We start from the raw sequence: 66,566 nt of genomic DNA on the forward strand, positions 1-66,566 counted from the left end.
CAGACGAAAACAGAACATTTAATTCAACTACATATGCTAGTTCTGTGGCCTCTCAGGAAATAGTCAGGCACGGGAAGGGTTTTGTGGCTCCTGGTGTTTTGTTTTCTGTGGGAAATGGGTCCAAATGAGTGGACCCATTAAAACCTTGAGTGTTTTACTGGTCTAGGTTTTCCAGCCTCAACCATAGTCGCCTCTATGAATCACCCGCTATGACTATGGACAAAGAACTGTTACTGCTAACCTATAATCACTCTAGGAATATGTAATTTCCTTTTGATGGCCCCCACAATCTACCATATCACACTTTTTTCTTCATTTGGCTGGCAAAGGTGGGGAGAGCTACTCGTCTGTTGTGGACGTCCTGAAAGAGTAAGGCAATGAGGGTATGGATTTCCCTAAGGAGCTGTCATTTATGCCCTTCTATCATATATGTGTGTGGCTATCTGCTTAATTCATGAAACATCACTCTGGGCCTGGGGGTGTAGTGGGAAGATCTGGGCCGATCAGGAAATGTCACTGTCAGCTTTGGAAGCTTCATAAGCCAAACGGAGAGACTTTTCAACGGTAGGGCAGGTAGGTAGGAAACAATTCAGTCTATTAAAATCCCAAGCAGCTTTGGCCATTTTAAAGCAATAACAACAGTTACAGAGATAGGCAAAGAGGATTTAAGAGGACACGACAAACAATAAATCCTAATTATATAAAAAAAAAGTCTTTAATTTGCTACAGACAGTGAATTCCACCCTAGCACCAAAAGCTCTTTGTATTTTGTGAGGGTAGCAATGCCTAAAGGCCCCAGTTCAGAGAGAAAGAAAATAAAGCTTATTTTGTCTGGACCAATCCAGAAAGCCATACACAAAATATCCAAACAAAAAGCTGCTGTAAGATTTCCCCCTTCCCCCAGATGCATATTTTAGCCTGTCTTTTGTACAAATCAACTTAATACATTCCAGAAAGAACAGCATCACGGCAAAGCATCCACTTTAATGCATGATTGAACTGTCACAACGAAGGAGGGGAAAAAACACACACCTAAATTGTTCCAGAAATATCATTCTCCTCTTAATTGGTTGGGGTGGGGGAAAAGATTGCTAAAAAAAACAACCCTACTTAAATCTCTATGAATGAATTCTTCCTAAATATATATATATATATATATGTATATATATTAGGTATAAAAATTAGGTTCTATTTAGTATGCTCTTTCTTAGGCAATGGGTTCTTACCAAAAAGAGCAAAGAAGATTAAAAAATAAATAACCTGAAGTACAGCGTCAATTTCTGCACATGCTTCCCAGTTCAAAGTTGTCTTCCTTTTTTTTAAGAGACAGGCATCAGAAAATCAACAGCAGCACAGGTTTTGGCCTCTGATTTATATATAAAAAGGTGATTAATTCATCTCAAATTGCTGTGGGAGGCATTTCTTTGCAATGATTTTCTTCACACACACACACACACCCAAAAAAATTCAATCAGCCTGGAGCAAACTGAAAACAAACTAGCAGCTTCTCATTGCTTTTGAACACTTATCATTTCCCAGAAAATTCAGCGAGGGACCAGAGCCGAAGAATTCATTGAATTCTTTTCATCTCTACCTTTACAGGCATTAAGAGTTCTCTCTCAGCACTTAAAGCCGTCTCATTTTCTTGCCAGCCCCATAAACCTGACTTGAGGGTGCTGCCAAGGAAGTCAACATGATTGTTTTGTTTTTCTTCAGAAAAACTGCATAGATGTACACTTGTTACTAATTCACCCCATGTACCTGAAAAGTAATTTTAGCCTACTTCTGATTCCTGATATCACTCCAAATGGACGGAGCTGTTGAACCAGCCTAAAAAAGCTGTGCTACCTAAAGATGCATAAAAAACGTGAGCAAAACACTAATTCATAACCGCTGGCCTCCATATGAGTATATTCAACTATTCTGCCAAGAAACTCTTGAATTTTTAGAAGCTGGAGAGAGAATTGTTGATTGAAACTCGGTTCTCAATTTACAAACCTGTGAGAAAAAGTCTCAAGCTGTCCTTAAGAATTGAGGGGTGGAACACATCCTCAAATAGGCAGAATTTTCATTTTAAAAAGGCTTTAAAAATTGTTTTAAAACTGGCTCTGGCCGCTTTAGGTCTCTTGTGTAGTACAAAAGCAGAATCCTGTAAAGGATCCAATCGGCAAGGAGGCCCTCTTGCTTCATCAATCCCAAGGCAGTGATGGTAAAAATAGTTGGAGAGAAATATCTGAGCTAAAAAGGGCTTGTTCTTGAGCTTGGAGGACAGGAGGACCAAACCTCCCAATCGTTCTCATCACTGTACTCTATGTCAGGAGGAAGAGATTTTATACACCAGCACTGGGGCACTCTATTGAATAGCCAATCTCAAAGGATTCTGTCATGCGCACAAGAGTAGCAATCCATGTGTGGTTCTGGAACCATGGAGTTTTAAACCCCAGACATCTTAGGGCAAGAGATCTGACGAATTTAAGGGGAAGTTATTGCTCCCGATTTCTCTGATTTTTTGCCCTTGGATAAAGCTGCAGCCTGCTTCAGGAGCTCTCGGTTCTTGGCCTACAGGGAGAAAGGAATAAAGGTGTGAATAAAATGTGCATTTCAGTATGCTAAACCATGATTAACTGCCCTGGAGTAAGCCAAAATGGCTGGATTTGCATACTGCTATGGTCTCTTGAATCAAACCTGATTTCGGGTGAATGAAGGCAAATATAGATACCCTAAGACTGTGATGGCGAACCCATGGCACACGAGCCATCGCTCCCGTTCAACTTTGCTGCATATACGCGCACGCCTCCTGCCAGCCAGCTGATCTTTGAGTCTCTGCCGTGTATGCATGGAGGGGGGGGGCGGAGTGTGTGTGGGGGAAGCACAAGCATGCAGGGGGGCACATGCGCATGTGTGGGGTGCATGCCCAGGGCCACACGCAAATGCATGCGGCGCATGCAGGGGGCTGTGCACGCATTGCATTTTGGGGGTTCGGGCACCCTTTTTGGGCACTCAGTCCGGAAAAGGCTAGCCATCCCTATCCTAGGATAATGTTGCAGGATCCAACCTGGATCAGTCACCAGGACCAGAGGTTTAATCTTCTGAGTTTTTGGAGTCCTACTGCAGCCCATCCTCAGGGAACTTCTCATTCTGGTGAGAGAGAAGTTCTCTGAGGATGGGCTCCAGCACGAGTCCAAAAGATTGGAAGATTAAACCTCTGGTCCTGATGACTGACCCAAATTGGATCCCGATTCCTAGCGACCGCAGGAACAAGCCCATGCTGGCTGGGGAATTCTGGGAGTTGAAGTCCACACACCTGAGTTGCTAAGACTGGAAACACTTTCATAACACGGGACATTATAAACTGCAATGGCTGAGTTCATGCAATGCATTGAATGTCAAGCCAAAACTGAGGAAAAAACCCAACACATTTTGGCCTAACATGGTGTAGCAATCAAGCCTGCTGAACTGTGTGAATACTCGTAAAAAGTCCCTTAATGAAATCAAGGTTACCTGCAAATGTTCTGTAACTTCTTTGTGAGTTTTTTCCATCTGGTTCATTTTCACCCTCATTTGGGATTCCTGGTATTGCAGGTCCGCCTTCAGTTCTGTTATCTGCAAGTCAAAACAAAGCAAATAGGGCTGCTGAGATGCATTTGCACTGAAGTGATCTAATATAACGCCATCCCTCCCCAGGGGAACCGAGTAAGTCAGTTCCAGGCTGAAAAATAAAAGGTGGTGTTTTATTAACCCCTTAATATTTTTTTTCTGGAAAAATGAAACAGGTAGCCTAGGTAAAGGTAAAAGTTCCCCTTGCACATATGTGCTAGTCGTGCCCGACTCTATGGGGCGGTGCTCATTTCTGTTTCAAAGCCGAAGAGCCAGCGCTGTCCAAAGACGTCTCCGTGGTCATGTGGCCGGCATGACTAAAGGCCAAAGGCGCACGGAACGCTGTTACCTTCCCATCAAAGGTGGTCCCTATTTTTCTACTTGCATTTTTAACATGTTTTCAAACTGCTAGGTTGGCAGAAGCTGGGACAAGTAATGGGAACTCACCCTGTTACGCAGCACTAGGGATTCGAACCGCTGAATTGCCGACCTTTTGATCGACAAGCTCAGCCTCTTAGTCACTGAGCCACCACATCCCTTGTATCTAGCCTAGCTGGGGCCAATTTCCTTCTAGTATCTTTCAGACCGGCAGAACACGAGCCATTTCCTTGTCTCTTTTAATACTACCATCCTATTGAGAACGATGGACTTAAAATTTTAAAACACCAGAAATAATAATTATGAACATAATATGTGATGGCAGAAAAGTAAAAAAAAAAAGGCGGAGTTTGGAGTGCTTTGCCTCTCCAAGGTACCTTATTTCCATTTCTCTAATCTGTATTTTGGAGCGATAGTGAAAAAATAATCCATTTTGTTATCACTTTCTGGGAGCTGAATATTGCCTCTGTCCTTGGGCAGTGCATCCGTGAAATACGTGCACCCACACAAAAAGTTAAGAAGTAACAAGAGATAAAGAAATGGCTACATTGGTGATGCGTGTTTTGTTACAGTAAATAATTTTTGAAACACGTGAAATATACTAACACTGGAGCCTCATCCTACTAAATGTCCAGTGAAATAATGACACTATATATTTAAAAAAAAAGAAGAGGAGGAGGAAGAGGGAGAAAAGAACCTCAGATGAATGATGTTATCTTCTACTGGACATTGATGACTATCAGCACTATTTGCTATTTTGGGTTGCTGTCCAAAGGACGGACATGTTTTTTCCACCCAAACCATGCAGATAAATATTTCAGCCAGAATATGTATCATTTCTGAGTGCTGCATCTCCCATGACTCTATTGAATCAATTAGTGCTGATTTCAATCCATAAACCCCTTTATGGATGGCTACCTGGTTACCTGCAGGACCACATAATCCTAATTCAAGTCAACTTCAATCATGCTGGGACAAGTAGCCAGCTGTCCCTATTTTTGCAAAGCCCAGAAGTGTTATTTCATGATGGGGCAGGACCTCTGAAATCATCTCCCACTGGAGATTCATCTATCTCCAAAATTGTCTTCCAGAAAAAGCTGAAGATACAACTTTTCTGAGGAGCTTTTAAGGCCTAATGCCATGTATAATGCTTAGGGCTTATTCTTAGTCCTGTGATTGCAGTGGGAGATAGATACCTAGATACCTGGATGGATGGATGGATGGATGGATATGGATAAAATCAGGATTTTTGGGTGTATTATATGTCCTAAATAGAGTGATGCGATGGCCTAGAGGTGAGGCTCTCACCTCACAATCAGGGGGCTGTGAGTTCAATCCTAGGTAGAGGCAGATATTTCTCTCTCTGGGCACACTGAGAATATATCTGCTGAACAAAGCTCCGCATTGGCGACAGGAAAGGCATCCGGCCATTAAAACGTTCTGCTAGCTCCATTCAGTTGCCCAGACTCCACCCCGCAAGGGATTATGGGGTCTTTAAATCATGATGATGATTATATGTCCTAAATATGTCCCAAGAGCCTCGGTAGTGCAGCGGACTGAAGTGCTGTTAAGTGCTAGCACTTAGCTGTCAGCTGCCTGCAATTAGTGCAAGTTCGAATCTCACCAGGCTCAAAGTTGACTCAGCCTTCCATCCTTTCGAGGTAGATAAATTGAGGACCCGGATTGTGGGGGCAATAAGCCAACTTTGTATAGAACAACACCGCTTGGGGGGGCCGAAAGCCCTAATAAGCAGGTATATACAAAAAAGTATGCAGGCTATTGCTATAATGCATTGTAAGCCGCCCTGAGTCTACAGAGAAGGGCGGCATATAAATTGGACTAATAAATAATAAATAAATAAATAAATAAATAAAATATTCCTATTTCTTTTTTGGATATTATTTACAACTTCTCCATCTTTCCCATACTATGGAGGACTAATCACATTTTGTTCACGTTCAAAATGAGATAGTTTTGGTCATCTTTTGTAATGCAACATTTCAAAGCTTCTATTTTCCTGACTGTCATTTTGGTCCTTGTTCATATTTCTACCCCACAGAACAAACACAAAACACAACCCAGTGTTTTATTTGTCTACCAATAAATTCCAGCTCTAAACATCAAACAAAGTTTACTTATTTTCTGGACAATTATCTTGCCTGTTCAATCCTATTCTTTTTTTTTTTTTTCCATGTCGTGATTTCATCAGTCATATCAATCATCTCATTCATGATTTAAGAGGAAACAGGGAAAAGATAAAAACCAACTTCAAATGAAGCTAGACTCTTGGTAAATTCATGGACAAGCCCCACATTGTTTTTTTGGCAACAATATAGAAGAACAGTTTAAAAGATAAAATAGTAATAAAAATGATAGAGAGAAGAAAGGAAACAAAGACATCAAAGGAAGATTCTCCTCCCTGAAACGTGCCCTCCTGGGTTTCGACTGTGGCACCAACCATGACTCTAGGGCAGGGACAAGGGTGTGACTGTGGTCATTTGTGAGTCACTGGTGGCCACTAGGCACAAGAGATTGCTGGATGTGAGACCTTCTTTGTGAGATTGGGCCAAAGGGATCCGTGGGGATTGCTGCTCACTTACCTGCACTGTAGCAGCATCCTTACTAGTGCTCCTAGACAAGTGGTTCTCAACCTTCCTAATGCCGCGACCCTTTAATACAGTTCTTCATGTTGAGGTGATCCCCAACCATAAAATTATTCCTAAAACCATTGAAAATATATGTTTTCCGGTGGTCTTAGGCAACCCTTGTGAAAGGGCCGTTCGACCCCCAAAGGGGTCACGACCCACAGGTTGAGAACCACTGTCCTAGACTTTGACTGGGCTTATCAGTGGAGTTCCCCAGGCTTATGGTTCTGGGGGCTTAAATCTGCCTTCTCTGGGCCAGGGATCTAAAGTGGTGCAGAAATTCATAGCCACTGTGCACCTCCAACACCTCTGTTACGCAAGCTGCACTGGTTCCAAATTTTATTCTGGGTGGAATTCAAGGTGTTGGCTATTATTTTTAAGCCCTACATGACACAGAGCCAGATGCTGCAGAACTGCCTCTTCCTAAGGATATTCATCAGTCCTATCAGGTCAAATAGGATGGGCATATTAGCCTATTCCATTCCCTTAAATGTTGCTATCTTATGGGGTTTAGGAAGTGTGATTATTCTGTGACAGCCTCTACCTATGGAACACCTTTCCTCTGAATTTCGGCAGTCCCCCACTCTCCTAGCCTTCCCAAATGCGGAATAGGGTGAGATTGATGAGAGGACGTAGTGATGGACTGCATGTGAAAGTTTAACTTTGGTGCTGGATTTTTAATGTTTATGGTTTTAATATTAGATAGATAGATAGATAGATAGATAGATAGATAGATAGATAGATAGATAGATAGATAGGATGGAGAGAAAGAGAGAGAGAGAGAGAGAAAGATATGGGTGGGTGGATGGATGGATGGATAAGTTGATGTTGTTTTAACTGCTGGTTGGGAAGGCAGCTGTATGTATTAATAAGCAGAAAAAGAAATGATGATTTTTCTTTGCTTTTGTCAGATAAGTGAGTATGAAGTTATACTCAACCGAGACATTACTTCATAGATCACTTTCAAATGAAAAGACAGCATGGGTTCACCCTCATAGTGTTTCCAGGCTTAGAGTAGTGTTTCTCAACCTTTGCAACTTTTAAAGATTTCTGGACTTCAGCTCCCAGAATTCCCCAGTCAGCAGCATAGCTGGGTTATAATTGCTAAGGTTGAGAAACACTGGCTTAGAGTCTCATTAAGATGCTAGAAGATCTTGACCCCTCCTCTTCCAAGTAACACTGGGCGAGCAGGACAATGAGCAATACAGGAGAGTCTGCTGTAATGCAAAGCATCCCCATTCAAGGGGTTACCTTCTTTTCTTTCTCCAGGATCATCTGATCCTTCTGGTGCAGCATTTTCTTCAAAGTAGCTACCTCTTCCTTCAGTTGGGCTATGATGACAAAATGATCGGTGCCAGGGGAATCCAAGGCGAGGTCTGGAGAAAAACTGAAGGAGACCATTGGAGTGACTTCACTGTGCTCATTTACTATAACCCAATATCCATCGCAATGGATCCATGAAGAAGAGAGGGTTGGACCCATAAAGCTAGAAGTTGGGAAAGTAACCCTTGAACACTGGGCCCTGTCTAACAAAATGAAATTCAATGTAGAGAAAAGTAAAGTCTTACACTTAGGCAAGAAAAACCAAAAGTACGCATGTAGACTGGGTGAAACCAGGCTTAGTAATAGTTGAGGGGTGGCACGGAGAGGAAGGGGGTCAAGTTATTTTCCAAAGCACCCGAAGGCCAGACAAGGAATAATGGATGGAAACTGAACAAGGAGAGATTCAACCTGGAAATGAGGAGAAATTTTCTGACAGTGAGAGCAATCAACCCATGGAAGTTGTGGGAGCTTTATTACTGGAGGCTTTCAAGAAGAGATTGGACTGCCATTTGTCAGAAAAGGTGTAGGGCCGTGATGGCGAACCTATGGCACGTGTGCCACAGCTGGCACGTGGAGCCCTCTCTGCTGGCATGCGCGCCATTGCCCAGATCATGTCCACTGCGCATGCACATGTGTGCCTCCCACTGGCCAGCTGTTTTTCAGGATGCGCAGGGGGCAGGGGGCATGCGGGAGATGTGCGTGCATGCGTGGGGGGAATGGCACATGTGTTCCGGATGTGCAGAAACGGGCCCATGCGGGGGGTGGTGTATGTGTGTGTGTGTGTGTGTGTGCACATGTGCGGGGGCGTGCGCATTGCATTATAGGTGCCGGCACGCGCTATGGCACATGCACATGCTTTTAGCACCCAAAAGCCATCACTGGTGTAGGGTGTCCTGCTTTGGGGGGGGGGGAGGTTGGACTAGATGACCTACAAGGTGCCTTCCAACTCTGTTAATCTGAAATCTGAAACCCTGGTTGCCATCCGTCACTGAGTTTTAACACATTTAGGGCATAATTTCCATACCTCTTATTCAATTGCTTCAGGGAGCCTCATTAAAAAAAAGTAATAACAACAACATAAATGAGTTGTGCTGTTCATGTCCATGTATGGTATCTGGTACAATCTTTTATTTCAACATCTGTTCTAAATAGAGACTTCTACTCTCTTCTAAACCATTTGCTTCTGCAAAGCAAAACTGTGTTTTGCATTTCTGTAACATGAGGTTATGTTTCAGTAACGCACAGCAAGCTGCTGCAACTCTAACAGTCTAATAACATAATCCTGAAACTTGATGATCTTCACAAGACTTCATAAACAGGCATACTGAGTTATAGGCATCTAAAAGATGCAGGAAGGTTTCTGGTGAGGATTAAGAGTGGTTTCATCATCTTCAGGGAGCGGAGACAGTATTTCAGCAGAGATCAGCACCTGGAGGCATCGAATTCTCTCCAGACAAAGAAGGGAACACGGAATAACCCATTTGACTTCGGACAGATGCTCCTATAAGTCAGCGTATTTTTCAGAGTATAAGACTCTCTGGAGTATAAGACACACATTAGTTTTTGGGGAGGAAAACAGGGAAAAAAACCCTGCCTCTTCCTACCAGCATCCATCTGTATTCATCTGGCTAGCGTCCTTGCAGCAAACAGCGAACAGCCTAGTCAGTTTCAGCACGTTATCGCAGCCTGATTTAGCATAAACAGCTGATTGGTTGGATTGGCCTCCCAGAATATCGCCAGTCAGCTGTTCCGGGCTGCGGGGATTGCCTCCACGCATCGCGTTTTTTGCCGAAAATGTGACGCGTGGAGGCCAAAAATGGCTGAAGGGTGGAGGCCAGCAGGTGGGCAGGGTAGGGCAGGGCTTCGGCAACATTTGGTGTATAAGACGCACCACAATTTTTACCCACTTTTAGGGTGGTGAAAGTGCATTTTATACTCCAAAAAGTATGGTAACTGCAAAACTGAAAACTTTTGCAATCTGGTCGTGAGTTGAGTGGTTGGGAGGCGTGGGATTCCATCTAAGTTCACAGCTGTGGAACAGTCAAAAATGAACAAAACAACCAGCCAATCTGCATTTCTTAATCACATTTTGCTATAATTACTGTACAGTCTGAGAGAGATTCCGTTTCACAACAGATAAGGACTTACCTTGGTGATTTTTGGCAGAAAGCTTAACAAAGGATGATATAAGGAACTTTAAATTGGATGAAGGGGAAAGTTATCTGGAAAAGATTAATTTTTCTATGAAACTGCATTGCCAAAATTCTACCTGAATTAAATAACTGACTCAGACTTTCTGTGGGAATGCTGCTTGCTTTGCACTAAAGGACTCCCAATAATTGGTTGAATTTACAAAACAAACTTATGAAGATAACTTGGGTAGACTGAGTACTTGATGGTAACTATGGAGATGCAAATATGACGTGTGTTTGCAATTACAGCTTTAAAAGACATAAGAGTGAGTGAAGTTTGTTTATCTTCTTTAGCATTTTCATTTTTAAATAAGGGTGTAGGAAAAGAGCAGGCAGAGCTGGGGGTGGAATTAAACAAGTCATTAGCCTAGAATCATTACCTTCCCACAAATAATCTAAGTCCAACTTCTCTAGAATTCTGTTGATCCTTATCTGGCACCCAATTTAGTACTAAACTTTAGTTGACTAGATTCTTATGTATAGGATTGAGCAATAAATCTTCTGAACTGCAATTTAACCTACGGTCCTGATTCTTTGTGCTTAACAGGTGGGCTACAAGATTAGAATAGAAGAGTTTCCTTGGAACAGCTGGTCAAGAAAGATGATAAAACAATTTGAGTTTACTTCAGACAATGTTTGATTAATTAGGAACTAAATTGGCCCAATCACTTGAATTCAAATGTACAGCGCTTGGAAAAAAAGATGGATGAAAGGCTTGATAAGATGGAAAATTCTATAAAACAAATGTCTGAAGATATAAATCAAGTTAATTTGGCTATGGTTTCAAACGCTGAGATGTTATCAAAGATACTTAGAAAACCAATGTTTAACAAGGCTTACAAAGAAGCAAAAACAAGTTATGAATGAACCTATAAAAATAAGGGAAGTTTCTGAAGTCATAAAAAAGATTAATCCAGGAAAAGTACTAGGACCAGATGGATTATTGGATTCCTATTGCAAATCCTTTGAGGATTAACCTTTAAAACCCCTCCAAAAAATGATGAATTCAGATGCCAGAAAAGAGGCTAATGTAGCATTAATCCCTAAAGAGGGGCAAGATCTAACTCTAATAAGAAATTATAGACCAATGCCATTACTGAATAAAGATTATAAATGGTTGACAATGATTTTAGCAGATCGACTTAAAATAATTTCTTACCTATTTTTTTGTCACTTTTTCTTTTTTCTGCACTTTTCACTTTTTTAAACTTAAATATTATTTTCTGATAGTTTTTATGTTTGTTGTTTAAAATTCTAATAAAAAATAAACAATGCAATGAGATTATCTGGAAAATAGTGAAACTCGTTTTTTTTTTCTTTCCTAAGAACAAATGCGGTATTTCTCAGAGTATAAGACACTCTGGTGTATAAAACGCACCTTAGTTTTTGGGGAGGAAAATAGGGGGGAAAAAATCTGCCTACCAGGTATTCATCTGGCTAGTGTCCTTAGCCTGGTCAGCTTCAGCACATTAGTTTGCTGGTTGTGAGTGCGCACCTCGTTGGGGCGGATAAGCAGCTTCAAAAGCACAGCTGATCGTCAGAGGGAGCTCCAGTGAGTCAAGCAGGTAAAGCGCGGAAGCGATAAGACAAAGCAGCAGCTGTTCTGGGTTGCCATTTTGGGCTGCGCGCCTCACGTTTTCAGCCTCCAAATGCTCTGTTTGAGAGCCTGTTCTAGACTGTGGGGATCGCCAAAACACATCGCTGCCCGAAAACGTGACACACAAGAGGCAAAAAATGGGTTGTGCGGAGGCCAAAAACGCGATGCGCGGAGGCAGCGATTGGCGGGGATGTTCTTTGGCAATCCCTGCAGCCTTGAACGGCTCTCAAACTGAGTGTTTGGAGGCTAGAAACGCGAGGCACGCATGTGCACACTGGTTTTTGGCACTGCCACACACGCGGACAGCTGATCGTTGCACGCACATGCACGCCAGAAATCCAGAAAATAAACAGGCAATGCCATGCGTGCCAGGCAACATGGGTTCGCGTGCCACTCTGGCCGCACGTGCCATAGGTTGCCATCATGGCCTTATTGTCTAGAGATATCAGAGAAGTACATGTAGTCCTCAATTTACATTCATTTAGTGATTGTTTTCCTGGCAAATAGATGGGGAATAAATGGAGGTAGTGACAGATTTTATTTTCCTGGGCTCCAAGATCACCACAGATGGGAACTGCAGCCAAGAAATTAAAAGACATTTGCTCCTGGGGAGGAAAGCTATGGCAAATCTAGACAGCATACTAAAAAGCAGAGACATCACCCTGCCAACAAAAGTGCGTATAGTCAAGGCTATGGTTTTTCCAGTTGCAATGTATGGCTGTGAAAGTTGGACCATAAGGAAGGCTGAGCGCCAAAGAATGGAGGCCTTTGAACTATGGTGCTGGAGAAGACTCCTGCGAGTCCCTTGGACTGCAAGGAGATCAAACCGGTCAGTCCTAGAGGAGATCAACCCTGACTGCTCTTTAGAAGGCCAGATCCTGAAGATGAAACTCAAATACTTTGGCCACCTAATGAGAAGGAAGGACTCACTGGAGAAGAGCCTAATGCTGGGAATGATTGAGAGCAAAAGAAGAAGGGGACGGCAGAGAACGAGGTGGCTGGATGGCATCACTGAAGCAGTCAGCGTGAGTTTAAATGGACTCCAGAGTATAGTAGAGGACAGGAAGGCCTGGAGGAACGTGGTCCGTGTGGTCGCGATGGGTCGGACACAACTTCACAACTAACAACAAAAGTGAATGTTCAATGTTACAATGGCACTGAAAAAAAACCCGACTGGATGGTCCTCGCACTTATGACAACTGCAGCATCCCCCCAGTCACATGATCAACATTCAGGCACTAGGCAACTGGCATGTATTTTCGAAGGTTGCAGCTTCCTGGGGTCCTATGAGGGTCACCAGCCGGCTTCCAACAAGCAAAGTCAATAGGGGATGTAGGATTCACTTAACAAGCGCTTGATTCATGTAACTGCAATGATTTGCTTAAAAACTTGTGGCAAAAAAAAAAGGGTTGTAAAATCGGGCACAACTCACTTAACAACCACCTTGCTTAGCAACAGAAATTCTGGTCTCAATTGTAGTGTAAGTTGAGGACTACCTGTACTTAAATACAAGGCTGGGCTGTTCTGCTTAAATGAAGGCCTGGTCACTTTCCAAGTTTGCTGATCTGATGCAAACCTGATGCAATTTTCTGCTGTATTAACCTCCATATCACAGACAGATCTGGGGCAGAAATCTTGCACACCTGAGTGCAAGAATAGTTGCAGTCAGATTTCTGCTGACTCATCTTTGCTTGACTGCAAGCCAGTACAGGCAGTCCTCGATTTACAGCAGTTCGTTTAGTGACCATTCAAAGTTATGACGGCACTGGAAAAAGCGATTTAGGACTGTTTTTCAGAGTTATGACCTTAGCAGCAGCCCCACGATCATGTGATCAAAATTCAGATGCTTGGCCACCGGTTCACATTTATGACCATCGTTGGGTCCCAAGGTCATGGGACCATCTGATGAGCAAAGTCAGTGGGGAAGCCAGATTTCACTTAACAATCGGGTTACTAACTGCAGTGGTTTACTTAACAACTGAGGCAAGAAAGGTTGTAAAATGGGACAAAACTCACTTAACAAATGTCTCAACAAGAAAAAAAAATTGGGCTCAATTGTGGTCGTAAGTCGAGGATCACTTGTAATTTTTTTTCTCACAGTTTATGTCTGCCCTCCAGTGGCTACGTATGAACACTGCAAGGACTTCCAATCAAATTTATTTGTGTATATATATTAATTATCTTGCCTTTATTATTTTATAAGTAAGTCAAGTCAGTGAACTTACATAATATTTCTCCTTCCTCTTATTTTCCCCATAACAACAACCCTGTGAGGTGAGTGACTGGCCAAAAGTCACCCAGCCTGCTTTCCTGCTTAGAACTAGAACTCACACTCTCCTGGTTTCTAACCTGATGCCTTAACCACTAGGCTAAACTGGTTCTCATTTCCAAATCTCCCCCAAAAGTACTCTAGAATGTATAGGGATATTAATAAGGTTGAAAATGTCAGATGCTGCAAAACATTAAGAGGTACCTCTATAATTTAATAGAGGTTTGAAATACTTTGGTTTTAGATAATTTAGATTATCAGTTGGTACCCAGAAACTATGTTTGCTTAAATAAACTGAAGAATATTTTTTGGGTCCCAAAGGTGCTTTTTTTCCAAGAGGCAACTGGACTTTCTTGAAAAAGCACCTTTGGGATAAGCACGATCTGGATGACTGAGAATCTCCATAAATATTTCTTGGGGTTAGCTGCAATCTGATTATGCCATCCAGTAGGTTCTGACTCCTGGTAACCACATAGATTTTCTCCAAGATGATCTATCCCTAATCTGTTTTTTATGTCCCCCAAACAGTCCACTCATTCTCTCTGTAACTGACTCCATCCACCTCGCTCTTCTTCTCTTTCCTTCCATTTTTCCTAATGTTACAGCCTTCTCGAGAGAGTCAGGCCTTCATATATGCAATTGGTCCAAAGTAGAATGATTTGAGACTGATCATTTGTGCCTAAATGCAAACCTGCAAACTTGCAATGGAATATGGTACAGCATTAGGCCAGAGTGTCCTGGGAAGCCCTTCATTCAATTCTTGCATCCTGAATGTCCACTCTTGGTGGCCACAGGCCAAGTTTCCCCAATCGGGTATTTGTCAGATATGTTGTGACTACAACACCAAGGGCTCTCCAGGCAGACTGGAGGTCATGATAAAGAAGGATTCCATAGAGCAGCTTTGCTTCCTCAGCCTTCATCCTTGCCCTGCAATTTGTGGATAACAATACTAGACTGCTTGGCAAGTTTTAATTTAACAATTACAGACAGTCCTTTCTTAACGCCTGCTTCGTTGAATGACTGAAGTTATGATGGTGTTAAAAAAATAGCTTTGTGGATAATCTTTGCATTTACAATCACTGCAGCAGCCTCCTGTTGAATGATCATCATTTATGTGCTCTGCAACCAGCTTGCAACAAGTGGAGTTTATAGAGAAGGGGAAAATAAAATCATAAATTGTGATCATGTGATGTTTCCCTTAACCCAAGGGAAAGTGAGTTTGTAAGTCTTTCATGTCCGTATAATGTTTTGCTTAGCAAGCGTAATGTTTAGCAATGGAATAACTGCTCCCAATTGTGGTCACTAAAGGAGGACTAGCTGTGCTGAGTTGCTATAAATGAAATAATCTGAGTATCTGAACTACAATATACAGAGTAAAATGAATGTTATATAATATGCACATTAAGAAAACTAAGATCATGGCATCCAGCCCTCTCAATTCCCGGCAAATAGATGGGGAAGAAATGGATTTTATTTTCCTGGCTCCAAGATCACTGCAGATGGGGACTGCAGCCAAGAAATTAAAAGACGCTTGCTCCTGGGGAGGAAAGCTATGGCAAATCTAGACAGCATACTAAAAAGCAGAGACATCACCTTGCCAACAAAAGTCTGTATAGTCAAGGCTATGGTTTTCCCAGTTGCAATGTATGGCTGTGAATGTTGGACCATAAGGAAGGCTGAGCGCCAAAGAATGGAGGCCTTTGAACTATGGTGCTGGAGAAGACTCCTGCGAGTCCCTTGGACTGCAAGGCGATCAAACCAGTCAGTCCTAGAGGAGATCAACCCTGACTGCTCTTTAGAAGGCCAGATCCTGAAGATGAAACTCAAATACTTTGGCCACCTAATGAGAAGGAAGGACTCATTGGAGAAGAGCCTAATGCTGGGAATGATTGAGGGCAAAAGAAGAAGGGGACAGCAGAGAATGAGGTGGCTGGATGGAGTCACTGAAGCAGTCGGCGTGAGCTTAAATGGACTCCAGAGTATGGTAGAGGACAGGAAGGCCTGGAGGAACATTGTCCATGGGTCGCGATGGGTCGGACATGACTTCGCAACTAACAACAACAATACACACAGTTCTGTTACATAAATAGGAGAGCACACTGCATTAATTTTTTCTGTATCACAGGCCTATTGAAAACTCTATCTTTAAATTGTCTGCAAGCCAATGAGAGCCTCCCTAGGTAGAGGCAACGAGTAGCTCTGCAGGAGACTATGAGTGAAATTGTGGCATGAAGTGGGTGGGTGGGGGAAGGTGAAACAGAGAGATGTCATCTTCCTTTTCAGAATGACTGATGACTAGTTTTGAGGGCATTTTGAGGAACTTCTACTTTTCATCTTTAAACACCAGAATGTGTACCAAATGTTTTCTTTCCTTTCTTTTTTTAAGCAAAGACAAATCCAATTAGCCCTTTAAGTAGCTTACCTGTCCCCATTGGTTAATATGGCATCAAACTTGGATTTTTTCTTTGGGAGTTCATTCTGAATAGAAGATGTAGATAAGGTTTTCTGGCTGCAAAAAAGAGCACAGAGGAGAAATTAACCACAGCCTGGAAAACTGGCCAATTCGAAATCCACCATTTTAAAATTTTCAGCCATTACCAATAAAGGAGGAGGTTTGAAGCTCAGGGTTGAAATGAGGGGTCTGCGCAGGTGTTTCATTACCCAAACTAGGTAACATCCATCAGTGCTAGGTGGAAGCTGGCAGGAGTTTACGAATGGCGATTGTATGATGTTGTGCCTACCCCATTACCCCACAGCAGTGGTGGAATTTAAATTTATTTTACTACTGGTTCTGTGGGTGTGGCTTGGTGGGCGTGGCAGGGGAAGGATACTGCAAAATCCCCATTCCCACCCCACTCTGGGGCCAGCCAGAGATGGTATTTGCCGGTTCTCCAAACTACTGAAAATTTCCGCTACTGGTTCTCCAGAACCTGTCAGAACCTGCTGAATAGCACCCCTGCCCCACAGGATTTGCTTAACAAAGGTTAAGTGGAACTGTCACAATTCTTGTAAATTGACGCGGTCACATTATGTTGTATTTTACAAGCACATCATTTAGCAATGGAGTTTGCAGTACCAATTACTATTATTAAATGAAGACTAGCTATACTTAAGCAAATCTTGGCTTAGCACACAGGTGTCAAACTTGATCGCGTCACATAACGTATCATGACGTTTTTTGCCTTTGCGGAGCCAGGGTGGGCGTGGCCTGTGCATGATGCATCCGGCCCGTGGGCCGCCAGTTTGACACCCATGGCTTAGCGTAAATCAGCAAGATCAATGGATTAAAAAAAGAATGAGCAGCTAGAAAACAGCGTGCAAAGCAAAGTTACCTGCTGTAGTGGCTGCCACAGTTAAGTCGGCCATATTGCTCTTTTTCCGGCAAGCTTGTCCGAGAGGAGGTGTTTAAATGTTTACGCTGTTCTTTGGTTTTCTGTAGCACTCGCTTATAGGAGAGTGTGCAAAGCCAGCAGAGTAACTTCCCATCTACCTGAAATCAAGGAAAACAACAGAGAAATGGGGTTTTGTTAATAGATTTGATCATCAGATTCATGTAGAGAGAGGAACCAAGCTGCATATCATAGTATTGTGTTGTATAAAATATACCGTATTTTTCGGAGTATAAGACACACCTTTTTTCCCCCTAAAAGAGGGTGAAAATGTTGGTGCGTCTTATACACTGAAAACAGCCATTTTTGGCTTCCTGAAGCCCTGCCCAGCTCGTTCCATTTTTGCGAAAAACAACGCCCCCGTTTTTGCAAAAAACGGGGCACGCAGAGGTTTTGGGAGGCCTGCAGAATGCTCCTGAGGACCGGGGAGGCCAATCCTTACTTACCTCTTCGAAATCTTGGTGCATCTTAATAGTCTGAAAAATACGGTACTTTTTTCAGTGCCGCTGTAATTTTGAACGGTCATTAACTGAACTGTTGTAAGTCGAGGACTACCTAAACTGGACATACATAGATACTCACTTTTTTCCTATCATCCTTCCTGTCGAAGGCACACTGTTGCTTACACTGTTCGCATGAATGGGGTGGCCCATATTTCTTCTCCGAGTTCGTACACCGTTGGCACTTGTTGCCAATAAATGCTGCGATTATGTTGCAGTACTGGCATGGCTTTGGCTTAAATAATAAAGAAGATGAAACAACAAAGGAATTAGCACCACTTTGGAATATATTCCCATCTGCCAAATGCTCCTAACAATGCATTCCAAGCTCTTTTCCAATGAAATAATTGAGTAAAGGGGGGGGGGGGGAGAACTGATAATGACACCAAGTATTTAACTTCTCTATGGTTGTTACTTTTCTTTGATCAACCATGGGAAATAATCCTCTTACATACTGAAACAGTATTATAGCCCACACACAGCTTAATTTCTTAAAAAAGTTTTTATTTTAAAGTGTTTTAAACTTAGAAAGCAAGAACGCACATTTTAAGATCTTTAGGCACTTGAAATGTAACAAATGTACTTAAGAATATAACCTCAATTAACGCTCAAATGCCTTAGCTGGCTTACATGAAGACATTCTTTGTGACAACCTCATTTTTTAATCAGGCACTAGGCCAGTGATGGAAAATGTATTATCAGCAGTCAGTAATTCTGAGCAACTCTCACTACAAGCTACTTGAGCTATAGTGGTTTACCAGAAATCACTAAGTGTTCTACTATCTACTATCATTGTATTTTACAGCTTCAGCAACTTTGAAATATGTGACTTCAATTCCCAGGATTCCCCAGTCAGCATTCCGCCTGGGGCAGGGGTGTCAAACTCAAGGCCTGGGGGCCAGATCCGGCCCGTGTGGTGCTTAGATCTGGCCCATGGGGCCGCCCTGGAAATAGTAAAGGACGGGCCTGCGGTGCCTCTGCCAGCGAAAACAGAGCTTGTGAGGGCCGCCTGCAGCCTTCACAAGCTCCGTTTTCGCTGGCAGAGGGTTTGCAGGAGGCTGTCCCAGCCAAAAACAGAGCTCAGGAGCCTGTTTTCTCTGGAAGAGCACTCGGGCCGCCACAGGAGCCCCCCCCCGACACAAGTGACATCATGCTGGCCATGCCCCCTGGCCACATCCCCCCCCCCAGGTCAAACACAACCCTGATGCGGCCCTCATTGAAATCGAGTTTAACACCCCTAGCCTAGGGGAATCCTGAGAGTTGAAATCCATGTATCTTAAAGTATTTTTCGGAGTATAAGATGCACCTTTTTCCCCAAAAAGAGGGTGAAAATCTGGATGTGTCTTATACTCCGAAGGTAGCCCCGTCCAGCTTCTCAAATGGAGGTTTCAGAGGCTGAAAAAAGCATCAGAAACAAAGCTTCAGAAAAGAAGCCCCCAAACAGACCTTCAGAGCCTTTTTTCTGAAGCTCTGTTTCAGAGGCAGGAAAAAAAGTTTTTTCTGAAAAGGAGTTTCAAAAGTTTCAGAGGCAGAAAAAAAAGCAAGGCACGGAGCTCACAACCAAGGAACCTATTGCTAAAATTCACCTCTGGGAACAGCTGATTGGGGGTATTCTGGGAGGTCGATCCACCTGCCAATCATCTATTTTCTTATTTTCCTTCCCAAAAACTAAGGTGTGTCTTATATTCCGAAAAATACGGTAGGTTGAGGTTGAGAAGCATTGCACTACCAGACTATCAACCCATTTCAGATAATCCTTAATGTGTTGGGAGTTGGGCAGTATACGAATTTAATAGCAATTTATAATAATAATAATACACATTTCCATGAATGACTTTTTCTCTGCTACTGCTTTATTGCTACTTCTATTAGTGATGATTTTATATTATTGGTAACCATTCCAAATTGATGAAGGAAAAAAAAAGAGTTTTGATACATACCGTCCCATAAAGTTTCACATTCTGAGCACACTTCTTGCATATTGTATTGGTTTTACTAGCAAAAGAAAAAACAGAGTATTAAAAAAAAAATAAAACCGGACAATGTGACTTAGGGCCATGCAGCTATTCAGATTCCATCTCCAAAGGATGGTTTAAGACAGGGGTGTCAAACTTGCATCGTTACAGCGTCGTCACATGACGTATTGTGACTTCCCTCCCTTCGCTAAAGCAGGTGTGGGCATGTGACGCATCCGGACCAGGGGCCACGAGTTTGATAGCCCTGTTTTAAGCCATACAGGACTGCAAATTTAGCATCTGTTTGCAATCCCTTAAAGCTGCTGCATTATTCTCTTGGGATTCAGTAGCAACTGCAGAAAAAGGTGAAGCTGCTTTAAGGGGTGCAAATGGGGTGAGCTATGTGAATGTTTGAGATGAGTTACAAGTAGCAGCATTTTGGCAGCTAATGGGCTCTGGGCTGCACTGGTTTTGATCCTGCTCTCCATTCTGCAGAAACAGCTACACTCTGCGAAGAGGGAGACCAGGAAGTGTGTGTTGTCATTCCTGGGAATGCGATATTGTGCTCCACCAGAGAAGGAGGTTGAGTTCATACCAAAGAGAATTGGGGGGGAAAAAACCTTTTGAAATTCTGCAAAAAGGCAAAAGGCACCCATTTCTGTCATTATACTAGACTAGAGCAACCAGGGATGCAGCCTCTCAGATTAATGAGGTATTAAAACTTTTAAGGCATCATGTCCCTGCTGAGAAGCTCAAAAAGGAAGTTAAACAGATCTGCAAACTGAATTGTGATAAAAGAGACTGACCTGCTTGCTACAGAGCCAAAGAATCAAAGATTTGGAAGAGGTGTTACTTCTAGCTGTGACTATGCAGAAAAATCAGACTATGTTCATAAAATCAATGAGCTGATTCATAAATATGCACCGAAAGCAGCCGGTTTGCAGCCAGGGCTCTATTCACCATAACGATCTCTAGCAAATGAGCACATTATTTTGCACACAGATTATTTTTTATTTTTTTCCTCTTTTCTTTCTTGGAAAGCTATTTCTTGTAACTTATATAACTGGGTTTCAAATGTCAAATGGGGGAATTCTTGAATTACCTGTTCAGTGTTCAAATATTTGGAATATTTCAAATTTTTATTTCTGTTGTCTCTTATTTGAAGACATGGACTGATGTATAGGTTTTAAATTAAAAGTTATGACCTCTAATGTCAATTGATTTAAAAGAATTTTGATTTAAACAAAGGTGATTTTAAAAAATAGATGCTAAGCACTGTAGGAAGTTAGCACCCACCCCTTTCCTAGAAGAATGAAATATTTTGGGAAATATTAAAAAGGCAGAATATTATGTTTCCCTGGATGAGAAATGGAGAAGCAGGTTTTAAAGACAAAGCAGCTCCCACTTTTCTGCCCCCACCCTTTTGTTAATGGGCCAGAGGCAGAAACTCAATCTTTGTCAATGGACCTCATCTGCAAGACAATGGGACCCATCTAGGACAGAAACTCACCACATGGTACCTGGGAAGATTATATCAGCCAGCAGGGCTAGCTAAGTCCCCCACCCCCTGGAAGTCTGATAACCAATCAGGATACTCTTTCGGGGCCCCAGGAAGTTCAAAGCCAGAGAAAGCATAAAACCCAGGGACTGGGTTGTATCTTTTTCTGTTCAGGAATTCAAGCCATGTGATCCTGTCCACCATTAAACTATCTTTCCAAGCAGTCTCCATGTTTCCAGTGTCTTTTTCCCCACTTGGAGCTGAACCCAGAAGGATATTTCTTCCAACAGCACTTTTGGAGTTTATAGCTGAACAGTTGCACAGCCCCAATGTCTACTGATCAAATATAGAAGGCAGAATTTTAAACACATTTGTGGCTTCCACATTATGTTTTATCTTATATCAGGGGTTTCCGGTTGGTTAGACTTCATTTTTCATTATCCCTTAATGAAAACAAACTAATGTGCTGAAGCTGACCAGACTAAGGATACTAGCCAGATGAATACCTGGTAGGCAGATCCCCCCCCCTATTTTCCTCCCCAAAAACTAAGCTGCATCTTATACTCCGGTGTATCTTATTCTCTGAAAAATATGGTAACTGAAGTAACAATCCATAATCCCTCTCCCAAGAATTCCCACTGAATTCAGGAAAGCATTATTCTAAGCAATCTTAAACAACAGAGCTGAATTACTGCAAAATCTCCATGTTCAGGCAAGTCATAAAATCAAGTGTGACTTACTTAACAAACATCTTGCTTAGCAATGGAAATTCTGGTCCCAATTGTGGTTCAAGTCAAGGACTAACTATATTTACAAATTACTGTAATCTTGCTGTCTGCCATTGTTCGTATAGTTCAAGCATACAGATATGGTGGATTTTAATTCCCTTCTGGCCAAAATCTGCGGTCCTAGTGACAATAGCAATTTGGCATATTGAATGTGCAGGGCTGCCATAAAAAAAAAAATCCCCATCTGACTTCATTGCGGATGCAGCAGTATACATGGGAATCCCACTCCTGTAGTTACTGCCAATGTTAGTGGCACTTCCATAAAGTAGGAGCTGGCACTAACAGCATCCCAGGGAGCTACTAAAGAAAGTGATGAGTTGTTCTAGTGTTACAGCTGCAATGGAGAAGAAAATATTTTGATTTCATTTTTTCATAACAGCTACCCTACATGGATAGAAGACAAGCGGTATTTTCCGTAATTCTTTTCTCTTGGAAGTGCTATCTCTTTCAACAGAATTTATTTCTAAACTGCTGCAAGCATAATTTAGAACACCAGTGTGAAGTGTCTGTTCTTCTGCCTGGCTGAACATTAACAAGTCATAAAGCATTTTGAACTATTTACTGGTATTCAAAACACATTGGAAATGAAAGAAGACATCACTGTAAAAAGTTTTCGTGTGGAAAACATCAGTCAGATACAGCTTTAAAAGTTGGAAGGGACCTTGTGGGTCATCTAATTCAATCCTCCCCCCATGTCATTTCATGCTGCTATTTCTTAATAATTTATCATATGCAATATTTACCTCTCCTGCTGGAATTCAGTTCTACAGTAGGTACATTTAACAATTGGGTGTGCAATTCGACATTCCTGAAGAAGAAAGGATGTGTTAAAAAGACTTGAAATGCATACAAACTCCCAGAGAAAAGCATCAGCAGGACCAAGGAAATTTTACTGTATATAGCATACATAATGTCCCATACATCTAAAATCAATGGATTGCTTGAATTCAGCCATTATTAAGAGTAATAACAAGGGCTTTCTCTAGGAAGCGGTTATGATCACAGCGCTTTATAGCGAAATTTATGGTTCTTACACAGCTGCTTTTGATCACAATCAAAACCTTAGAAGAAACCGTTGACATTTAATATAAACTTCACTAGGTATCACATAGCATAGAAAGCTGCATCAAACTCTAAGCAAGAGTACAAAGAACAAGAAAATCACTGTAGCAACATAACGTAATACTATCCAATGCAATTTAATGGTTCACTTAAAATCCTGCTTTGCCCACAAGGATTCTGAAATAGTAATCTTCCCTCTAATCAACATTATTTTTCCCCATCCTTAAATTGCCCTCCTGGAGCCTTTTCTCCTCCAGTTTAATTTAATCCAGAACAACAGACATTATTGTCCTTCTTACTCTTATCTAACTGGTTTCAACCTCTGCAGGATACTTATCTACAGTATTAATTTTATTGTCTAGATTTTATGACTGTATAGACTTTATTGTACACCAGTTTCAAACAGAAACAATTTAGTACAAGGATGGTATACAAAAAGGTAATAACTCGCAATGACTATACCCCAAATCTAACTTAACAAGCACCATTCAGAATTTATTTTGCTAGATACACAACTTAATTAAATCAGTGAGCTAATGAACAATAAATGCATGGAGGAATAGCTAAAACTATTAAATGGTCATAGGGTTAAACTCACAAAGCATCTGTTTATTCAATTCCAAAGTATCTTTCCAAAGTACATTTTTCATCATCCATGGCCCAAAGAATCATTTTTTCTTTAGAAATAAGTATTGTTAAAATCAGTGGAATTTATTCCCAAGTAAATACACATATTTTTGAATTCTGAGGGCCATTTTCTCACTAGCAAGTTATATTACTATTTAACGCCATTAAGGTGTTTTTTAAAAAAGATTCTATCTTTCTGATTATTATATGGGCACAATGATAGTTGGATGGCTCTAGAACAGGGGTGTCAAACTGGTGGCCCACGGGCCAGATGCGTCATGTGCAGGCCACTCCCACCCCAGCTCCGCGAAGGGAAAAAACATCACAATACGTCACATGACACCGCAAGGTTGACACTTTGTGCTTTAGAAAAGGTTATAAATCAGGATTGGGGCACTGGCCTTAGTTTCATGACACACATTTCCTCCTTAGAGATATGAAACCTGGAGAACCAGTGTAGCACAGTAGTCATATGAAGCTGATTTCACATATCATTAAATCATGCTTTCATTAACCAGGATTTGTTGAATCAACTATAATTAGCTAGGTGTGTACAGTACAAATCTACAAACCATTATGACTGGTTGACAAGAAAGGTTAAATTTAAGATAAGTCTCAGCCCAGTTCCATACAGCTTTCCTAAACCTGATGCCTCTAAATATGCTGGATTTCAGCTCTCCAAAATGTAGTTCGCACGTATAAGGGAAAGGCAGTAATGGAGAAGGCTGATGTGACCAGAGTCACATTATCCAACCGTAGAGGCTTAGACTACAGTCTCCACTCACTGGTGATGTTAACACAATACACTTAATCAGGTCACACTTAACCAGTTCAGATGGGGAGTTGTATTAGTCTATATCCTCAAAGAAAAATTAGAAGGAATCAATAGCACCTTTTCTGATTTACATATTTTATGTGTTGGGAGGAAAATCCCTCTGGTTAGTTCCAAGCTGGGAGACACTGGAAACATGGAGGCTGATTGGAAAGATGGTTTACTGATGAAGCAAAACCACATGATTCTGGGCAGCTGACATAATGGAGTTGAGAGCGGGTAGGTTTTTATACCTTCTTTGGGCTTTGTATTTGAGCTTCCTGTGCAAGATCATATCCTTTAATATTCTATTGGCTGTTGTCAGATTCCTATGGGGGTCATGTAGGGGTCATGGCTGTCTCTATAGGCAAAAGGGAAAATGCAAATCCTAAGCGTTTGTCTGAGCTAATTTTGTCAACCTTTTTGTTTGTTGCTTATCTGAGTTTCTGTCTTGACCCAGTCTTTCTGAATGGATTACCACATCTGCATTTCTAAAAACTGGCCTCATCAGTTTCTGCTGGAAACTGGGGCTGAAAGTTTCCCAAACTTTCTTAACTGGCAAAAAATATCTGCTGGGGGCTGTTAAGAAATACCGAGTCTGCTTTCTGTCTTTAAGCACATGTTTTCTCCATTTCTCTTTTAGGAAAATATAATATTCTGCCTTTTTAATATTTCCCAAAATATTTCATTCTTCTGGGAGGGTAAGTGCTGACTTGCTACATATGTAAAGGCAAAAGCTTTCAAGAGTCGCAGTTTTCTTCATCAAAAGCAGCTCCCAAAAACTTCTGCTTTTTAATAAAATCTGTTACTGTATCAGAAAAGATGTTACCAAACTCCTGATTTTCAGGTCAGATACAATACACTGATACAACGTACTAAACTTGATCAGTGTTATTGATTTTTCAGCATTTAGTGTCCTGTACAAACAAAACAGGATTAAATCAACAACCAGGTTAAATGCATTGCCATAAACACTACTCAGAAGTTCGGGCTGGAACTGAAATTAAATCAGATGACATTTACTAAATTTTAAAATTTTACTAAGTTATATTAAGTAAATGTTAACTTTCTCCTACAAAAGGGCCGTTGTGTGAATGAGATGGGGACAAACCTCATTTATACACCCTCCCCTGATTGATTTTATTATATTTTAATGCAATTGACTGAAGGCAAATCAAAATTTGATTTCTTGAACAGGCAAGATTGAACAGGTGCAATAAACATATACACACACCCTTACAGAACTATTTCATCCTTCCTTCAGCCATTCTAATTATTATAATTAGCTTTTTATATATAAATAACTGAGTGTACTACCTATTGTTAGATTTTTTTTAATCCAATCTTTTTATTTATTTATATAAATAAAGGCTGGATTAAAAAAATAACAAAAGTAGTACACTCAAAAAGTGGTGACCTACCGGATAGCCCTGCTCCTGTTTTACCCAGAACAACAACCCTGTGAGGTGGGCTGGGTTGAGAGAGAGGCGGGTGGAGACTGGCCCCAAGTCACCTCTTCGCATACCCATTTTTGCCTAAATACCGCAACAACCACCTTGCGAAGGAGGCCACAGCGCTGTTTTGTTTCAAAATTGAAGGCGGTAACGGGGAGCGCAACCCCAAGAGTAAGGTAAGGTAACAGTAACAGAGTTGGAAGGGACCTTTGGAGGTCATCTAGTCCAACCCGCTCACGCAGGAGACCTATACTAGGGATTCGAACCGCCGACCTTTCTAATCGACAAGCTCAGGGTCTTAGCCACTGAGCCACTTAGTCAGGCTAAGGATGGATTCGGCGGTGGGTGGGTGGGAATCGAACCTATATTCAGGTTCATAGCTTCTGCTTACAAACCCGACGCAGCTTCCCCTCCGTCCCCCTCCCCCCCACCCTCCCCGGCTCACTCTTCGGCTTCCCCGACCCCGCACCCGGCCCTGACCTTACAGAGCTGCTGCCCCTGGCTGAGCGCCTCGAAGGAGAACCGCTGGTGGCACTTGGTACAAGCGTAAAGCGCCGCCATGTCCGCCGCCTTCCCCGACAGGAGTAAACCTTCACCCAATCCGACGTGGTGCCCTTTCCCTCCTCTCGACCTCATTGGCTAACGTCGACGCCGTTCAGCCGTTGTGAGGCGGGCGCTTTGGCCTTATCTTGAGGCTCATTGAGTCTCTCCGGACGTCACTCAGGAGCGGGAGGCGGGGTCTTGGTTGTTTGGGGAAGCGGCGAAGGGGAAAAACAAGAGATGCGCTCTGACGTCACGGGAGGGCGCCATCCTGGGGGGAGGGGGAGGGGAGGGGCCTGGAGATAAGACGTCAGGTGACCCGCGTTGAGGTATCTTTTACCATAGAGAACAGGGAAGAAATGAGGCTAGAGTGCCTCACAGTCCGGTTTTAACGGATTAACAGAGTTGGAAGGGATCTTGTAGGTCATCTAGTCCAACCCCCCCGCCCAAGCAGGAGACCCTACACCGGTTCGAAGCGAGATGCCGGAGAATAACGGAGAAATTTCTGCCTCAAAAGGAACAAAATCTTGTGTTGCGTCGAAAGAGGCAACGCGGACCGAGCCGTATCCACGCTTCTGCTGGGCTGTTAGCCGAATACGAACAGTCATCTCTTGGGGGGGAGAGGGGGACACATCATGTCTTTTTACTGACCCTAAATCTCATCTCGGACTGGCCAGAATGAGGACACTGTTCGGCGGCAACAGCAGCGTCACCTTTCTCCCCTGCCTTGTTCTTGCTCCTTCCGTGTTTAAGGGCGTGCAGAAAGCGAGCCTTAGAATCACAGTCGTGGAAGGGACCTTATAGATCCTCTAGTCCACCCCCACGTGAACATATTACTTAATATATTCTTGAACATAGTCACTGTTTATTGCAAAACATAAATTCAAGCATCAACTCCAGATCTTAAGGTCAAATCTTATGTTATGAGCTACATATTTCTTAAGAAAAAGACGAGAGATCAGCCATATAATTCAAGTTTTTTTTTATTGATTTGCTTCAGATATTACACTACTATTTGTTTAGCCATGGTTCATAAATCTGCCATAATTGGCTAATTTTGCAATGTGTCAAATCCTCATAAGGCATAGTTTACAAACCGCAATGGCAAAGCTAACACAACATCAGTAACATAGGACTTGCATAGGACCTTCTGCTTGTTTTCATTAAAATGCAAAGGTACTAAGAAAAATAAAGCTGCTTCATTCGAATTGATGGAGAATCATTAGCCTTTTGTGTAGTCACCACCTTAACAAATCTTATTCAGGGATCATTATCCGTGCAAATAACTCAATTCCATCTACCCACATTTGTTTGCTACATGAAGTTCTCGGAAGTGGATTTTATGATGATTTAAAATGTTTTCCCTTCCCTTTTCTGTCCCAATAGTCTGAATGGTTGTGATCTTACACAAGTGTGTGAATGGCTGAATTACCCACTATACAGTGGTCTCACTGATTCAAAAAGCTAGGGAGGGATGGTAGGTTAGGTTAAGATAAGTGCATACAGACACATGTTCAAACTTCAGGTTCCACCTTACAATGCAATAGCATTTTGCAGCATGAATGGCGACTCAGCTGAATGATCTGTAAAATGAGGACCTTTTGCTATGGAATTTTCTAATGAAATACAACCAGATATCTTTTGCTGAACATGAGAGCCATTGTTGTTAAGCCAGGATTGGACAGGTGGCACTAGAAGCTACCCCACAGTTGTTTTCCTTCGTGGACATGAGGATGTAGCCATCATTACCCCAATATGTAGACCAAGAGTTCTTAACGAGCCAGTAGGGTTCCCCCTGGAGGTCTCCGTAACCTACAGCTAGGACAGCATGATCTAACTCCATGGTTCTATTTCCTAGAAGAATAAGTGTAATAATTAACATCATAACAAAATGAAATTCAACAGTGAAAAAAGTAAGGTTCTACATTTAGGCAAGAAAAACAAAATGCACAGGTACCATATATGTGGTACCTTGCTCAATAGTAGTAACTGTGAGAGGGATCTTGGAATCCTAGTGGACAACCATTTAGATTGAGCCAGCAGTATGCAGCAGCTGCCAAAAAAGCCAACCCAGTTCTGGGCTGCATAAAATCAAGATCACGTGAAGTAATGGCAGCACAGTTGGACAGTGAGCAGGTTGGGGAGGTACATGGGCCAGTCCTGGAGTCTGGGGAAGGCTCGGACGAGGGCGCTGCGTCAGAGGCAGAGAGGGCGCGAGGACCATCTCGGAGTTATGTGCTGCCTCCGGAGCCTCCAGAATTGGACATCAGTGAGGCAGAGAAAAAGGGGGAGCCTGTTCCCAGTACGCACATGTGCAGAACTGCCAGAGGGCAAGAACAGTTAAAACAAAAGGGACGACTCGAGAGTAGGGCTTGGAGATGATTGGCCCCTTAAGGCATAAAGGAGGAGCAAAGGCATATGAGCCTTTGTAGGAAGTAACATTCGTTCTGGTTGGTTCAAATTCTGAAGCTCCGTTTTGACTCTGTGCTCCGTGTGGCCTTGCAAAGCTAATTAAGTCTTTGGCAGTATCAAGGGAGATAAAGGTGGATGCTTATCAGCCTGATCCCGAAAGACTGTGGCAGACTTCTTTCGGAATCTTTACCAACTCTTTGTGACTCATTACGGGCTGGGAATGAACAATAATTCACAGCCATAGAAATAAAAAGAGGGTTTTGGGGACTGATTGTATGCTTTTTACTGTCTCAGGAAGCCTAGGTCAGAACAACCACGAACCAAGAAGTGAAAGAAAACTCACCACAGTTAGGCTCATAATAGATGCCATTGGAGTAGAAGGCAAAGGACTTGTGGGAGGCATCAATGTTCACTGCGATGGGGCCATGCTTGTACAGAGCAGCTTTAAGCTCAGTGATGTTTTGGGAGGTAATAGCTATGAAGCCAGTGATGGGTGCGATCAGCTCCGATTGATTGTAGTGGCAGTAGCCATTCTGTAGGGGCAGAAGAGACAAGGTAGCCCCATTCACTTAACAGAAATTACATTAATTTCGGCCACTAACGTGCAGCTTGGTTATCAACCTAGGGAGCTACCAGATCAGATCATTTATCCATCTAGCTCAGGGCTCCCCAAACTCTTCAGTTCATTGACTCCTTCATGAAGTTTCAGATTGTTCACTAACTCCCAAACACTTAATAGTATGAAAATAACTTGATAAACACTATTTTATACCTACTATAAATAACATCAATGACATCAACCCTTTTGTTCTGCCCCAGCTCAGATAATAATAACAGTAACAGAGTTGGAAGGTACCCTAAAGGTCTTCTAGTCCAACCCCCTGCTACTTATCTGTGAGGAAAAACATGCACTTGGAGTACACAAATGTCACAATCCATCCTTGATTTTGGACCACACTTTGTGCAGTAATTGAACTTGGTGCCCTTGAACAAAGTTGGGTGTTTTGTGCAAAATTAAGAAAAGAGATGATTTGGCAGGAGGGGGCTAGAATCCACATCTTAAGAATCATGGGTGGTTTTTTGTATTTAGAGAAGGAAGCTCTTATGAATATAAAATTGTGCTTGGAAAGCAGAGCAATCTAAATCAATCTAGGTCTGGCACAAGATTCATAACTGCATTTATTGGGCATATTTTGGACCATTTGTTCTGCTTTTTCCGATGCAGGAAAAAGGATAACAAAATACAGATACTCCTTGACTTGCAACCATTCCTTTAGTGACCATTCGAAGTTACAACCGCACTGAAAAAAGTGACTTATAATTGATTTTCACACTTATGACCGTTGCAGCCTTCCCATGGTTACATGATCAAAATTTGTGCGCTTGGCAACTGGCATGTACTCATGACAGTTGCACTGTCCCGGGATCATGTGATCAACATTTGTAGCCTTTCCAACTGGCTTCTGACACGCAAAGTCAAGTGGGGAGGCCAGATTCACTTAATAACCGCATGATTCACTTAACAACTGCAGAAATTTGCTTACAATCCCAGGATAAAGAAGACCAGTAGAAACATCTCACCTGAGGGATACGGGAGGAATATCTGCAAAACTACCCTAGATTTACCTGACCAATGTATGGCCCATAGGCCTCAGCGGTGGCAATCCCTCCATGCTTCATAATCCATTCAAATGCCTGTGGTTCCTGGCCCCCATCACAAGCACGGTTTCCAAAACCCCAGGAGCAGTCAATCAAAATTTGCTGAGATAGTGGGGTAAGCACTCCTGTCTGCATGGAAAGAACAAAAGAGAACCTCTCTCTGGTTAGAAACCAACTACAGGTAGTCTTCAACTTACAACAGTTCATTTAGTGACCGTTCAAAGCTGCAACGGCATTGAAAAAAGTAACTTATCACCATTTTTCACACTTACGACCTTTGCAGCATCCCTGTGGTCACATCCAGGGGTGGAATTCAGCCGGTTAGGACCGGTTCGGGAAAACCGGATGCTGATTTTACATCTGATTCACTGTCAATCAATCTGCCATTGGGGGTCTCACCTTGAGAAAGAGGGCTCCTTCCAGAGCTCCTGTTGTGGCAAAACTCCAGCAGGATCCACACACTGCCTGGTCTTTAACAGGTGTCACGGCCCCTTTATTGAGAAGAAGAGGAAAGGATTGTCAAAATAACAATTAAGGAAACACCAGCATTCCAAGTAATGCAGCACGCAAAAGGCATTAGATTAAAGGAAAATTCTCTGGGCTGAAATTTAAACCAAAGTGTGGATTTTAATGGGCTGAAACCCAAAAGGAGGACTTAGACGGAACCATTGTGGTCTGTAAGGTAAAGGCTCCCCTCACACATATGCACTAGTCGTTCCTGACTCTAGGGAGCGGTGCTCATCTCCATTTCAAAGCCAAAGAGCCAGCGCTGTCCGAAGACATCTCTGTGTTCATGTGGCCGGCATGACTAAATGCCAAAGGCGCACGGAACGCTGTTCCCTTCCCACCAAAGGTGGTCCCTATTTTTCTACTTGCATTTTTTACGTGCTTTCGAATTGCTAGGTTGACAGAAGCTGGGTCAAGGAATGGGAGCTCATCCGTTATGCAGCACTAGGGATTCGAACTGCTGAACTGCCGACCTTTCGATCGACAAGCTCAGTGTCTTAGCCACTGAGCCACCGCGTCCCTTCATTGTGGTCTGTGGAGGATCCAAATTCTATTCCTCGGATAGAAACAGGACTTTAGTTTCAGAGGGGGAAATCTGATGTCACAAATGCTCTTTTGTCCCAGCCTGCAGTTTCTTGTTTAACATTTTTGACTGAGTTATAAAATAAAACAAGATACCACATAGGAAAGTAAATAGGAAAATGTTGGGGAGGAAGAGAGGGAAGAGAAGTGAGGGAGGGTAAGAAAAAAAGAAAAAGAAACACTGACGCCCCCAAAGAAGCCCCCCAAAGCCAGAAAGCGTAGTTGCTTTGTTAGTTGTTGCTGTGTGGAGCGTGAGCTGAGCAAAAGACACTTAGACATCACAATTACCGTAAAGCCTCCAGTCTAAACTCTCCGGCAAGGTGAGACCACTGTAGCTGTCAGTTGGGAACTCCCACCCTTTCCTGGGTCCCTCAGTCTGTAGCCTCCCCCTCATCACGGCCATCTCTTCCGGTGTGCGATCTGCCAAGTGGTTTACTGCCAGTTTGAAGGAGAGGTTGGCTCGGTTCTTGGAGTGGATGTACCTGGAAGAACATGGAGAAAGAGTAGATGATGCATTCTCACTTGAAGAAGAAAGAAACTGGACCGTTGTCTGGACTGGACCTATTTAATCTCACTAGTGTTCTTTTTTCTGCCAAAAACCTGCATAATCTATTTAATTGCGGTTGGATAGGGTTGTGAACAGATAGTCATGTGTGGTTGGTTCTCCTGTTTTATTCTGATGAAGATAAAACCGAAGCGAAACTAGCTTGTATAGCTGGCATAATATGCATTTACTCTGCCCTACGCATGGAATTTTGCAGAGATTGCTTTCCGTGGTTGACTTCCAGACTTTCTTTTAATATGTTTTAAGGAGAAACTCTTGCGTTTCATTGAATTGATCCTGGGAGATGTTCCACTGGAAACATCCATTCTCACTCTGAGTAGAAGATAGAAGCATTAAATTGGCACGAGTGAATAGAATAGTAACTACATATTTAAAGGTGAATTAACTGCTGGAATCCAAGAGCCAAATGCCAGAGGTTGTGTTCCATCGATCCTATTTGCCACATAAAGGAGTTGGCATGCTACATTTCTTTTTCCTGCATAAGACGAAGAAATATCAGAGAGTGGGCGGCCATATCAATCTTCTAAATAAATAAATTGATTGGGTTCATCCTTCACAGTTAACTGTACTGTGGTTTGTTTATTTGGGGCTTAGCGTGTAATTACTTAACATGTTATTTACTTGACATGTAATTGTTGAATAAGCCACAGAAAAGTCCTCAAACTATTAAGTTTGGATCTTGACCAATACGAGGTCGATCCATCCTCTTTTATTGTAGAATCTGCTTGGTGAGCAAGTAGCAGAATCTGGAAAATTGTAGCATTCTAGCTAATTAAGTTTTCCTGATCTACATCTGAGCTCCGGTGGCTCAGTGGTTAGAATGCAGTACTGCAGGCTAATTCTGCTGACTGCTGGCTGCCTGCAATTTGGCAGTTCAAATCTCACCAGGCTCAAGGTTGACTCATCCTTCCATCCTTCCAAGGTGGGTAAAATGAGGACCCAGTTTGTTGGGGGCAATAGGCTGACTCTGTAAAAGCACTTGGAGAGAGCTGTAAAAGCACTGTGAAGCGGTATATAAGTCTAGGTGCTATTGCTATTTCTATCTCTGCTGGTTCCTTTACCTCATATTGTGGATGAAGTTATGTCGCCTGTGCTCTATCTCTTTTTTGTTCTTGTAGGTCTTTTGGAATTTTTTCTTGTAGTGATGAAACAGATGTTCATGGTGTTGTCTGACTTCTCCAGTTCTCCCTACGAATTCCTGCATTGGGTTGGCCAAGATCCTGTGTTCTGGTCCTATTCTTGGCCAGTGTGCACACTTGATGCCTATGAGGAGGAAATCAGAAAATCAACCAAGTGAAAACATGTCTTCTGGAGTTCTCTGTTGCCTGCTATGTGCCCTGTTGAGAAGACCAATATTAACAACAGGTTGTTTCAAGATATTATACTTAGTAGAATCTTGTGATTTCATTTTGACATCGCCATAGTCTGGTCATTGAGAAGGTGGTGGGAAGGCCTGGAACATGAATCACAGGCCCTTGGGAAAGACTTCAGAATCTTCTGGTTTGGAGGCCAATTTAAGAGGTCAAACTGGAAGGCCATTTATGATGTGGGTTCAGCCTAATTTGCTTTTCGTGTGACAAACCTAGCATTGTCAGGCCTGGAAGCCATCTTTTTCCTTGGATCTTCAGACCTGCCACATTTACTACTGTGGGAAACTGGGAGGGGGGATTTTATGGAACCAGGGTGATATATATAGTCAAAATAACATTCCTTTCTCAGAAAGTCAAGGACATCTTGCCCTGCACCTGGAGGCATCTCCAGTTGGGACGGTGCTTTGATTGGACCTTGTGATGGACATGTGGGTGTTGGGTAGGGGCATGAACTTTCCTTTTGGTGGGGAAAACCTGGAAGCTTTCAGATTCGGGTTTTCCCAGATGTGCCAATATGACATCTCTAATAAAATTTAACTTTGAGGAAGGTCAAGCCTCGGAGTTTTCTTTTGTTGGGGCTGTTAACTTGGAATCCTGACAAACACATTGTTTCTTTCCCAGGTTGAGTGGTTTTCAAATGTGAAGTTGTCAACTCCTGGAATTCTGAGCAATGGCCACAATTGCTCACACTGACTAGGAAATTCTGAGGGTAAAACATCTAGAGAACCTTAGCTTGGGGAAGACAGACTTCACCCCTGCACAACCTACACATTTCTAAGCTAAGGATTTATGAAGATGCCCAGGGTTCTCTTCTCCATCTGATACTGAAGTTTTGGCCTTTGAGAAAAGAAGAGCATTGTCTTCACTGATACATCTACAAGTGTTTTAATTAACAGGGTGCTATAAGGAGGGTGGAATATTTTTCCCGGTTACACATTTTAAATTCCTGTAATATTTTTAGTTGTTTAATAAATATAATAAAATACAGACTGATTTGGGCTAAAGGGAGATGGTTTAAAAAAAAACATCTAAAAGGTATCAAGTAACATTCCTTTGCGTAAGATATTATTACAACTACATAGTGGTGGGATTCAGCCGGTTCAGACTAGTTTGGGTGAACCCATTGTTAAATTGCTGGCTGGCCCTGCCCCTTCCTACCCTGCCCCTTCCAGAAGTCCCCCCGTGTCCCGGTTTGGCTCCCAGGTAAGTGCAGGGAGGCCTACGAGGTCCAAAACAGGGTGCGAGGGGGTGAGGCGCCCCCCCGTGGCTCGTTTTTGCTCCCAGGAGGCTGCAGGGAGGCCTACTAGGCCCAAAGTGGGGTGAAGGGGGCGCCCCCCTTTGTGGCCCGTTTTTACTCCCAGGGAGGTGCAGAAGGCTGAGTGCTGCCTGTCACACCCCCGGCCACACCCACCATGGCCACGCCAATGCAGCCAGTCATTAGGGCAGAGAACCAGTTGTTAAATTATTTGAATCCCACCACTGCAACTACAACATTGGTCCCTTACAAGTAGACTCCACTAGTTTATCCTAATTTGGTGCTTCCCAGACGTTTGGGGCTTCAGCTTCTAGAGTTCCCATTCACCTGGAGACAGTTGGATCGGGGAAATGGATAGACTGGAGGAAGTTGACCGATGCAATGGATCAGGAAGAGGTGTCCAGATATTGACAATATTCCAGAAAATGTTTTCGTCCATACTTACCAGGAGGGAGATTGAAGATGCTGGGTGAGAAACTGTGAGAGTAGCTGGTATAATCTATTTCATACTTGTCATAGTGGGAACCCAGGAGAGTGTTGAAGCCTTTCATTTCATAATGGACTGGCAAAGGCGCACGGGAACCATCTGTCACCCACAACTTGTAGGTGTTCTTCTTCTTACCCCAATAGGAGACACTCTCCAAGACTGTGCAATACTGTCCATTGTAATGCTCATGCTGTACAGGCTAATGGGTAAAAAAGCAGAATAGAGGGAAGGTTTGCCAGTACATTAATGGAAGGGTCGGTTAAAAAATATTATACGTTTCAGCACAAGTATTTAATCTCTACACAATATGTGTGGCTTTGTGTTGTTGCCTGCCAGCGGCCAGCAGAGCTGGTAGCAAATTCAGACAGTGGGGAGGTCGGGGAGGAACATGGACCAGTCCTGGAGTCTGGGGAAGGCTCTGATGAAGGCTCTGCGTCGGAGGCAGAGATGGGGCCAGGGCCCTCTGATAGGTGTCAGCTGCCTTCGGAATCAGACATCAATGGGGCAGAAGAACAGAGGGAGCCTGTTCCCAGTGTGCGCATGCGCAGAGCTGCCAGGAGAAGGGAACAGCTAAGGAACAAGGGTCGACTCAGGAGTAAAGCCACAGGTGGATGGTGAATGGCCCCTCCCATAGGGAATAAAGAGGAGTGAAAGGGGAGAGGAGTTTGCAGGAGACAATTAGTTCACTTAATTGGTTCATGACTCTCCGAGACTCCTTGCCAAATTTTGAAGATATCAGCCTGGCAACTCTCCAAGCCAATTAAGGTCTGTGACTGTAAATTCACCCTTGAAAGACTTTGCTGAATGTGAATGGGAGAAATTCACAGTAACTTAATAAAAAAGGGATTTTTGTCGGGAAAAGGAGTCTGCTTCGTGGTTTGGGAACGCCAGGTCAGAATATTTTGTACAGCAAAATTTTTCAGTGCAACTATGGATAACTATACATAATTATGTGGACTTCAATCTGGCATACTTCAAAATCAGCAGGTATAGGCAATGCCGCCTTAATTCATGATTAAAAAAAATCTTTTTAAGAAGTTGCCCCCAATTACCCCATACCCCACCCCAGCCAGGCTTATTAGAAATGTCATGATAGAAGACACATTCACTCGTCTCTCCCATTTGGGGGAGCGGCTCATTTTCAATTTCACTGTTTTCACAGTTCATTGACAAACTACAGGTGGGGTGGGGGGCAACCTGTGCAGATGGACACTGAGCTGGTGGGGCATAAAAGCAAATGAAGAGGTCTAGCCATGATTTCTGGTGCATGCCTTAATTATAGTTAACATAATTCAGGTTTGATGGGATACATGAAGAATGCAGAGAGATGAGAAGATGGCCAACCCCCCCCCACTCACCTGGAAGTCTGTTAAGTTAGGAAACACGCTTTGAGGTGTAATGGGATCCTCAGAGGTTCCATTGATCTGAAAACATTCCTTAATATTGACTTCTGTTTCAGTGGTTTCTGGGGTTATCTTGAAGCTGGCTCCAAAAGGTTTCACATAGCCTAATTGGTAAGTGATAACTTGGCCTGGAGAAAAGGGAAAAAGCAGAATTAGACCAAATATTTGATTGCCTCTGACAGTATAAGATAAAGGTAAAGGTTCCCCTCGCAGATATGTGCTAGTCATTCCTGACTCTAGGGGGCGGTGCTCATCTCCATTTCAAAACTGAAGAGCCAGCGCTGTCCAAAGACGTCTCCGTGGTCATGTGGCCGGCATGACTCAACGCCAAAGGCGCACGGAACGCTGTTCCCTTCCCACCAAAGGTGGTCCCTATTTTTCTACTTGCATTTTTTACGTGCTTTCAAACTGCTAAGTTGGCAGAAGCTGGGACAAGTAACGGGAGCTCACCACGTTACGCGGTACTAGGGATTCGAACAGTTGAACTGCTGACCTTTCAATCGACTAGCCTCTGAGCCACCGCGTCCCTTTCTGACAGTATAGCCCTTTCTTATTTCATTAGGATAATTGTTGCTGGCTCTGATGCCCTCAAGGTATGCTGGGACCACAACTCCCAACATTTCCAGAAGACTCTTGGCTGTCACAGTCCATTAGTGTAGGCAGTGCATTCAAATGATCTCTATAAGACAATGCATGTGGCATGCATGTGAACAGAACAGATGGGAAGGAAAAATAGGTCAGTGGCAGAGTACATGCTTGGGAGAAAGACCCAGGGCCAGAGCCTTACACCACAGAATTCCTGTACAAATTTAAAAAGTAACGGGGTATGTATCTCTAACTACCTTCTTTCCTTGGAGATAAGATGGAATATAAAATAAAAGTAATGATGATGATGATGGGAGAAACCTTTATCTGAAAGGTGCTGCAGAAAGCAAAGCAGATAATATGAGTCTTTATCAGCCCTCCTTAACTTAGTACAGTTCTGAAATTGTGCAATTGAAACTCGACACATCTGGGCAGTCCAAGATACAGAAATGACAAAATAACAGAGTTGGGAGGGACCTTTGAGGTTTTTTAATCCAACCCCCTAATCAAGCAGGAGACCCTATACCAGTCTGAGCAAATGGCAGTCCAATCCCTTCTTAAAAATCTCCAGTGATGTAGCACCCACAACTTCTGGAGGTAAGCTGTTCCACTGATAAATTTCACTGTCTTTAGTTCTAGGTTGGACCTCTCTTTAATGATCTTTCACCCATTACTTCTGGTCCTGCCCTCAGATGCTTTGGAGAATAGGCTAACCTCTTCTTCTCTTGACAGCCCCTCAAATATTGGAAGACTGTTATCACGTCATCCCAACCCTTCTCTCTGTTAGACTAGACATATCTAGTGCCTGCAAGAAATGCAGTCTATATATTTGGGCGTGCAGTCTTACTTTTTATCAATTCTTCCTCCCTGAAGGGCTATCTACATTCATGGTGAAAATGCCATAAAGCTTTTCACTGGGTGATCCCACCACCATGGTATCAAACATGGATTACCGTCATAATACTGAATCCGACTTTTCCCTCCAGTCTTGTTTAATATAAAAAGTTTTTTATTTTTATTTTTCATCAACATATTTAAATGTACAGTCTTTTGTCCATCATTAATCATTATTCACTCATCTTATTCTTTAACTTCCATTTGCTAATTAGTTGTTCGGATCTGCTCTTTTACCATCTCCTTCCTTTGTTTTAATACAACCTTTCCTTTTTCTTCTTCCCTTCTCTTCTCTCTCCTCTTCTATCTCTTTCCTCATTCCTCCTCTCCTTCCCTTTTCTACTTCTCTCCTCTTTCCCCTCCCCTCTCTTCTTCACCCCTTTCTTCCCCTCTCTCCTACTCTTCTTTTCTCCATCTCCTTTTCCCATTCTTTTTTTCTTCTCTTTTCCCCCCAACTCCCCACCTTCCCTCTCTCTCCTCCTCTCCCCTTTTCTACTCCCTTATTTCCTTTTTCAATTCAATCTGAGATGGTATTTGAGTAGCCCCGATTTCTATTCACATACATCTTCATTTCAAATTTCTTTTTTACGTTTATTTTTACATATCTAGTGCCTGTAAGAAGTGTAGTCTGTATGCTTGGGCATGCAGTCTTACTTTTTATCAATTCTTCCTCTCTGAAGGGCTACCTACATTCATGGTGAAAATGCCATAAAGCTTTTCACTGGGTGATCCCACCACCATGGTATCAAACATGGATTACCGTCATAATACTGAATCCGACTTTTCCCTCCAGTCTTGTTGAACCAGGCTTCAAACGGCTCTTCTATTTCAGCATAAGGCAGTTTAAGTATCCCTGAGAAAAAAGAGGCAAAATCAAAAAACATGCAACAACAGAAAATATTGACTGAGATCCCTTTTATTCTGAACAGTTCCACCACTAGATCTTTGCAGACCACTTCTTTGTGAATTGTGTAATGGTCTCACATTACCTGTAACATGATAGACATCCCCTAACATGGGAAGCATCTGCAACTGTTTGGGTAGCTGTGCACCGCTCACCACTGAAATGCAAGAGGATAGATTGATATAACAATATAGAACATAGAATAACAGAGTTGGAAGCGATCTTGGAGGTCTTCTAGTCCAACCCCCTGCCCAGGCAGGAAACCCTACACCTCTTCAGGCAAATGGTTATCCAACATCTTCTTAAAAATTTCCAGTGTTGGAGCATTCACAACTTCTGCAGGCAAGTTGTTCCACTTATTAATTGTTCTAACTGTCAGGAAATTTCTCCTTAGTTCTAAGTTGCTTCTCTCCTTGATTAGTTCTCATCCATTCCTTCTTGTCCTGTTTTCAGGGTGCTTTGGAGAATAGCTTGACTCCCTCTTCTTTGTGGCAGCCCCTGAGATATTGGAACACTGCTATCATGTCACCCCTAGTCCTTCTTTTCATTAAACTAGACATACCCAGTTCCTGCAACTGTTCTTCATATGTTTTAGCTTCCAGTCCCTGCCATATCCAGTTTAAACATCTGGCTGACTGTATGACCCACCATAATAATAAGCAGTTAAGATTAACTTACCAAGGAAATAGGTTGCCCATGTTAGCAAGATCAGCTTTTCCATTCTTCTCCCAGGTCAGGCTCTCTACTACTCAGAGGCACGGAAAGTAAGTGTCTTATAAAGTCAGCAATGCTCAGCTAACCAATGGATAAAATTGGACCTCCCAAATGGGTGGGATTAGAAATGCAATGGATTGCAAGAATTGGATGGAACAGTCTCTGATCTGATTCACTATATGCTGGATGGCAAGAAAATATCCAATAATATGCTAAGATAGTTGAGTGTGAATTCATTCTTGGAAATCAGTATTGGAAAAATGAGCTGAGTAGGCAACTCTGAAGCCTGCAACATGTCCATCAATTGCAAAAAAGCTGGAATTATTATTCCCAAGATGTTTCTATTCTGGTTATTCTGCCAGCAAACATCCATCCATCCATCTATCCATCCAACTTTTTACCACTCTTCAGACAATAAAGTATTCATAGAGGATCTTACAATATAGCCAATGTAACCCTTTTCTCTCCGAGTCCATGCCATGACATAAAAAATGGCAGAAATAAACAGGTTCAGCATAATTCTCATAAACCTGTCTCACTTGGCTTTTTTGGATAGGAAGGAAGGAAGGAAGGAAGGAAGGAAGGAAGGAAGAAAGGAAGGAAGGAAGGAAGGACTGTAAAGAAAGAAGCAGCCTTTACTATCATTTTATTTCCAAAACTATCTCTGGACATTCTTAGAAACTAAGCTATATAAATAAAATTAGTCTTAGAAAATAAGCAGTGGATGGCTGTGGTATTATATTTGGAAATGTGCCCGTCTACCCTCCTCTTACCTCACCTATCAAAGGCAAGCTGGGGTATCACAGAGAACTGTGCTAAAGCAAGGAAGAAACATCTCTGAATTTAGAGTTGGAGAGTTGGAATGTGATATTGTGGTTTGAACCTCCTCTTGAATTCCGATAGAATCATTCAGAAGATGGATGAAAATGGTCTTCAGACAGCTGCACAAGGCCAAGTCTTCAATTCTTGCTAGCTTTCAGCGCTGTTTTTCTGCGTTGAAAGGTCACAGATAAAGTTGTATTCTTCCAACTGGATCATCTGCCTTGGTTGGCAGCAATGCAAGAAAAATAAAATGTTTAAGATTTGGGCCAATGTTATCTTCTCTCATTTCTCTTCTTCCTGCAAATCTAGCTGGTTTCTATCCCAAGGTTGCATCCAATCTGCACTTATGTCAGTATGTTCTTTTGGAAGTCAAAACATATCTAGCGATGCCGCCAGCTCTTTCAGACAGATTCTGTATGAACTTGGTAATAAAAATTCTGTCTTGGCTTCCATTTGGCCCATGTTACTTAAAGTTGTTTTAAGAGAGATGTTAGTTTGAAAAAGGAGAAATACCCTAAGAAAGCACAAGTATCAAATTATAATAGCACTTAATTCTATGGACTTTGAACATATGAAAACTAAATACGCGAATCTAAATCAACCATTAAAAAATAGTGGCAGACTTGGGAATTAAAATATTGTCTGAAAAGAAGTTATTGACCAATCAGTCATAAAACAATTCTTTTAGTTTTCATTTATAAATATATAAAACTCTTTTATTTATAAATCTCACCCCACTGGGATTGGCCCGGAGCACTCTGCTCCTGCCCTCCCCACATGTTCTTAGTTTTTAATCTTTGGTTTGTAATTTATTTAGGTATATATATATATGTGTGTGTGTGTGTGTGTGTGTGTGTGTGTGTGTGTATGTACAGTTAATATTTTGGGTTTCTTCCCGTGTAATTGTGAACATATCCCAAAATTACACGGGAAGAAACCCGAAATATTAACTGTACACACATATATACCCGTGAAAACTTACATACATATATATATGTATATTGACACGGGAAAACACCCGAGATTTTAATTTTTTGCATATATATATATATATATATATATATATATATATATATATATATATATACACACACACACACACACACACACACACACACACACACACACATATATATATATGCAAAAAATTAAAATCTCGGATGTTTTCCCGCGTCAATATATATATATAACACACACACACACACACACACACACACACACACACACTCATATATATATATATATATATATATAACGATTCGACAGGCTCACACCCTGTCATCTTCCGGCTCTGTTTCATGTAGAAGCTATGGGTTCTCTGTTGCGGGGCCAGAGCTGTCGCTTATCTATATTTGCTGCTGCTGACGTATGCTGGCTAGCCTGCAACTCTGTGTTCTGATTGGAGGACAACAGTTTTTCTTCCTGCTTCCTCCTCATAGCTACTTGGCTTCGTGTTACAAGCCCAGCTTTCTCAGATTCTCTATTATTATCTGTCGGCTGTAGAGGGGAAATTATAATGACGCGGGAAAACACCAGAGATTTTAATTTTTTGCATATATATATATATATATATATATATATATATATATATATATATATATATATATATGTATGCCACCCACTTACCTTATAGTAAGATGGGTGGCTAATAAATATAATAAATAAATATATGATAATAGAAAAGTCCTATCCCTGTCTACTCAAAAATAAGCCCAGGTAAATTTAAAACAGTTTCTTTTCAAATTGTTTTCCTTAAATAATAATTTTATGAAAAGTTTCATTATAACAGTAAAATGCAAACTAAAAAAAAAAGGAAGAATGCGTGATGCCGCGGTCAGAAAAAAAGCTGCCCAGGAGCAAAAAAAATTTTTTTTTCTCAAATGTAAAAACTGATGCTAGAATGTGATTCGGGGTGGAATTCCATGTCTAAAAATATTATTATTAGCTGTTTTTAAAAATCGAGTGTTTTTGCTGCCCGAGGAGGAAAACGCGTGATGCCGCGGTCAGAAAAAAAGCTGCCCAGGAGCAAAAAAAATTTTTTTTTCTCAAATGTAAAAACTGATGCTAGAATGTGATTCGGGGTGGAATTCCATGTCGAAAAATATTATTATTAGCTGTTTTTAAAAATCGAGTGTTTTTGCTACCCGAGGAAGAAAACGCGTGATGCCGTGGTCAGAAAAAAAGCTGCCCAAGAGCAAAAAAAATTTTTTTCCTCAAATGTAATAATGGATGCTAGAATGTGATTCGGGGTGGAATTCCATGTTTAAAAATATTATTATTAGGTGTTTTTAAAAATCGAGTGTTTTTGCTGCCCGAGGAAGAAAACGCGTGATGCCGCGGTCAGAAAAAAAGCTGCCCAGGAGCAAAAAAAATTTTTTTTTCTCAAATGTAAAAACTGATGCTAGAATGTGATTCGGGGTGGAATTCCATGTCTAAAAATATTACTATTAGCTGTTTTTAAAAATCGACTGTTTTTGCTGCCCGAGGAAGAAAACACGTGATGCCGCGGTCAGAAAAAAGCTGCCCAGGAGCAAAAAAAAATTTTTTCCTCAAATGTAATAACGGATGCTAGAATGTGATTCGGGGTGGAATTCCATGTCTAAAAATGTTATTATTAGCTGTTTTTAAAAATAGAGTGTTTTTAGTGCCCGAGGAAGAAAACGCGTGATGCCGCGGTCAGAAAAAAAGCTGCCCAGGAGCAAATTTTTTTTTTCTCAAATGTACTAACGGATGCTAGAATGTTATTCGGGGTGTAATCCCATGTCTAAAAATGTTATTATTAGCTGTTTTTAAAAATAGAGTGTTTTTGCTGCCTGAGGAAGAAAACGAGTGATGCCGCGGTCAGAAAAAAAGCTGCCCAGGAGCAAAAAAATTTTTTTTTCTCAAATGTAATAACGGATGCTAGAATGTGATTCGGGGTGGAATTCCATGTCTAAAAATGTTATTATTAGCTGTTTTTAAAAATCGAATGTTTTTGTTGCCCGAGGAAGAAAACGCGTGATGCCGTGGTCAGAAAAAAAGCTGTCGAGGAGCAAAAAAATTTTTTTTCTCAAATGTACTAACAGATGCTAGAATGTGATTCGGGGTGGAATTTAATGTCTAAAAATGTTATTATTAGCTGTTTTTAAAAATCGAGTGTTTTTGCTGCCTGAGGAAGAAAACCCGTGATGCCGTGGTCAGAAAAAAAGCTGCCTAGGAGCAAAAAAAATTTTTTTTCTCAAATGTAATCACGGATGCTAGAATGTGATTCGGGGTGGAATTCCATATCTAAAAATGTTATTATTAGCTGTTTTTAAAAATAGAGTGTTTTTGGTGCCCGAGGAAGAAAACGCGGGATGCCGCGGTGAGAAAAAAAGCTGCCAAGGAGCAAAAAATTTTTTTTCCACAAATGTAATAACGGATGCTAGAATGTGATTCGGGGTGGAATTCCATGTCTAAAAATGTTATTATTAGCTGTTTTTAAAAATCGAGTGTTTTTGCTGCCCGAGGAAGAAAACGCGTGATGCCGCGGTCAGAAAAAAAGCTGCCCAGGAGCAAAAAAAAATTTTTTTTCTCAAATATAATAACGGATTCTAGAATGTGATTCGGGGTGGAATTCCATGTCTAAAAATGTTATTATTAGCTGTTTTGAAAAATCGAGTGTTTTTGCTGCCCGAGGAAGAAAACGCGTGATGCCGCGGTCAGAAAAAAAGCTGCCGAGGAGCAAAAAAATTTTTTTTTCTCAAATGTAATAATGGATGCTAGAATGTGATTCGGGGTGGAATTCCATGTCTAAAAATGTTATTATTAGCTGTTTTTAAAAATAGAGTGTTTTTGCTGCCCGAGGAAGAAAATGCGTGATGCCGCGGTCAGAAAAAAAGCTGCCCAGGAGCAAAAAAAATTTTTTTTTCTCAAATGTAAAAACTGATGCTAGAATGTGATTCGGGGTGGAATTCCATGTCTAAAAATATTATTATTAGCTGTTTTTAAAAATCGAGTGTTTTTGCTGCCCGAGGAGGAAAACGCGTGATGCCGCGGTCAGAAAAAAAGCTGCCCAGGAGCAAAAAAAATTTTTTTTTCTCAAATGTAAAAACTGATGCTAGAATGTGATTCGGGGTGGAATTCCATGTCGAAAAATATTATTATTAGCTGTTTTTAAAAATCGAGTGTTTTTGCTACCCGAGGAAGAAAACGCGTGATGCCGTGGTCAGAAAAAAAGCTGCCCAAGAGCAAAAAAAATTTTTTTCCTCAAATGTAATAATGGATGCTAGAATGTGATTCGAGGTGGAATTCCATGTTTAAAAATATTATTATTAGGTGTTTTTAAAAATCGAGTGTTTTTGCTGCCCGAGGAAGAAAACGCGTGATGCCGCGGTCAGAAAAAAAGCTGCCCAGGAGCAAAAAAAATTTTTTTTTCTCAAATGTAAAAACTGATGCTAGAATGTGATTCGGGGTGGAATTCCATGTCTAAAAATATTACTATTAGCTGTTTTTAAAAATCGACTGTTTTTGCTGCCCGAGGAAGAAAACACGTGATGCCGCAGTCAGAAAAAAGCTGCCCAGGAGCAAAAAAAAATTTTTTCCTCAAATGTAATAACGGATGCTAGAATGTGATTCGGGGTGGAATTCCATGTCTAAAAATGTTATTATTAGCTGTTTTTAAAAATAGAGTGTTTTTAGTGCCCGAGGAAGAAAACGCGTGATGCCGCGGTCAGAAAAAAAGCTGCCCAGGAGCAAATTTTTTTTTCTCAAATGTACTAACGGATGCTAGAATGTTATTCGGGGTGTAATCCCATGTCTAAAAATGTTATTATTAGCTGTTTTTAAAAATCGAGTGTTTTTGCTGCCTGAGGAAGAAAACGAGTGATGCCGCGGTCAGAAAAAAAGCTGCCCAGGAGCAAAAAAAATTTTTTTTCTCAAATGTAATAACGGATGCTAGAATGTGATTCGGGGTGGAATTCCATGTCTAAAAATGTTATTATTAGCTGTTTTTAAAAATCGAATGTTTTTGTTGCCCGAGGAAGAAAACGCGTGATGCCGTGGTCAGAAAAAAAGCTGCCTAGGAGCAAAAAAAATTTTTTTTCTCAAATGTAATCACGGATGCTAGAATGTGATTCGGGGTGGAATTCCATATCTAAAAATGTTATTATTAGCTGTTTTTAAAAATAGAGTGTTTTTGCTGCCCGAGGAAGAAAACGCATGATGCCGCGGTCAGAAGAAAAGCTGCCGAGGAGCAAAAAATTTTTTTTTCTCAAATGTAATAACGGATGCTAGAATGTGATTCGGGGTGGAATTCCATGTCTAAAAATGTCATTATTAGCTGTTTTTAAAAATAGAGTGTTTTTGCTGCCCGAGGAAGAAAACGCGTGATGCCGCGGTCAGAAAAAAAGCTGCCCAGGAGCAAAAAAAAATTTTTTTTCTCAAATATAATAACGGATTCTAGAATGTGATTCGGGGTGGAATTCCATGTCTAAAAATGTTATTATTAGCTGTTTTTAAAAATCGAGTGTTTTTGCTGCCCGAGGAAGAAAACGCGTGATGCCGCGGTCAGAAAAAAAGCTGCCGAGGAGCAAAAAATTTTTTTTTTCTCAAATGTAATAATGGATGCTAGAATGTGATTCGGGGTGGAATTCCATGTCTAAAAATGTTATTATTAGCTGTTTTTAAAAATAGAGTGTTTTTGCTGCCCGAGGAAGAAAACGCGTGATGCCGCGGTCAGAAAAAAAGCTGCCCAGGAGCAAAAAATTTTTTTTTCTCAAATGTAATAACGGATGATAGAATGTGATTCGGGGTGGAATTCCATATCTAAAAATGTTATTATTAGCTGTTTTTAAAAATAGAGTGTTTTTGGTGCCCGAGGAAGAAAACGCGGGATGCCGCGGTGAGAAAAAAAGCTGCCAAGGAGCAAAAAATTTTTTTTCCACAAATGTAATAACGGATGCTAGAATGTGATTCGGGGTGGAATTCCATGTCTAAAAATGTTATTATTAGCTGTTTTTAAAAATCGAGTGTTTTTGCTGCCCGAGGAAGAAAACGCGTGATGCCGCGGTCAGAAAAAAAGCTGCCCAGGAGCAAAAAAAATTTTTTTTTCTCAAATATAATAACGGATTCTAGAATGTGATTCGGGGTGGAATTCCATGTCTAAAAATGTTATTATTAGCTGTTTTTAAAAATCGAGTGTTTTTGCTGCCCGAGGAAGAAAACGCGTGATGCCGCGGTCAGAAAAAAAGCTGCCGAGGAGCAAAAAATTTTTTTTTTCTCAAATGTAATAATGGATGCTAGAATGTGATTCGGGGTGGAATTCCATGTCTAAAAATGTTATTATTAGCTGTTTTTAAAAATAGAGTGTTTTTGCTGCCCGAGGAAGAAAACGCGTGATGCCGCGGTCAGAAAAAAAGCTGCCCAGGAGCAAAAAAATTTTTTTTTTCTCAAATGTAAAAACTGATGCTAGAATGTGATTCGGGGTGGAATTCCATGTCTAAAAATATTATTATTAGCTGTTTTTAAAAATCGAGTGTTTTTGCTGCCCGAGGAGGAAAACGCGTGATGCCGCGGTCAGAAAAAAAGCTGCCCAGGAGCAAAAAAAATTTTTTTTTCTCAAATGTAAAAACTGATGCTAGAATGTGATTCGAGGTGGAATTCCATGTTTAAAAATATTATTATTAGGTGTTTTTAAAAATCGAGTGTTTTTGCTGCCCGAGGAAGAAAACGCGTGATGCCGCGGTCAGAAAAAAAGCTGCCCAGGAGCAAATTTTTTTTTTCTCAAATGTACTAACGGATGCTAGAATGTTATTCGGGGTGTAATCCCATGTCTAAAAATGTTATTATTAGCTGTTTTTAAAAATCGAGTGTTTTTGCTGCCTGAGGAAGAAAACGAGTGATGCCGCGGTCAGAAAAAAAGCTGCCCAGGAGCAAAAAAATTTTTTTTTCTCAAATGTAATAACGGATGCTAGAATGTGATTCGGGGTGGAATTCCATGTCTAAAAATGTTATTATTAGCTGTTTTTAAAAATCGAATGTTTTTGTTGCCCGAGGAAGAAAACGCGTGATGCCGTGGTCAGAAAAAAAGCTGTCGAGGAGCAAAAAAAATTTTTTTTCTCAAATGTACTAACAGATGCTAGAATGTGATTCGGGGTGGAATTTAATGTCTAAAAATGTTATTATTAGCTGTTTTTAAAAATCGAGTGTTTTTGCTGCCTGAGGAAGAAAACCCGTGATGCCGTGGTCAGAAAAAAAGCTGCCTAGGAGCAAAAAAATTTTTTTTTCTCAAATGTAATCACGGATGCTAGAATGTGATTCGGGGTGGAATTCCATATCTAAAAATGTTATTATTAGCTGTTTTTAAAAATAGAGTGTTTTTGGTGCCCGAGGAAGAAAACGCGGGATGCCGCGGTGAGAAAAAAAGCTGCCAAGGAGCAAAAAAATTTTTTTCCACAAATGTAATAACGGATGCTAGAATGTGATTCGGGGTGGAATTCCATGTCTAAAAATGTTATTATTAGCTGTTTTTAAAAATCGAGTGTTTTTGCTGCCGGAGGAAGAAAACGCGTGATGCCGCGGTCAGAAAAAAAGCTGCCCAGGAGCAAAAAAAAATTTTTTTTCTCAAATATAATAACGGATTCTAGAATGTGATTCGGGGTGGAATTCCATGTCTAAAAATGTTATTATTAGCTGTTTTTAAAAATCGAGTGTTTTTGCTGCCCGAGGAAGAAAACGCGTGATGCCGCGGTCAGAAAAAAAGCTGCCCAGGAGCAAAAAAAATTTTTTTTTCTCAAATGTAAAAACTGATGCTAGAATGTGATTCGGGGTGGAATTCCATGTCTAAAAATATTATTATTAGCTGTTTTTAAAAATCGAGTGTTTTTGCTGCCCGAGGAGGAAAACGCGTGATGCCGCGGTCAGAAAAAAAGCTGCCCAGGAGCAAAAAAAATTTTTTTTTCTCAAATGTAAAAACTGATGCTAGAATGTGATTCGGGGTGGAATTCCATGTCGAAAAATATTATTATTAGCTGTTTTTAAAAATCGAGTGTTTTTGCTACCCGAGGAAGAAAACGCGTGATGCCGTGGTCAGAAAAAAAGCTGCCCAAGAGCAAAAAAAATTTTTTTCCTCAAATGTAATAATGGATGCTAGAATGTGATTCGAGGTGGAATTCCATGTTTAAAAATATTATTATTAGGTGTTTTTAAAAATCGAGTGTTTTTGCTCCCCGAGGAAGAAAACGCGTGATGCCGCGGTCAGAAAAAAAGCTGCCCAGGAGCAAAAAAAATTTTTTTTTCTCAAATGTAAAAACTGATGCTAGAATGTGATTCGGGGTGGAATTCCATGTCTAAAAATATTACTATTAGCTGTTTTTAAAAATCGAATGTTTTTGTTGCCCGAGGAAGAAAACGCGTGATGCCGTGGTCAGAAAAAAAGCTGCCTAGGAGCAAAAAAAATTTTTTTTCTCAAATGTAATCACGGATGCTAGAATGTGATTCGGGGTGGAATTCCATATCTAAAAATGTTATTATTAGCTGTTTTTAAAAATAGAGTGTTTTTGCTGCCCGAGGAAGAAAACGCATGATGCCGCGGTCAGAAGAAAAGCTGCCGAGGAGCAAAAAATTTTTTTTTCTCAAATGTAATAACGGATGCTAGAATGTGATTCGGGGTGGAATTCCATGTCTAAAAATGTCATTATTAGCTGTTTTTAAAAATAGAGTGTTTTTGCTGCCCGAGGAAGAAAACGCGTGATGCCGCGGTCAGAAAAAAAGCTGCCCAGGAGCAAAAAAAAATTTTTTTTCTCAAATATAATAACGGATTCTAGAATGTGATTCGGGGTGGAATTCCATGTCTAAAAATGTTATTATTAGCTGTTTTTAAAAATCGAGTGTTTTTGCTGCCCGAGGAAGAAAACGCGTGATGCCGCGGTCAGAAAAAAAGCTGCCGAGGAGCAAAAAATTTTTTTTTTCTCAAATGTAATAATGGATGCTAGAATGTGATTCGGGGTGGAATTCCATGTCTAAAAATGTTATTATTAGCTGTTTTTAAAAATAGAGTGTTTTTGCTGCCCGAGGAAGAAAACGCGTGATGCCGCGGTCAGAAAAAAAGCTGCCCAGGAGCAAAAAATTTTTTTTTCTCAAATGTAATAACGGATGATAGAATGTGATTCGGGGTGGAATTCCATATCTAAAAATGTTATTATTAGCTGTTTTTAAAAATAGAGTGTTTTTGGTGCCCGAGGAAGAAAACGCGGGATGCCGCGGTGAGAAAAAAAGCTGCCAAGGAGCAAAAAATTTTTTTTCCACAAATGTAATAACGGATGCTAGAATGTGATTCGGGGTGGAATTCCATGTCTAAAAATGTTATTATTAGCTGTTTTTAAAAATCGAGTGTTTTTGCTGCCCGAGGAAGAAAACGCGTGATGCCGCGGTCAGAAAAAAAGCTGCCCAGGAGCAAAAAAAATTTTTTTTTCTCAAATATAATAACGGATTCTAGAATGTGATTCGGGGTGGAATTCCATGTCTAAAAATGTTATTATTAGCTGTTTTTAAAAATCGAGTGTTTTTGCTGCCCGAGGAAGAAAACGCGTGATGCCGCGGTCAGAAAAAAAGCTGCCGAGGAGCAAAAAATTTTTTTTTTCTCAAATGTAATAATGGATGCTAGAATGTGATTCGGGGTGGAATTCCATGTCTAAAAATGTTATTATTAGCTGTTTTTAAAAATAGAGTGTTTTTGCTGCCCGAGGAAGAAAACGCGTGATGCCGCGGTCAGAAAAAAAGCTGCCCAGGAGCAAAAAAATTTTTTTTTTCTCAAATGTAAAAACTGATGCTAGAATGTGATTCGGGGTGGAATTCCATGTCTAAAAATATTATTATTAGCTGTTTTTAAAAATCGAGTGTTTTTGCTGCCCGAGGAGGAAAACGCGTGATGCCGCGGTCAGAAAAAAAGCTGCCCAGGAGCAAAAAAAATTTTTTTTTCTCAAATGTAAAAACTGATGCTAGAATGTGATTCGAGGTGGAATTCCATGTTTAAAAATATTATTATTAGGTGTTTTTAAAAATCGAGTGTTTTTGCTGCCCGAGGAAGAAAACGCGTGATGCCGCGGTCAGAAAAAAAGCTGCCCAGGAGCAAATTTTTTTTTTTCTCAAATGTACTAACGGATGCTAGAATGTTATTCGGGGTGTAATCCCATGTCTAAAAATGTTATTATTAGCTGTTTTTAAAAATCGAGTGTTTTTGCTGCCTGAGGAAGAAAACGAGTGATGCCGCGGTCAGAAAAAAAGCTGCCCAGGAGCAAAAAAATTTTTTTTTCTCAAATGTAATAACGGATGCTAGAATGTGATTCGGGGTGGAATTCCATGTCTAAAAATGTTATTATTAGCTGTTTTTAAAAATCGAATGTTTTTGTTGCCCGAGGAAGAAAACGCGTGATGCCGTGGTCAGAAAAAAAGCTGTCGAGGAGCAAAAAAAATTTTTTTTCTCAAATGTACTAACAGATGCTAGAATGTGATTCGGGGTGGAATTTAATGTCTAAAAATGTTATTATTAGCTGTTTTTAAAAATCGAGTGTTTTTGCTGCCTGAGGAAGAAAACCCGTGATGCCGTGGTCAGAAAAAAAGCTGCCTAGGAGCAAAAAAATTTTTTTTTCTCAAATGTAATCACGGATGCTAGAATGTGATTCGGGGTGGAATTCCATATCTAAAAATGTTATTATTAGCTGTTTTTAAAAATAGAGTGTTTTTGGTGCCCGAGGAAGAAAACGCGGGATGCCGCGGTGAGAAAAAAAGCTGCCAAGGAGCAAAAAAATTTTTTTCCACAAATGTAATAACGGATGCTAGAATGTGATTCGGGGTGGAATTCCATGTCTAAAAATGTTATTATTAGCTGTTTTTAAAAATCGAGTGTTTTTGCTGCCGGAGGAAGAAAACGCGTGATGCCGCGGTCAGAAAAAAAGCTGCCCAGGAGCAAAAAAAAATTTTTTTTCTCAAATATAATAACGGATTCTAGAATGTGATTCGGGGTGGAATTCCATGTCTAAAAATGTTATTATTAGCTGTTTTTAAAAATCGAGTGTTTTTGCTGCCCGAGGAAGAAAACGCGTGATGCCGCGGTCAGAAAAAAAGCTGCCCAGGAGCAAAAAAAATTTTTTTTTCTCAAATGTAAAAACTGATGCTAGAATGTGATTCGGGGTGGAATTCCATGTCTAAAAATATTATTATTAGCTGTTTTTAAAAATCGAGTGTTTTTGCTGCCCGAGGAGGAAAACGCGTGATGCCGCGGTCAGAAAAAAAGCTGCCCAGGAGCAAAAAAAAATTTTTTTTTCTCAAATGTAAAAACTGATGCTAGAATGTGATTCGGGGTGGAATTCCATGTCGAAAAATATTATTATTAGCTGTTTTTAAAAATCGAGTGTTTTTGCTACCCGAGGAAGAAAACGCGTGATGCCGTGGTCAGAAAAAAAGCTGCCCAAGAGCAAAAAAAATTTTTTTCCTCAAATGTAATAATGGATGCTAGAATGTGATTCGAGGTGGAATTCCATGTTTAAAAATATTATTATTAGGTGTTTTTAAAAATCGAGTGTTTTTGCTCCCCGAGGAAGAAAACGCGTGATGCCGCGGTCAGAAAAAAAGCTGCCCAGGAGCAAAAAAAATTTTTTTTTCTCAAATGTAAAAACTGATGCTAGAATGTGATTCGGGGTGGAATTCCATGTCTAAAAATATTACTATTAGCTGTTTTTAAAAATCGACTGTTTTTGCTGCCCGAGGAAGAAAACGCGTGATGCCGCGGTCAGAAAAAAAGCTGCCCAGGAGCAAAAAAAAATTTTTTTCCTCAAATGTAATAACGGATGCTAGAATGTGATTCGGGGTGGAATTCCATGTCTAAAAATGTTATTATTAGCTGTTTTTAAAAATAGAGTGTTTTTGCTGCCTGAGGAAGAAAACGAGTGATGCCGCGGTCAGAAAAAAAGCTGCCCAGGAGCAAAAAAATTTTTTTTTCTCAAATGTAATAACGGATGCTAGAATGTGATTCGGGGTGGAATTCCATGTCTAAAAATGTTATTATTAGCTGTTTTTAAAAATCGAATGTTTTTGTTGCCCGAGGAAGAAAACGCGTGATGCCGTGGTCAGAAAAAAAGCTGTCGAGGAGCAAAAAAATTTTTTTTTCTCAAATGTACTAACAGATGCTAGAATGTGATTCGGGGTGGAATTTAATGTCTAAAAATGTTATTATTAGCTGTTTTTAAAAATCGAGTGTTTTTGCTGCCTGAGGAAGAAAACCCGTGATGCCGTGGTCAGAAAAAAAGCTGCCTAGGAGCAAAAAAAATTTTTTTTCTCAAATGTAATCACGGATGCTAGAATGTGATTCGGGGTGGAATTCCATATCTAAAAATGTTATTATTAGCTGTTTTTAAAAATAGAGTGTTTTTGCTGCCCGAGGAAGAAAACGCGTGATGCCGCGGTCAGAAAAAAAGCTGCCCAGGAGCAAAAAATTTTTTTTTCTCAAATGTAATAACGGATGATAGAATGTGATTCGGGGTGGAATTCCATATCTAAAAATGTTATTATTAGCTGTTTTTAAAAATAGAGTGTTTTTGGTGCCCGAGGAAGAAAACGCGGGATGCCGCGGTGAGAAAAAAAGCTGCCAAGGAGCAAAAAATTTTTTTTCCACAAATGTAATAACGGATGCTAGAATGTGATTCGGGGTGGAATTCCATGTCTAAAAATGTTATTATTAGCTGTTTTTAAAAATCGAGTGTTTTTGCTGCCCGAGGAAGAAAACGCGTGATGCCGCGGTCAGAAAAAAAGCTGCCCAGGAACAAAAAAAAATTTTTTTTCTCAAATGTAATAACGGATTCTAGAATGTGATTCGGGGTGGAATTCCATGTCTAAAAATGTTATTATTAGCTGTTTTTAAAAATCGAGTGTTTTTGCTGCCCGAGGAAGAAAACGCGTGATGCCGCGGTCAGAAAAAAAGCTGCCCAGGAACAAAAAAAAATTTTTTTTCTCAAATGTAATAACGGATTCTAGAATGTGATTCGGGGTGGAATTCCATGTCTAAAAATGTTATTATTAGCTGTTTTTAAAAATCGAGTGTTTTTGCTGCCCGAGGAAGAAAACGCGTGATGCCGCGGTCAGAAAAAAAGCTGCCGAGGAGCAAAAATTTTTTTTTTCTCAAATGTAATAATGGATGCTGGAATGTGATTCGGGGTGGAATTCCATGTCTAAAAATGTTATTATTAGCTGTTTTTAAAACTCGAGTGTTTTTGCTGCCTGAGGAAGAAAACGCCTGATACCGCGGTCAGAAAAAAAGCTGCCCAGGAGCAAAAAATTTTTTTTTCTCAAATGTAATAACGGATGATAGAATGTGATTCGGGGTGGAATTCCATGCCTAAAAATGTTATTATTAGCTGTTTTTAAAAATCGAGTGTTTTTGCTGCCCGAGGAAGAAAACGCATGATGCCGCGGTCAGAAAAAAAGCTGCCGAAGAGCAAAAAAATTTTTTTTTCTCAAATGTAATAACGGATGCTAGAATGTGATTCGGGGTGGAATTCCATATCTAAAAATGTTATTATTAGCTGTTTTTAAAAATAGAGTGTTTTTGGTGCCCGAGGAAGAAAACGCGGGATGCCGCGGTGAGAAAAAAAGCTGCCAAGGAGCAAAAAATTTTTTTTCCACAAATGTAATAACGGATGCTAGAATGTGATTCGGGGTGGAATTCCATGTCTAAAAATGTTATTATTAGCTGTTTTTAAAAATCGAGTGTTTTTGCTGCCCGAGGAAGAAAACGCGTGATGCCGCGGTCAGAAAAAAAGCTGCCCAGGAACAAAAAAAAATTTTTTTTCTCAAATGTAATAACGGATTCTAGAATGTGATTCGGGGTGGAATTCCATGTCTAAAAATGTTATTATTAGCTGTTTTTAAAAATCGAGTGTTTTTGCTGCCCGAGGAAGAAAACGCGTGATGCCGCGGTCAGAAAAAAAGCTGCCGAGGAGCAAAAATTTTTTTTTTCTCAAATGTAATAATGGATGCTGGAATGTGATTCGGGGTGGAATTCCATGTCTAAAAATGTTATTATTAGCTGTTTTTAAAACTCGAGTGTTTTTGCTGCCTGAGGAAGAAAACGCGTGATACCGCGGTCAGAAAAAAAGCTGCCCAGGAGCAAAAAAATTTTTTTTCTCAAATGTAATAACGGATGATAGAATGTGATTCGGGGTGGAATTCCATGCCTAAAAATGTTATTATTAGCTGTTTTTAAAAATCGAGTGTTTTTGCTGCCCGAGGAAGAAAACGCATGATGCCGCGGTCAGAAAAAAAGCTGCCGAAGAGCAAAAAAATTTTTTTTTCTCAAATGTAATAACGGATGCTAGAATGTGATTCGGGGTGGAATTCCATATCTAAAAATGTTATTATTAGCTGTTTTTAAAAATAGAGTGTTTTTGGTGCCCGAGGAAGAAAACGCGGGATGCCGCGGTGAGAAAAAAAGCTGCCAAGGAGCAAAAAAATTTTTTTCCACAAATGTAATAACGGATGCTAGAATGTGATTCGGGGTGGAATTCCATGTCTAAAAATGTTATTATTAGCTGTTTTTAAAAATCGAGTGTTTTTGCTGCCCGAGGAAGAAAACGCGTGATGCCGCGGTCAGAAAAAAAGCTGCCCAGGAACAAAAAAAAAATTTTTTTCTCAAATGTAATAACGGATTCTAGAATGTGATTCGGGGTGGAATTCCATGTCTAAAAATGTTATTATTAGCTGTTTTTAAAAATCGAGTGTTTTTGCTGCCCGAGGAAGAAAACGCGTGATGCCGCGGTCAGAAAAAAAGCTGCCGAGGAGCAAAAATTTTTTTTTTCTCAAATGTAATAATGGATGCTGGAATGTGATTCGGGGTGGAATTCCATGTCTAAAAATGTTATTATTAGCTGTTTTTAAAACTCGAGTGTTTTTGCTGCCTGAGGAAGAAAACGCGTGATACCGCGGTCAGAAAAAAAGCTGCCCAGGAGCAAAAAATTTTTTTTTCTCAAATGTAATAACGGATGATAGAATGTGATTCGGGGTGGAATTCCATGCCTAAAAATGTTATTATTAGCTGTTTTTAAAAATCGAGTGTTTTTGCTGCCCGAGGAAGAAAACGCATGATGCCGCGGTCAGAAAAAAAGCTGCCGAAGAGCAAAAAAATTTTTTTTTCTCAAATGTAATAACGGATGATAGAATGTGATTCGGGGTGGAATTCCATATCTAAAAATGTTATTATTAGCTGTTTTTAAAAATAGAGTGTTTTTGGTGCCCGAGGAAGAAAACGCGGGATGCCGCGGTGAGAAAAAAAGCTGCCAAGGAGCAAAAAATTTTTTTTCCACAAATGTAATAACGGATGCTAGAATGTGATTCGGGGTGGAATTCCATGTCTAAAAATGTTATTATTAGCTGTTTTTAAAAATCGAGTGTTTTTGCTGCCCGAGGAAGAAAACGCGTGATGCCGCGGTCAGAAAAAAAGCTGCCCAGGAACAAAAAAAAATTTTTTTTCTCAAATGTAATAACGGATTCTAGAATGTGATTCGGGGTGGAATTCCATGTCTAAAAATGTTATTATTAGCTGTTTTTAAAAATCGAGTGTTTTTGCTGCCCGAGGAAGAAAACGCGTGATGCCACGGTCAGAAAAAAAGCTGCCGAGGAGCAAAAATTTTTTTTTTCTCAAATGTAATAATGGATGCTGGAATGTGATTCGGGGTGGAATTCCATGTCTAAAAATGTTATTATTAGCTGTTTTTAAAACTCGAGTGTTTTTGCTGCCTGAGGAAGAAAACGTGTGATACCGCGGTCAGAAAAAAAGCTGCCCAGGAGCAAAAATTTTTTTTTTCTCAAATGTAATAACGGATGATAGAATGTGATTCGGGGTGGAATTCCATGCCTAAAAATGTTATTATTAGCTGTTTTTAAAAATCGAGTGTTTTTGCTGCCCGAGGAAGAAAACGCATGATGCCGCGGTCAGAAAAAAAGCTGCCGAAGAGCAAAAAAATTTTTTTTTCTCAAATGTAATAACGGATGCTAGAATGTGATTCGGGGTGGAATTCCATGTCTAAAAATGTTATTATTAGCTGTTTTTAAAAATCGAGTGTTTTTGCTGCCCGAGGAAGAAAACGCGTGATGCCGCGGTCAGAAAAAAAGCTGCCCAGGAACAAAAAAAAATTTTTTTTCTCAAATGTAATAACGGATTCTAGAATGTGATTCGGGGTGGAATTCCATGTCTAAAAATGTTATTATTAGCTGTTTTTAAAAATCGAGTGTTTTTGCTGCCCGAGGAAGAAAACGCGTGATGCCGCGGTCAGAAAAAAAGCTGCCGAGGAGCAAAAATTTTTTTTTTCTCAAATGTAATAATGGATGCTGGAATGTGATTCGGGGTGGAATTCCATGTCTAAAAATGTTATTATTAGCTGTTTTTAAAACTCGAGTGTTTTTGCTGCCTGAGGAAGAAAACGCGTGATACCGCGGTCAGAAAAAAAGCTGCCCAGGAGCAAAAAATTTTTTTTTCTCAAATGTAATAACGGATGATAGAATGTGATTCGGGGTGGAATTCCATGCCTAAAAATGTTATTATTAGCTGTTTTTAAAAATCGAGTGTTTTTGCTGCCCGAGGAAGAAAACGCATGATGCCGCGGTCAGAAAAAAAGCTGCCGAAGAGCAAAAAAATTTTTTTTTCTCAAATGTAATAACGGATGCTAGAATGTGATTCGGGGTGGAATTCCATATCTAAAAATGTTATTATTAGCTGTTTTTAAAAATAGAGTGTTTTTGGTGCCCGAGGAAGAAAACGCGGGATGCCGCGGTGAGAAAAAAAGCTGCCAAGGAGCAAAAAATTTTTTTTCCACAAATGTAATAACGGATGCTAGAATGTGATTCGGGGTGGAATTCCATGTCTAAAAATGTTATTATTAGCTGTTTTTAAAAATCGAGTGTTTTTGCTGCCCGAGGAAGAAAACGCGTGATGCCGCGGTCAGAAAAAAAGCTGCCCAGGAACAAAAAAAAATTTTTTTTCTCAAATGTAATAACGGATTCTAGAATGTGATTCGGGGTGGAATTCCATGTCTAAAAATGTTATTATTAGCTGTTTTTAAAAATCGAGTGTTTTTGCTGCCCGAGGAAGAAAACGCGTGATGCCGCGGTCAGAAAAAAAGCTGCCGAGGAGCAAAAATTTTTTTTTTCTCAAATGTAATAATGGATGCTGGAATGTGATTCGGGGTGGAATTCCATGTCTAAAAATGTTATTATTAGCTGTTTTTAAAACTCGAGTGTTTTTGCTGCCTGAGGAAGAAAACGCGTGATACCGCGGTCAGAAAAAAAGCTGCCCAGGAGCAAAAAATTTTTTTTTCTCAAATGTAATAACGGATGATAGAATGTGATTCGGGGTGGAATTCCATGCCTAAAAATGTTATTATTAGCTGTTTTTAAAAATCGAGTGTTTTTGCTGCCCGAGGAAGAAAACGCATGATGCCGCGGTCAGAAAAAAAGCTGCCGAAGAGCAAAAAAATTTTTTTTTCTCAAATGTAATAACGGATGCTAGAATGTGATTCGGGGTGGAATTCCATATCTAAAAATGTTATTATTAGCTGTTTTTAAAAATAGAGTGTTTTTGGTGCCCGAGGAAGAAAACGCGGGATGCCGCGGTGAGAAAAAAAGCTGCCAAGGAGCAAAAAATTTTTTTTCCACAAATGTAATAACGGATGCTAGAATGTGATTCGGGGTGGAATTCCATGTCTAAAAATGTTATTATTAGCTGTTTTTAAAAATCGAGTGTTTTTGCTGCCCGAGGAAGAAAACGCGTGATGCCGCGGTCAGAAAAAAAGCTGCCCAGGAACAAAAAAAAATTTTTTTTCTCAAATGTAATAACGGATTCTAGAATGTGATTCGGGGTGGAATTCCATGTCTAAAAATGTTATTATTAGCTGTTTTTAAAAATCGAGTGTTTTTGCTGCCCGAGGAAGAAAACGCGTGATGCCGCGGTCAGAAAAAAAGCTGCCGAGGAGCAAAAATTTTTTTTTTCTCAAATGTAATAATGGATGCTGGAATGTGATTCGGGGTGGAATTCCATGTCTAAAAATGTTATTATTAGCTGTTTTTAAAACTCGAGTGTTTTTGCTGCCTGAGGAAGAAAACGCGTGATACCGCGGTCAGAAAAAAAGCTGCCCAGGAGCAAAAAATTTTTTTTTCTCAAATGTAATAACGGATGATAGAATGTGATTCGGGGTGGAATTCCATGCCTAAAAATGTTATTATTAGCTGTTTTTAAAAATCGAGTGTTTTTGCTGCCCGAGGAAGAAAACGCGTGATGCCGCGGTCAGAAAAAAAGCTGCCGAGGAGCAAAAATTTTTTTTTTCTCAAATGTAATAATGGATGCTGGAATGTGATTCGGGGTGGAATTCCATGTCTAAAAATGTTATTATTAGCTGTTTTTAAAACTCGAGTGTTTTTGCTGCCTGAGGAAGAAAACGCGTGATACCGCGGTCAGAAAAAAAGCTGCCCAGGAGCAAAAAATTTTTTTTTCTCAAATGTAATAACGGATGATAGAATGTGATTCGGGGTGGAATTCCATGCCTAAAAATGTTATTATTAGCTGTTTTTAAAAATCGAGTGTTTTTGCTGCCCGAGGAAGAAAACGCATGATGCCGCGGTCAGAAAAAAAGCTGCCGAAGAGCAAAAAAATTTTTTTTTCTCAAATGTAATAACGGATGCTAGAATGTGATTCGGGGTGGAATTCCATGTCTAAAAATGTTATTAGCTGTTTTTAAAAATCGAGTGTTTTTGCTGCCCGAGGAAGAAAACGCATGATGCCGCGGTCAGAAGAAAAGCTGCCGAGGAGCAAAAAATTTTTTTTTTCTCAAATGTAATAACGGATGCTAGAATGTGATTCGGGGTGGAATTCCATGTCTAAAAATGTCATTATTAGCTGTTTTTAAAAATAGAGTGTTTTTGGTGCCCGAGGTAGAAAACGCGTGATGCCGCGGTCAGAAAAAAAGCTGCCGAGGAGCAAAAAAATTTTTTTTTCTCAAATGTACTAACGGATGCTAGAATGTGATTCGGGGTGGAATTCCATATCTAAAAATGTTATTATTAGCTGTTTTTAAAAATCGAGTGTTTTTGCTGCCTGAGGAAGAAAACGAGTGATGCCGCGGTCAGAAAAAAAGCTGCCCAGGAGCAAAAAAAATTTTTTTTCTCAAATGTAATAATGGATGAAAGAATGTGATTCGGGGTGGAATTCCATGTCTAAAAATATTATAATTAACTGTTTTTAAAAATCGAGTGTTTTTGCTGCCCGAGGAAGTAAACGCGTGATGCCGCGGTCAGAAAAACAGCTGCCGAGGAGGAAAAAAAATTTTTTTTCTCAAATGTACTAACGGATGCTAGAATGTGATTCGGGGTGGAATTCCATGTCTAAAAATGTTATTATTAGCTGTTTTTAATAATCGAGTGTTTTTGCTGCCTGAGGAAGAAAACGTGTGATGCCGCGGTCAGAAAAAAAGCTGCCCAGGAGCAAAAAAAATTTTTTTTCTCAAATGTAATAACGGATGCTAGAATGTGATTCGGGGTGGAATTCCATGTCTAAAAATGTTATTATTAGCTGTTTTTAAAAATAGAGTGTTTTTGGTGCCCAAGGAAGAAAACGCGTGATGCCGCGGTCAGAAAAAAAGCTGCCGAGGACCAAAAAAATTTTTTTTTCTCAAATGTACTAACGGATGCTAGAATATGATTCGGGGTGGAATTCCATGTCTAAAAATGTTATTATTAGCTGTTTTTAAAAATCTTGTGTTTTTGCTGCCTGAGGAAGAAAACGCGTGATGCCGCGGTCAGAAAAAAAGCTTTCCAGGAGCTTAAAATTTTTTTTCCTCAAATGTACTAACGGATGCTAGAATGTGATTCGGGGTGGAATTCCATGTCTAAAAATGTTATTAGCTGTTTTTAAAAATCGAGTGTTTTTGCTGCCCGAGGAAGAAAACGCATGATGCCGCGGTCAGAAGAAAAGCTGCCGAGGAGCAAAAAAATTTTTTTTTCTCAAATGTAATAACGGATGCTAGAATGTGATTCAGGGTGGAATTCCATGTCTAAAAATATTATTATTAACTGTTTTTAAAAATCGAGTGTTTTTGCTGCCCGAGGAAGTAAACGCGTGATGCCGCGGTCAGAAAAAAAGCTGCCGAGGAGCAAAAAAAATTTTTTTTCTCAAATGTACTAACGGATGCTAGAATGTGATTCGGGGTGGAATTTAATGTCTAAAAATGTTATTATTAGCTGTTTTTAAAAATCAAGTGTTTTTGTTGCATGAGGAAGAAAACGCGTGATGCCGCGGTCAGAAAAAAAGCTGCCGAGGAGCAAAAAATTTTTTTTTTCTCAAATGTACTAACGGATGCTAGAATGTTATTCGGGGTGTAATTCCATATCTAAAAATATTATTATTAGCTGTTTTTAAAAATCGAGTGTTTTTGCTGCCTGAGGAAGAAAACGAGTGATGCCGCGGTCAGAAAAAAAGCTGCCCAGGAGCAAAAAAATTTTTTTTTCTCAAATGTAATAACGGATGCTAGAATGTGATTCGGGGTGGAATTCCATGTCTAAAAATGTTATTATTAGCTGTTTTTAAAAATCGAGTGTTTTTGGTGCCCGAGGAAGAAAACGCGTGATGCCGTGGTCAGAAAAAAAGCTGTCGAGGAGCAAAAAATTTTTTTTTTCTCAAATGTACTAACGGATGCTAGAATGTGATTCGGGGTGGAATTTAATGTCTAAAAATGTTATTATTAGCTGTTTTTAAAAATCGAGTGTTTTTGCTGCCTGAGGAAGAAAACGCGTGATGCCGCGGTCAGAAGAAAAGCTGCCGAGGAGCAAAAAATTTTTTTTTTCTCAAATGTAATAACGGATGCTAGAATGTGATTCGGGGTGGAATTCCATGTCTAAAAATGTCATTATTAGCTGTTTTTAAAAATAGAGTGTTTTTGGTGCCCGAGGTAGAAAACGCATGATGCCGCTGTCAGCACTCAAACTTATGCTCTCTTCCAGTGCTGTCATGAAGACCAGAAGCGCTGAATTATTGCTGAGATGAACTTTTACCTAGTTTTCTGCATGCAAGAGATAGGGTTTTCTGGGGGATGAGGGTGGGGGTCACATTCCTGTGAGAAGTACGTGCCAGGACGGAGAGATGGATTGGCTAATGGCCAATGAGAAATCGGGTTGGAGAGCGGAAGAGGAGGGGGTTGGAAGGAGGGGCCAGTTGAGCTGCAATTAGCCTCAGAAATGTCGGCTATCTCTGTTCTTAATAAAGAATGATTCATTAGAGACTGCGCTTGAAAATGAAACTTATTTTAAGACAGAACCGAAACCTGACAGCCGCGGTCAGAAAAAAAGCTGTCGAGGAGCAAAAAAATTTTTTTTTCTCAAATGTAATAATGGATGAAAGAATGTGATTCGGGGTGGAATTCCATGTCTAAAAATATTATTATTAGCTGTTTTTAAAACTCGAGTGTTTTTGCTGCCTGAGGAAGAAAACGCGTGATGCCGCGGTCAGAAAAAAAGCTGCCCAGGAGCAAAAAAAAATTTTTTTCTCAAATGTAATAACGGATGCTAGAATGTGATTTGGGGTGGAATTTAATGTCTAAAAATGTTATTATTAGCTGTTTTTAAAAATCGAGTGTTTTTGCTGCCTGAGGAAGAAAACGCGTGATGCCGCGGTCAGAAAAAAAGCTGCCGAGGAGCAAAAAAAATTTTTTTTCTCAAATGTACTAACGGATGCTAGAATGTTATTCGGGGTGTAATTCCATGTCTAAAAATGTTATTATTAGCTGTTTTTAAAAATCGAGTGTTTTTGCTGCCTGAGGAAGAAAACGAGTGATGCCGCGGTCAGAAAAAAAGCTGCCCAGGAGCAAAAAAATTTTTTTTTCTCAAATGTAATAACGGATGCTAGAATGTGATTCGGGGTGGAATTCCATGTCTAAAAATGTTATTATTAGCTGTTTTTAAAAATCGAGTGTTTTTGGTGCCCGAGGAAGAAAACACGTGATGCCGTGGTCAGAAAAAAAGCTGTCGAGGAGCAAAAAAATTTTTTTTTCTCAAATGTACTAACGGATGCTAGAATGTGATTCGGGGTGGAATTTAATGTCTAAAAATGTTATTATTAGCTGTTTTTAAAAATCGAGTGTTTTTGCTGCCTGAGGAAGAAAACGCGTGATGCCGCGGTCAGAAAAAAAGCTGCCGAGGAGCAAAAAAATTTTTTTTTCTCAAATGTAATAACGGATGCTAGAATGTGATTCGGGGTGGAATTCCATGTCTAAAAATGTCATTATTAGCTGTTTTTAAAAATAGAGTGTTTTTGCTGCCCGAGGAAGAAAACGCGTGATGCCGCGGTCAGAAAAAAAGCTGCCGAGGAGCAAAAAAAATTTTTTTTCTCAAATGTAATAACGGATGAAAGAATGTGATTCGGGGTGGAATTCCATGTCTAAAAATATTATTATTAGCTGTTTTTAAAAATCGAGTGTTTTTGCTGCCTGAGGAAGAAAACGCGTGATGCCGCGGTCAGAAAAAAAGCTGCCGAGGAGCAAAAAAATTTTTTTTTCTCAAATGTACTAACGGATGCTAGAATGTTATTCGGGGTGTAATTCCATGTCTAAAAATGTTATTATTAGCTGTTTTTAAAAATCGAGTGTTTTTGCTGCCTGAGGAAGAAAACGAGTGATGCCGCGGTCAGAAAAAAAGCTGCCCAGGAGCAAAAATTTTTTTTTTTCTCAAATGTAATAACGGATGCTAGAATGTGATTCGGGGTGGAATTCCATGTCTAAAAATGTTATTATTAGCTGTTTTTAAAAATCGAGTGTTTTTGGTGCCCGAGGAAGAAAACGCGTGATGCCGTGGTCAGAAAAAAAGCTGTCGAGGAGCAAAAAAATTTTTTTTTCTCAAATGTACTAACGGATGCTAGAATGTGATTCGGGGTGGAATTTAATGTCTAAAAATGTTATTATTAGCTGTTTTTAAAAATCGAGTGTTTTTGCTGCCTGAGGAAGAAAACGCGTGATGCCGCGGTCAGAAAAAAAGCTGCCGAGGAGCAAAAAAATTTTTTTTTCTCAAATGTAATAACGGATGAAAGAATGTGATTCGGGGTGGAATTCCATGTCTTAAAATGTTATTATTAGCTGTTTTTAAAAATCGAGTGTTTTTGCTGCCTGAGGAAGAAAACGCGTGATGCCGCGATCAGAAAAAAAGCTGCCGAGGAGCAAAAAAATTTTTTTTTCTCAAATGTAATAACGGATGCTAGAATGTGATTTGGGGTGGAATTCCATGTCTAAAAATGTCATTATTAGCTGTTTTTAAAAATAGAGTGTTTTTGCTGCCCGAGGAAGAAAACGCGTGATGCCGCGGTCAGAAAAAAAGCTGCCGAGGAGCAAAAAAATTTTTTTTTCTCAAATGTAATAACGGATGAAAGAATGTGATTCGGGGTGGAATTCCATGTCTAAAAATATTATTATTAACTGTTTTTAAAAATCGAGTGTTTTTGCTGCCCGAGGAAGAAAACGCGTGATGCCGCGGTCAGAAAAAAAGCTGCCGAGGAGCAAAAAAAATTTTTTTTTCTCAAGTGTACTAACGGATGCTAGAATGTGATTCGGGGTGGAATTCCATGTCTAAAAATGTTATTATTAGCTGTTTTAAAAAATCGAGTGTTTTTGCTGCCTGAGGAAGAAAACGCGTGATGCCGCGGTCAGAAAAAAAGCTGCCCAGGAGCAAAAAAAAATTTTTTTCTCAAATGTAATAACGGATGCTAGAATGTGATTCGGGGTGGAATTCCATGTCTAAAAATGTTATTATTAGCTGTTTTTAAAAATCGAGTGTTTTTGCTGCCCGAGGAAGAAAACGCGTGATGCCGCGGTCAGAAAAAAAGCTGCCCATGAGCAAAAAAATTTTTTTCCTCAAATGTAATAACGGATGCTAGAATGTGATTCGGAGTGGAGTTCCATATTTAAAAATATAATTATTAGCTGTTTTTAAAAATCGAGTGTTTTTGCTACCAGGGGAAGAAAACGCGTGATGCCGCGGTCAGAAAAAAAGCTGCCCAGGAGCAAAAAAAAATTTTTTTTCTCAAATGTAATAACGGATGCTAGAATGTGATTCGGGGTGGAATTCCATGTCTAAAAATGTTATTATTAGCTGTTTTTAAAAATCGAGTGTTTTTGCTGCCCGAGGAAGAAAACGCGTGATGCCGCGGTCAGAAAAAAAGCTGCCCAGGAGCAAAAAAAAATTTTTTTTCTCAAATGTAATAACGGATGCTAGAATGTGATTCGGGGTGGAATTCCATGTCTAAAAATGTTATTATTAGCTGTTTTTAAAAATCGAGTGTTTTTGCTGCCCGAGGAAGAAAACGCGTGATGCCGCGGTCAGAAAAAAAGCTGCCCAGGAGCAAAAAAAATTTTTTTTTCTCAAATGTAATAACGGATGCTAGAATGTGATTCGGGGTGGAATTCCATGTCTAAAAATGTTATTATTAGCTGTTTTTAAAAATCGAGTGTTTTTGCTGCCCGAGGAAGAAAACGCGTGATGCCGCGGTCAGAAAAAAAGCTGCCCAGGAGCAAAAAAAAATTTTTTTTCTCAAATGTAATAACGGATGCTAGAATGTGATTCGGGGTGGAATTCCATGTCTAAAAATGTTATTATTAGCTGTTTTTAAAAATCGAGTGTTTTTGCTGCCCGAGGAAGAAAATGCGTGATGCCGCGGTCAGAAAAAAAGCTGCCGAGGAGCAAAAAAATTTTTTTTTCTCAAATGTAATAATGGATGCTAGAATGTGATTCGGGGTGGAATTCCATGTCTAAAAATGTCATTATTAGCTGTTTTTAAAAATAGAGTGTTTTTGCTGCCCGAGGAAGAAAACGCGTGATGCCGCGGTCAGAAAAAAAAGCTGCCGAGGAGCAAAAAAATTTTTTTTTCTCAAATGTAATAATGGATGCTAGAATGTGATTCGGGGTGGAATTCCATGTCTAAAAATGTCATTATTAGCTGTTTTTAAAAATAGAGTGTTTTTGCTGCCCGAGGAAGAAAACGCGTGATGCCGTGGTCAGAAAAAAAGCTGCCGAGGAGCAAAAAAATTTTTTTTTCTCAAGTGTACTAACGGATGCTAGAATGTGATTCGGGGTGGAATTCCATGTCTAAAAATGTTATTATTAGCTGTTTTTAAAAATCGAGTGTTTTTGCTGCCCGAGGAAGAAAACGCGTGATGCCGCGGTCAGAAAAAAAGCTGCCCATGAGCAAAAAAAATTTTTTCCTCAAGTGTAATAACGGATGCTAGAATGTGATTCGGAGTGGAGTTCCATATTTAAAAATATAATTATTAGCTGTTTTTAAAAATCGAGTGTTTTTGCTACCAGGGGAAGAAAACGCGTGATGCCGCGGTCAGAAAAAAAGCTGCCCAGGAGCAAAAAAAAATTTTTTTTCTCAAATGTAATAACGGATGCTAGAATGTGATTCGGGGTGGAATTCCATGTCTAAAAATGTTATTATTAGCTGTTTTTAAAAATCGAGTGTTTTTGCTGCCCGAGGAAGAAAACGCGTGATGCCGCGGTCAGAAAAAAAGCTGCCCAGGAGCAAAAAAAAAATTTTTTTCTCAAATGTAATAACGGATGCTAGAATGTGATTCGGGGTGGAATTCCATGTCTAAAAATGTTATTATTAGCTGTTTTTAAAAATCGAGTGTTTTTGCTGCCCGAGGAAGAAAACGCGTGATGCCGCGGTCAGAAAAAAAGCTGCCGAGGAGCAAAAAAAATTTTTTTTCTCAAATGTAATAATGGATGCTAGAATGTGATTCGGGTGAA

The 66,566-nt window shown here is 40.4% G+C and overlaps 2 protein-coding genes across 2 annotated transcripts; both read right to left on the reverse strand.

Moving 5' to 3' along the window:
* Positions 1-690: 690 nt before the first annotated feature.
* FAM76A (family with sequence similarity 76 member A) lies at positions 691-26,655 on the reverse strand. The gene is made up of 9 exons (XM_070949643.1): positions 26,566-26,655; positions 22,875-22,939; positions 19,831-19,885; positions 17,973-18,125; positions 17,334-17,491; positions 16,424-16,510; positions 7,872-8,007; positions 3,502-3,603; positions 691-2,559 (listed from the first exon to the last, which is right to left on the reverse strand). Exons 1-9 carry the CDS (start codon positions 26,644-26,646, stop codon positions 2,473-2,475), a joined length of 924 nt encoding a protein of 307 aa, XP_070805744.1. The 5' UTR covers positions 26,647-26,655; the 3' UTR covers positions 691-2,472.
* A 1,018-nt stretch (positions 26,656-27,673) lies between these two features.
* LOC139321084 (digestive cysteine proteinase 2-like) lies at positions 27,674-39,969 on the reverse strand. The gene is made up of 11 exons (XM_070949700.1): positions 39,927-39,969; positions 39,334-39,405; positions 39,105-39,197; positions 36,821-36,993; positions 35,421-35,661; positions 33,412-33,613; positions 32,074-32,267; positions 31,096-31,187; positions 30,664-30,825; positions 29,381-29,570; positions 27,674-28,479 (listed from the first exon to the last, which is right to left on the reverse strand). Exons 1-11 carry the CDS (start codon positions 39,967-39,969, stop codon positions 28,292-28,294), a joined length of 1,650 nt encoding a protein of 549 aa, XP_070805801.1. The 3' UTR covers positions 27,674-28,291.
* Between the last annotated feature and the right edge of the window lie 26,597 nt (positions 39,970-66,566).

The sequence above is a fragment of the Pituophis catenifer genome, unplaced genomic scaffold, assembly GCF_029215685.1.
Source record: "Pituophis catenifer annectens isolate HBS135680 unplaced genomic scaffold, rPitCat1.0.hap2 SCAF_9, whole genome shotgun sequence".
NCBI lineage: Eukaryota > Metazoa > Chordata > Lepidosauria > Squamata > Colubridae > Pituophis > Pituophis catenifer.

What these genes read in the sequence shown, in the direction of transcription:
- FAM76A (XM_070949643.1), bottom strand. Translation starts at nt 26,646, where the DNA reads ATGGCGGCGCTTTACGCTTGTACCAAGTGCCACCAGCGGTTCTCCTTC. An exon ending in ACTGAATTCCAGCAGGAGAG is followed by an intron (nt 19,886 to 22,874) that starts GTAAATATTGCA and finishes TTCTTTTGCTAG; the next exon opens with TAAAACCAATACAATATGCA. An exon ending in GGAAGGATGATAGGAAAAAA is followed by an intron (nt 17,492 to 17,972) that starts GTGAGTATCTAT and finishes CCTTGATTTCAG; the next exon opens with GTAGATGGGAAGTTACTCTG.
- LOC139321084 (XM_070949700.1), bottom strand. Translation starts at nt 39,969, where the DNA reads ATGGAAAAGCTGATCTTGCTAACATGGGCAACCTATTTCCTTG. An exon ending in CTAACTTAACAGACTTCCAG is followed by an intron (nt 35,662 to 36,820) that starts GTGAGTGGGGGG and finishes TTTACCCATTAG; the next exon opens with CCTGTACAGCATGAGCATTA. An exon ending in TTTAGACTGGAGGCTTTACG is followed by an intron (nt 31,188 to 32,073) that starts GTAATTGTGATG and finishes TTCTCAATAAAG; the next exon opens with GGGCCGTGACACCTGTTAAA.